Source organism: Marmota monax, unplaced genomic scaffold (genome assembly GCF_021218885.2).
Source record: "Marmota monax isolate L192 unplaced genomic scaffold, Marmota_monax_Labrador192_F-V1.1 WCK01_AAM20220418_F8-fsc00004, whole genome shotgun sequence".
NCBI lineage: Eukaryota > Metazoa > Chordata > Mammalia > Rodentia > Sciuridae > Marmota > Marmota monax.
The window spans coordinates 8078277-8150365 of NW_026692881.1; the positions used below are offsets into that span (position 1 = coordinate 8078277).

General features: G+C 37.3%; 2 protein-coding genes, 1 non-coding gene and 1 pseudogene across 3 annotated transcripts; 3 read left to right on the plus strand and 1 right to left on the minus strand.

Annotated features, from left to right (window-relative positions):
- The first annotated feature begins 2237 nt into the window (after positions 1 to 2237).
- Positions 2238 to 37010, plus strand: Rpp30 (ribonuclease P/MRP subunit p30). Its single transcript, XM_046450403.2, has 11 exons — positions 2238 to 2383; positions 6277 to 6332; positions 6927 to 6983; positions 7277 to 7351; positions 9836 to 9907; positions 21608 to 21697; positions 30312 to 30428; positions 31015 to 31044; positions 31442 to 31479; positions 32014 to 32093; positions 36819 to 37010. The coding sequence occupies exons 1-11, from the start codon at positions 2302 to 2304 to the stop codon at positions 36926 to 36928; spliced, it is 807 nt and encodes a 268-aa protein (XP_046306359.1). The 5' UTR covers positions 2238 to 2301; the 3' UTR covers positions 36929 to 37010.
- LOC124096614 (small nucleolar RNA SNORA51) lies at positions 25620 to 25750 on the plus strand. Its single transcript, XR_006852918.1, has one exon. It is a non-coding gene; the product is annotated as a small nucleolar RNA SNORA51 (small nucleolar RNA).
- Positions 37011 to 37885: 875 nt separating the features above from the next.
- LOC124096337 (glyceraldehyde-3-phosphate dehydrogenase-like) lies at positions 37886 to 40208 on the plus strand (annotated as a pseudogene).
- Positions 40209 to 46216: 6008 nt separating this feature from the next.
- Ankrd1 (ankyrin repeat domain 1) lies at positions 46217 to 54541 on the minus strand. Its single transcript, XM_046450541.2, has 9 exons — positions 54337 to 54541; positions 53514 to 53693; positions 52477 to 52614; positions 52238 to 52345; positions 51119 to 51217; positions 49941 to 50039; positions 49645 to 49743; positions 49410 to 49508; positions 46217 to 47110 (listed from the first exon to the last, which is right to left on the minus strand). The coding sequence occupies exons 1-9, from the start codon at positions 54361 to 54363 to the stop codon at positions 47000 to 47002; spliced, it is 960 nt and encodes a 319-aa protein (XP_046306497.1). The 5' UTR covers positions 54364 to 54541; the 3' UTR covers positions 46217 to 46999.
- Positions 54542 to 72089: the final 17548 nt, after the last annotated feature.

Genomic DNA, 72089 nt, shown 5'->3' on the forward strand with positions numbered 1-72089 from the left:
TTTGACTAAGCACCACCTGCTTTGTGATGTCTCTGGATATGCCCTAAGACCTCAGCATCATGTAACTCCTCTACTCCATGCAGCAAAAGCATTACCTCTTCCAAGAAATCATCCTTTTCTCCCTCCAAGTCTTCCAAACTTCCCCCTCAGTCTGGGAAAGAAAACCCTTCCCAGTGCTCCCAACATATCTGTGCAAATCAAGTAGTGCTTTCTTGCCTGGCTCCTCCTCAGTCTTAAGCTGCAAGAGGACACAAGCTAGTGGAAAGCTTCTTGGCTGACCCAGGAAGAATGAACCATATGAAAGGAGAATAAGACTAAAGACTAACCAAGATCTATAGGTCAGTCCAAGAAAGCAAGGTCTTTAGAGAGAATGAGAGGGGATCAAAGGTTACTTTGAATACAAAAAAAAAAAAAGAAAAGAAAGAAAGAAAGAAAAAGAAGAAGAAGAAAAAGAAAGAAAAAATTCACCTTCTTAGTTTGTATCCATCCCATTTATTGACTCTTGATTTTAATTCTTGTGCTATGGGAGACTTATTGAGTTGGGGCCTAATCTGACATGATGGAGATTTGGACCTACTTTTTCTTCTAATAGGAACAGTGTCTCTGGTTTAATTCCTAGGTCTTTGATCCTCTTTGAGTTAAATTTTGTGCATGGTGAGAGATAGGAGCTTAATTTCATTTTGTTGCATATGATTTCTACTTTTCCCAGCACCATTTGTTGAAGAGGCTATCTTTTCTCCAATGTATGTTTTTGGTGCCTTTCTCTAAGACAACTGTAGTTATGTGGGTTAGTCTCTGTGTTCTCTACTCTGTACCATTGGTCTACCATTCTATTTTGGTGCCAATATCATGCTGTTTTTGTTACTATTGCTCTGTAGTATTTGTTACTATTGCTCTCTGTAATATAATTTAAGGTCTGGTATTTGTCTAGATTTGGTCATATGTGAAAATGCCTGTGTACTCCCACAAAAATCAATATTTTTTTAATAAAAAGCAATGGGTTTATCTTTTGACCTTGTTTCATTTGTGCAAGTAATATTTTTATTTAGGAAATATCAAGTATTGAAAAAGACAAAATACTACTTCTTTACAAAAGTCATTCAAGAGGAAAAAAATGCTTCCACAGGAACAGATTCCTCTTCACACTCTCTTGTGTAATCACAAGAAAACCAATTGAGACCAATAAGTAAAGGAGTACTACCTCAACATGTGGTCCACAAGAGGAAGACTTCTTGTGTACTGTTTGTGATCAGTAAATGCAGAAAGTGAAAATGTTTAGAAATAGCATTGATACATCGTCCCACTATAGAAGCTGGCTACTCTTATTTCAGTTGGTTAGGGGACAGTTCAGATGATGTCACATTGAGGAGTCGCAAAGGGTTGGACCTGCTTACTGGTAATGCATAAGAGACCACATGCTGGCAGGTGAGAGAGGAGGAGACTGGTCCCTTGTTGCGGATAGTCTGGGAAGCACTGACAGTAAATTATACAGTAGTTTCACAATTTTATGTTGTCGGATAATTGATCTACCAATCTTCAATTTACACAAAATTCAGAAAAGTGGAAGCATCGAGTGTGTGGTATATACTTTGTATATTTTTTCAGATGGAAAACTGTAAAAACATTTCAGTTTCGTGACTATCAAACTTGTCTGGCTAGGCCAACTTTGGCGTTCACCGCTCATCCTAGGGAGAGCCCTGCCATCTCGTGGTGGAAGCTGTTAGGTGTAACAGAGAAGCGCTTATCAGTTCTGACTGCAAAAATACTTCTTTCAGTCCTTTTTTGAGGTCTTAGAGTTTGTGTGTTTCTCTGTCTCTCTCTCTCTCTCTCTCTCTCTCTCTCACACACACACACACACACACACACACCCCTTCCCGTTAAATCTATTTTAAACTTAAAATTCTATTTTATAACGCAATGGACTTTGGAGAAAGGAAAGAAAACTGGATTACTACTCTTTACACGGCGCAAATGTCTTGTTCGTGGTAAATGCCCAATCGCTGCCGTACGGGTGCATTTTGAATAACCCACTTTCTACATGGTAAGAGGGATGTTGGGAGATTTGAACCCCTCCAGAAGGAACCAAACATTCTCACAAGACAAAGAAGGACTGAAGTGAATCTGTGGATTTAAACATGCTAATTTTTCTGGCGCTTGAAGGCAAAGAAAGTCTCAGCGCATCCCGGAAGTAGTCATTCCGAGAGAGGGGCGGGCCGTGCCGGTAAACCACAACTCCCAGCATGCCCCGGGGCAGGCCGACTGCTGCGCAGAAGCGCGCGCGGGCGCTCACGGAACTTCAGCATGGCGGTGTTTGCAGATTTGGACATAAGAGCGGGTTCCGACCTGAAGGCTCTTCGCGGACTCGTGGAGACTGCCGCTCATCGTGAGTCTCCCTGGCCTCGCGGGTCGCAGCGCCTACCCCTCGCTCGATAGTTCTGCCAGTTCTCGTTCAGATCTCCTGGGGTCTCTGGGATGTCACTAGAAGCTGATGCTGTTACCCTAATCCCTGGTGTGGGAAACTCAAAAGATTCTAGAGGAATTTTAAGCAGTCCTGTTCCTTTTTTTTTTTTTTTTTTTTTGTAATATTGAGGGAACAGGCCCAAGGAGGGCAAGGGATTTTCGTAGGGCCCCATAGCTGATGTGTGGCAGATGCCAGGGCTGGACTCCTAATGTGCTTTTAATCAGTCCTTTCTGACTCTCAGTAAAGAGTCTAAGCAAGTTCTGGAGACTGGGGCACAGTCAGGGAGTATGGAGAGTCAGAGAATGGAGAGGACATAGGAGTTTTTAAAATTTGGAACAGTAATACTTAAGAGGGATGGTAGATTGGGCACAGGACATACGTGACAGGAGAGAATGGGAAACATGGCTAGAATGTCAGTGTTATTCATGTTTGAGTCAAAGGGAAGCTAAAGCCCAAGAAATGAGACTCTGTTTTAATTATTATAGTTTATCACGGGTTTTATCTCTCTTAGACTGTAAAGTATGGTTATAGAGGAGATCAAAGAATAAAGAGGTTGGTGCAATAACATCCATTCCTAAGAGAACAGTCTCAGGTCCTTGTGAGAGCTGATTATTGCTATTTCTCAGAAGTGACGCTAGAAACCATCACAATCCTCCTGTGTAGTGTAAGTCATCTTTAGATTGCTTATAATAATTAATATGATGCAAATGCTGGGTAAATAGTTGGTATATGCATTGGTTAGGACATAATTATAAGGGGGAAAAGTCTGCATAGTACAGTCACAGCCCATTACCTACCCCACCCCACCACCCCCTGAAAAATATTTTCTGACCATGGTTGGTTGAATCCAAAGATTCAACTGTATCCACAGAAAAAGGACTCTTTCAATTGCAGCTATTAATTAACATTTCCTCTCTGTACTTTGCTCATCAGTAGAATGAAGGGGGTAGACATAATTCCTGGAACCATTTAGCACTAATATTTTTTTTAGCAGTTTCTATAAAATAAATTTTCCTGGATGTAACTTCAAGTATTACCTTCTCAATGAATTTTTTCCTAATGTTGTCCCCTTAATGAATACATGAGCTTCTTTAGAAATGGACCATGTATTCTTCTGTTACCTTATGCCCAATATAGTCAATCAGCAGGTAGTGGTACATGACAGTTACTCAGTTAATGAGTGGAGTAAGCAAACTGAACATCTTTTTAAAAATACACACAGAAAAGAAACATTATAATGATTTCTTTAGAGAATCACCCAGTTTAAAATATGCTTGAAAGACATGTCATTTATGTGCAGTATTAGTCATTCTCTATTTCTTTTTTATTTTTAATGCTTTTATTATTGTCTTATATATTACAGTGGGGTTTATTTTGACATCACTATAAATGCATAAAATATAATTTGCTCCATTTTAATCTTCAGTACTTCTGCTTTTCCTTCCTTTTTCCTCCCCTGATATACTTCCTGTACTCTGTTGGTCTTCCTTCTATTTATTTAATGTTTCTTTTCTTTGGGGGGGGTGCCATTATAGTTATTCATAAAAGTGGAGTTCATCATGATATATTCATATGTGCACATTTCCTCCCTTTTCTAATCCCTCCTTTCTCCCTTTTGATCTCCTTCCCTGACTCCACTGTTCTCGCTTCTATCTTCTTGAGATCCCCCTTTTAAATTTCTAGCTCCCTCATATAATAGTAGTTTATTTAAAAATGAAATGAAAGGCTGGATGCGGTGGTGCATCCTGTAATCCCAGTGGCTCAGGAGGCTGAGGCTGGAGGATCACAAGTTCAAAGCCAGCCTCAACAACTTAGTGAGACCCTGTCTCAAATTAAAAAGGGTTGGCCCTGGGTTCAATCCCTGATACCTGGAAAAAAATATGAAATACAAGGTCATTTCAACTTATGAGTCAAAAGGCAAAAGACTATGTTTTAGTCTGTGGAAATTTTTAAACCCTAAAGAAGACAAAGCCCCCATTTTTAGTTTATGATGTTATATAAGAAACCAGAGATAAGCTTCAGATATAAGATATATGAATTTAAGAAAATACACCAAAGACTGATTGGGGGAATTACTCCTAAGATGCCAGATGAAGAGTACTCTAGGAGAAAGTTTTGTGGGAAAACAGTTTTCTTGACATTTCTGAAAAACAAGGACATTGTTTAATAACCAAATGATATCCTAAATGGTATAAAAAATTTTAGCATAGACTTGGGAGTGGTAAAGAAGAATGGGAAGGAAGTATGGTTGGTTGATTTGACTGGGTGAAAAGCAAAGACCAAAGTATAGGAATATTTTTGTTTTTAAATATTGCTTTCTCCAGGGGCTCTTTTCTGCCCCCACCCTGCAACCATGTTTCATTCTGCTGGGTTTTCCATAGAACCTTTCCTTAATGACAACAAAAAATTATTTACATATGATGACTTGTTTAATTGCCTTAATTCTCCAATGAAACATAGGATGAGAACTGTTTTATTTACCTTGTGTGCTCAGTGCTTGGCTTAGGGCCTGTCAAGTAGTGAAGGCTCCATAAATATGTGAAGGAGGAAGGAAAGAAGGAAGTTAGACAAACTGATGATAGGAAGACCACAATTTGGCATCACCATGCATTATTTTGAATATTAATAACTTGTCATCCCTTTGGTTTAGATAACTTAAAGATTAGAGTTATGATTTAGATGCATCTTAAGTAGACCAAATGTCCAGAGCAATGTTAACTGTGAGGAGGAAGGTAAAGCAAGCTGCTGGCCTCAAAGAATTCCCAATCTGCTGATGGTAGGCAGCTGAAAAGGAGAAGTGGGTGGTGGTGTGATGAAGTCATCACTCCCATCTGTCCTTAGGAGAGGGAGGAAATAGGGTGAAAAGCAAAAGAAATGAATGATAGTAAAGGTAATAGTGAAAGGTGTTAACTTGGTGTGATGAAAATGAACATAGGGACATGAAAGAGAGTGTTGATTAGAAAGAGCACAAAGTTAAAAGGCTTTAGTATCATGCCACCAATACGTCATAGTAGTGAAAGCCCTGACTATGTGACTAGCAGTGTTATAAAATACTTTTTGTATATTATCTCATTTAATTCTTATGATCAGCATATGAAATGAGTGCTGTTATTATCACTGTTTGACAGATGAAGAACCGAAACTACAATTAAGTAACTTATAAGAGGTAGTGCTTAGATTTGAAAGGAGACAGCTTAGATTTGAAAGGAGACAAAGTTCCCACCATAACTGCTTTGCTAAACTGCCTCCTTTTCTTTTCCTTTTTTCTTTTTTTATTTCCCAGTACTGAGATTCAAACCTGTGTGTCTGACCATGTGTTTGTGTTGCATAAATGAAGAGCTAATAGATGTTTCAAGGCAGTTTTTCATGAAAACTTATACAAGTTGAGAATCCCTCATCAAAAATGCTTGTAACCAGAGTGTTTTCAATTTGAGAAGTTTTCAGATTTTGAAATATTTGCATAGGCTTTACCAACAATCAAAAAGTTTTAGATTTTGGATTAGGGGTACTCAACCTATATTCTCTTCTCTTTTGTCCTCAGCTCTCAACCCCCATACCCTCTTAAAGAGCACAATGAATGGCATTATGCTTTTAAACTGTGACCCTCTCTCCCATTTCTACCTTCCAGCAGTAGTTCAGCATGTATAAACCCATCACCTACACCACGGACCTGCTCACAGAAGAGACCAACTTCTTTGTGATCAAGTTGGATCCCAGCAAAGTGTTTAAGAGCACTCCTAGTCTTGGCATAGAACCAGAATGGGCCTGTATGTATAGGAAAGAAAATACTTAAGTATTTCTGTTTTTCTTTTCAGTTGGATATTCAGTTGTTGCCATCAATCATGTTGTTGACTTTAAGGAAAAAAAACAGGTAAAATAAGATTTCTGAAGTTAGTAAGTTAGGAGATATTATTTATGTTCATCCTGGAATCATGGAAGCTGCAGATAAGCATTTGTCTTAAATGTACTGTCTTTGTGTACTATTATTTTATGTTAACAATTGAGCTGATGTTTATTCGTATAAAATGATTGAGATTTTTGTGAAGTATTTTGCCATGGTGTAAGTACAGAAAGTTGATTTGATGTTATTTAAGTCACTGTCAATAATGTTTAAAAGTGCACTGTTATCAACAAAACTGTTATTACAATATTTTATCTTTTATTGTCTTAAATTCTGAAGCACATTAGTAAATGTATATTTCTCTTTAGGCCAACAACTTTATCTTATAGATTACTTCTGCCTAAAAATTAGTTTTTGTCCCTTTTATTCACTGATGTTCTTAGCTGCTTCTCTGATCTTTTGTTTCCTTCCTTAAAAAAAAGAAGAGGTTATGTAGTCTCCTGAATACAAGAAATTAGCTTTCTTTCTTTAAAACAATGTATGTGAACCCCATGTCAAGTTTTCCATTTTGCATTGTACCTTTAACATGTACAATCTAAGATGACTGTTTGTCATTTGTTTTAGGAAATTGAGAAACCCATAGCTATTTCTGACCTCTTCCCAACTTTCCCAATTGTACAGGTAGGTTTTTTGTTGTTTAAGAAGTATAATATCCTGAAATAATCTTTTACTATTGATTTGGTACTTCTTTCTTCGTTAATCTTCCTTCCTAAAGTCCTACAACTTTTAAATTATCTCATTATATAGTTAGATATGCATACATCATATTTTTATCTTTCTGAATTATAAACTCAGAGAACTAGGCTTTATTGATCTTTTCTATTCCTTATAGCTAGTCCCTTTTAATGAGTTCTTTCTGCTGGTAAAGAGGAAAATCAGTTTTATTTTTATGCTTTTGATATTTTTATTTATAGGGAAAATCAAGACCAATTAAAATTCTAACGAGATTGACAATTATAGTTACCGATCCATCTCACTGCAATGTTTTGGTAAGTTAATTATTTTTTCCTTTTCTTTTGGCCTTGTAACCTGTATTGAATGGTAAACATTGTTGCATTTCATCTCACCCCATTTTTACATCTCCCCACCACATTCATGACACTTACCTGCTTTCCTTATTCTTAGAATTCACACAGTATAACATGTTATATGTTACTTGTGGTGAATGTGTAAAGATAACACAGTTAAGAATTCCATGTCAACTATTAGTCATTGAACTCATCATATGAACCAGACATGAAGTGGGTGCTGGGAATATTGCTGTGAATAACACAGACATGGTCCTTGAACTTATAGAGCTTATAAGTTTAATTGATAAGCACTGAACAATTAATTATTTCAGACGTGAGGAATACCTTTAAAGGGGAAGTGGCAAATAAAGGATGCTCTGGGAGTGTATAACCTTAATAACTTATTCAAACTGAGGCCAGAAGAATCAGTAAGGGTTACCTAGGAGCCAAGCAAGAAAGTGTGTTTCTGCAGACAGCATACAAATGCCCTAAAACAAAGGAAAACTGTGTTCTAGGAAGTGAGAAAAGACCTGAAGGACTGAGCCTTGAGAGCTGGCTACCTCCTAACAGGAGGCAGGGAGGTACAATGCAAACAGGCAGGGAGGCTTAGGTGACGATTCCAAGAACAGTGGGAAGTCCTTGAAGCCTTTAACCAAGAGAACAAGATTATGGGGTTTGCTTTACAGAGAATATATTAGAGGAAGTAAAGGAGAGGGGAATTTGAGAGGCACGAAGGAGGGAGGATTGAGACTCCCTGTTAAGAGTGTGATATGGGAAGAAGAGATCTAGAACAGTCCTGAGGAACTTCACCATTTAATAGTGAAACAGAGGATGAACCAAGATTGAAGTTGGAAAAGGAACTACCCTAGAAGTAGGAAGCAATGAGGAAAGAAAATGGAAAGTAGGAACAAAAGGTGAGTAGGTAGCATCAATATATCAGAGTAGTCAAGCAGGAGAAGGGCTTAAAAAAAGTCAGTTGGATTTATTCATGAGAAAGTCATTGGCAGTCTTAGCAGAAACCATTTCCATCAATATGATTGAGATAGAAGAAAATACAAATAGTGTGTGCTGCTGACTTTGCATAGGAATTTGACCCCTTTATATATATATATAAAGATTTTGTTAAATGGGAGAGATTCATGTGATAAGAAAGATCATCACGTGTGAGAGAGAGAAAATGAATCCCTGAGAAGGTGAGCTGTTTTATCTTTAGCAAGAACTGACACTTCCATGGTGGAACAGGAATGATGAAGGACAGACCGACTCACTTTATAACACTTGACAAAAGAACTTGTGAGAAGCCCAGTTTTGATATTTTATACAGCTATAAGGTAACATTTTGGTTCTCTAGGTCCAGATGGACATAAATAGAACTGACTTTTGATAGGACGGGAAGACTTTGATTTACTCTTGTTATCATGAACATCCTAGTGGCTCCTTTTTGTCCCCCATCCCAAGTGGAAATGGGCAAGTGGAGAACAGAATCCTGATCCTAGCTTTTTCCAGAACCTTTAACCTGCCCTATCTTAGCCCAAGTTTGTCCAGTATGCCCTCTTACCTGCTTAAGCAAGGCACTGGCTGCTTCTCTTAAACTTTGGTCTAACTTGTATTATGCTTTGCCTTTTCATGAAGAAGAGGTTGTAAAATTTTAAAAGGTACCAACACACAAAGAAGAGCTATCACACTTTATTCTAGCATTCAGAGATTGTACATTTGAATATATATTTTCCAATCTTTTCACGTTTAGATACATACATTATAGGTTTGAGACTTTCTTTTATAAACAATAATGCTGTCTTTACTGATGTATTCTCCTGTCCTAGAACTCTCAGGTGTTTATTTGTATTTATATTTTTTGATGCTATTCTTTTTGTATCACATACATTGCATAGTACACATGAACTTAGTCTTGTATATTTTTTGTCTTGGAAAAAAAAAAGGTGAATTCCATTGAGGACAAATTTATGTCCTAGTGATTTTGTATCCATATAGTAGGTGCTCAGTGAATGTCTGGCAAGCTCATTCACTAGATTGTAAGATCAAATAGTGGATACAGTGCTGTATGTCAGACACAATGTTTGGTCTACAGATAGGGAAGACCACAATTTAGCATTGCCGTGCCTTATTTTGAATATTAATAACTTGTCATTCCATTGGTTTAGATAACTTAAAGATTAGAGTTATGATTTAGATTCATCTTTAATAAACCAAATGTCCAAAGCAATGTTAACTGGTGTACATTTAAAGCATAACAAGTGTAAGAAGGAGGAGGATGATTAGTGGGTTAGGTGTTAGTACCTAATTCTCATGTGCTTTTCTGCCAACATACAAAGCAAAATAGAAAAATCAGTAGCACATTAGAAGTGTAATGTGATTGAAATGTAAGTGTAGCTAGATCACTGTGCAGAATTCCATGTATGTATATTTTTTGTTACTGTATTAATAACATTCTTCTGTCACTAGAGGGCTACTTCTTCAAGAGTCCGGCTGTATGATATTGTTGCAGTTTTTCCAAAGACAGAAAAACTATTTCATGTAAGTAACAATTAAGTAAAAGAAACGAATTCCATTTAACAAATTTGATATATGCCTTTGCAGGTGACATGTTTTATCCCATCTGAAAACTGTTAGGATTTTTCATTTACAGTTGAGCTCTAGAATTTCAGAGGTATATTTGAGGGGATGTGTGGTTTTTTGTTTTGTGTGTTGTTTTATCTAGACAGTTTATGGGCTCAGTTTGAAAGAGCCCATCGAGTTTTTCCCTGTTGATTTTTTTTTTTTTGGTACCAGGGATTGAACCCAGGGGCACTTAATCCCTGAGCCACATTCCAAGCCCTTTTTATTTTTTATTTTGAGACAAAGTCTCACTAAGTTGCTTAGGGCCTCTCTAAGTTGCTGATGCTTGCCTTGAACTTGAGATCCTCCTGCCTCAGCCTCTCCCGTTGCTGGGATTATAGGCATGTGACATCATGACTGACTCTCCTGTTTCTTTCTTTTTGCTACATTCATTCAAAACTTCTCTTGGATAAATATTGGTCCATCACCCTCTAGCTCTAAAATCACTTGAGTTTCTGCCCTTCTTATTCAACTGTTGCCGAAAATGGAAGAAAAGGACATGAAAGCTACACCCTCTGTTTCAGCTTCCACCTTTGCATGCTCTGAGGTTCTGCCCATATGCCAGTATGATTGTCAGCCTTTAGTCTTCCAGAAATTCTTCATAATCTATCATCTGCTAATATGATTTCTTTTGCTATTCTGAGAGCCTTTATGAATTGAATTCCTTTTGACTTTTAAAATTGCCATTTTGGTACCTTTGCAGGAAAGAAAGGAGCTTAACATGTATACTCATTTTGTCAACTTGAGATAGATGACCCTGGGCATTTTCAATTATTATAGTAAAGGAAAAAAAATCAACTGTAATGTCGTTTTTCAGGAATATGTTTCAATGTGTAAAATGAGGTATAACTATTTTTAGAAAGTTTTGAAAGTTATCTTTATCTATGCTCAAAAAAGGATCCATCTGCCAGAGGTATATCTGCCAAAGGGGGAAAAAAAAATACTGGTCTTAGATGTTTTAATTTTACCTCTGTTCTTTTTTAAGCAAAATTTGTTCTAAAATTGTAATTTTGTTGTTGTTGTTGTTGTTTGTCTTAACTTTATCTAATAGATGGAGCTATTGACTAGAGTCTGATGTGTGATAGGTTTAGTTTTTAAGGAACACTGTGAATTCTTAATTATATAAATGGAGGGAAACACCAAAACTTATCCATAGAAACCTATTCTCTTTTGGTAGCATTTTTATAAAATGCAAAATTATAGTAATTCTCAATAACTTTGTTTCAGTTAAAGGGATGAGTAGAGTAGTTTTTAGACATCAAAGATCTCTATGGAAGTTTTAAATCAGTCATGTTTCATCCTTACCAGTAGGTTTACAGTTGAGTCTGGATATTTGATTTTTCAGGTTCCACAAGTAAAGTGTGATTCATTACTGAAATCACTGTATAAAGAGGACCATGGACTTTGCAAAATTGTTAAGCAACTGCAACTTAGTTTTGTTATTAAGTAGTAACTCAGCCATGGCATAGACTAAAAAAGTTGATCATATACCATGTTTTTTGTTTTATAATTGATTTCTTGAATTAATTTTGAAGATCATATAATTTATGTTTCCATGACCCTTTACTAGTGATTAGGGAAACAAAATAAGTAACATTTTGGCTAGAAAAAATGTACTTATAGAACCTTCCAAAGACTTTTATGTGTTTATTTCTTTAACTTATGCAGCAATCTTAGGATAATTAGGCTGAGTATTTACTACTATCCCCTTTTTATAGAAGTGAAAACTGAGACTTAAGCTAAATGATTTGCTATAAATACCCCAGCAAGTATGTAATAGAGGTAGGACTTAGATTTTAGATTATAAATATATATGGCAGTTTTAACTTATTCATTTATCTTATTACTTTTTTTTTTCTCAGACTATTCAAATTTGAACTTGCTGAAAAAATGCTTTATGGTGATGGATGGAACAGTCAGAAATATTTTGGAAATGGAAGATATATATAAAATATAAAAAATTCACACAGTAATTGTTTGGAATTGACTGATATTCCAAAAGTTACATGAGAACAGTTTTTAAAATTGGAATATCTCCATATAAATCATACCCATTCTTCAGTTGAAGTTAGAATTCTTCCTATTTCCTGGAGAAAATAATTTAAAAAGATATCTTCCTTCTCATTATAAAGGTTTTGTTAAGTTTTTCATGGTTTATAGTCAGGTCAGGTGCAAGCAGTATGTTGTTTGATAGGTTGCTTTCCATAAGTGATTTGTTTTGTTTGCAAGTTTATTACCCAGAATTTTAATAGATATTCAGATAGGTTTGATATTCTAAAAGTTAGGTCTCTAATATGAGTCATAAAGTGTTTAGATTTTATACTAGAAAGTATTGATATATATGTGTACTTGTATATGTACATTTAATAAGTAATTACTTATTAAGTAATTAAAAATAAATAAAAATGTATATATACAAGTACACGTATACATCAATATTTTCTGGTATAAAATCTAAACACTTTAAATAGCATCATTTCCACAGGAAATAGCATACTGTTTTCCACAGCATGGAAGATGTCTCATAAAAAAGAAACTCTGTTCCCTTAGCTTCTCCATGGGATAAGGCAAAGATTAAAGATCATCACAGAGAATGGGTCTACTGGCCATGCCTCCTTGGGATCAGGGACAACCGTGGAATATTACAGAGAGACAGAGAGTTGCCTAGTACGTTTAGGAGCTTCCAAGTCATTTATTCCCATTTAAGATTAAAGTAACTGAGCAGGATAGAGGAAAACTCAGGTTATTTACTCCAGTAGACTCTGAACTGCTTAGATTAGGCACCCTATCAGTTTAAAGAAATATTGAGCCTACTTTTCCAGTATGTGTCTGTTTCTTGAAAGTATTTCATGTTCCAATATGCCAGTGCGCTTTGCAAAATATACATATAAAACAAATTTTAGGAAAGTGAATTAAGAAATAAATGAAAATAGAACTACTGTTTTTTCCTCTGCTCCTCAAATCTATGCCTTCTCTTTACAGGGCACTGTTATAGAGTAACATTCAAGGCCATTTTCTCAGGATATGGTCTTCTAGCTTCAGATTTTCCTGTGATATTTGTTAAAATGCATATCGTTAGGCTCAACTTATTGAATGAATCATGGGAGATGGGGGCCTGGTAATCTTCACTTTTAGTACATTTTTTAAGGGGAGTTTTGTGACCTCTAACATTGAGAACCACTGTTCACGATCATCTCTTTTCCTTTGTAAGCCTGACTCTCCCTGGTATACTGTTAATCAAAAATTCCAAAGTATATTATCCCAACATCCATGAAAGAAGCTTACGGGCTACAGTGCACTACGAACCCCTACCCTCCTATTCCCTTTGTGTCATAAAGGCAAAGATGTATGTATTTTTATGGAAATATGTTTTCTTTCTCGTAGGAGTCCCTGGTGCACGTGCATGTGTGCACAAACACACAAAATGTATATGTATGTGTATACACACACACACACACACACACTTCACATATATGTATGTGGCTAATTAATATGAATTCATATGTAATCTATCATTTTTCAGAGAAAGCTATTAGAAGATTCTTTTTTTATCATTTATTTTATTTTTTTAATAATTTTTATTGTTGGTTGTTCAAAACATTACATAGTTCTTGATATATCATATTTCACATTTTGATTCAAGTGGGTTATGAACTCCCATTTTTACCCCGTATACAGATTGCAGAATCACATCGGTTACACATCCACTGATTTACATATTGCCATACTAGTGTCTTTTGTATTCTGCTGCCTTTCCTATCCTCTGCTATCCCCCCTCCCCTCCCCTCTTCTCTATCTACCCCATCTACTGTAATTCATTTCTCCCCCTTGTTTTTTTTTTTTTCCCTTTCCCCTCACTTCCTCTTGTATGTAATTTTGTATAACCCTAAGGGTCTCCTTCCATTTCCATGCAATTTCCCTTCTCTTTCCCTTTCCCTCCCACCTCTCATCCCTGTTTAATGTTAATCTTCTTCTCATGCTCTTCTTCCCTACTCTGTTCTTAGTTACTCTCCTTATATCAAAGAAGACATTTGGCATTTGTTTTTTAGGGATTGGCTAGCTTCACTTAGCATAATCTGCTCTAATGCCATCCATTTCCCTGCAAATTCTATGATTTTGTCATTTTTTAATGCAGAGTAATACTCCATTGTGTATAAATGCCACATTTTTTTTATCCATTCGTCTATTGAAGGGCATCTAGGTTGGTTCCACAGTCGCTATTGTGAATTGTGCTGCTATGAACATCAATTTAGCAGTGTCCTCTTTTTAGGTCTTTAGGGAATAGACCAAGAAGGGGAATAGCTGGGTCAAATGGTGGTTCCATTCCCAGCTTTCCAAGAAATCTCCATACTGCTTTTCAAATTGGCCGCACCAATTTGCAGTCCCACCAGCAATGTGCAAGTGTACCCTTTTCCCCACATCCTCGCCAGCACTTGTTGTTGTTTGACTTCATAATGGCTGCCAATCTTACTGGAGTGAGATGGTATCTTAGGGTGGTTTTGATTTGCATTTCTCTGACTGCTAGAGATGGTGAGCATTTTTTCATGTACTTGTTGATTGATTGTATGTCCTCCTCTGAGAAGTGTCTGTTCAGGTCCTTGGCCCATTTGTTGATTGGGTTATTTGATTTCTTATTGTTTAATTTTTTGAGTTCTTTGTATACTCTGGATATTAGGGCTCTATCTGAAGTGTGAGGAGTAAAGATTTGTTCCCAGGATGTAGGCTCCCTATTTACCTCTCTTATTGTTTCTTTTGCTGAGAAAAAACTTTTTAGTTTGAGTAAGTCCCATTTGTTGATTCTAGTTATTAACTCTTGTGCTATGGGTGTCCTATTGAGGAATTTGGAGCCCGACCCCACAGTATGTAGATCGTAGCCAACTTTTTCTTCTATCAGACGCCGTGTCTCTGATTTGATATCAAGCTCCTTGATCCATTTTGAGTTAACTTTTGTGCATGGCGAGATAAAGGGATTCAGTTTCATTTTGTTGCATATGGATTTCCAGTTTTCCCAGCACCATTTGTTGAAGATGCTATCCTTCCTCCATTGCACGCTTTTAGCCCCTTTATCAAATATAAGATAGTTGTAATATTGTGGATTGGTTTCTGTGTCCTCTATTCTGTACCATTGGTCCACTCGCCTGTTTTGGTACCAATACCATGCTGTTTTTGTTACTATTGCTCTGTAGTATAGTTTGAAGTCTGGTATCGCTATACCGCCTGATTCACACTTCCTGCTTAGAGTTGTTTTTGCTATTCTGGGTCTTTTATTTTTCCATATGAATTTCATGATTGCTTTATCTATTTCTACAAGAAATGCCATTGGGATTTTGATTGGCATTGCATTAAACCTATAGAGAACTTTTGGTAATATTGCCATTTTGATGATGTTAGTTCTGCCTATCCATGAACAGGGTATATTTTTCCATCTTCTAAGATCTTCTTCTATTTCTCTCTTTAGGGTTCTGTAGTTTTCATTGTATAAGTCTTTCACCTCTTTTGTTAGGTTGATTCCCAAGTATTTTATTTTTTTTGAGGATATTGTGAATGGAGTGATTGTCCTCATTTCCATTTCAGAGGATTTGTCCCTTATATACAGGAATGCCTTTGATTTATGCGTGTTGATTTTATATCCTGCCACTTTGCTGAATTCATTTATTAGCTCTAATAGTTTCTTTGTAGACCCTTTTGGGTCTGCTAGGTATAGAATCATGTCATCTGCAAATAGTGATAATTTAAGTTCTTCTTTTCCTATTTTTATGCCTTTAATTTCTTTCGTCTGTCTAATTGCTCTGGTCAGTGTTTCGAGAACTATGTTGAACAGAAGTGGTGAAAGAGGGCATCCCTGTCTTGTTCCAGATTTTAGAGGGAATGCCTTCAATTTTTCTCCGTTCAGAATGATGCTAGCCTGAGGCTTAGCATAGATAGCTTTTACAATATTGAGGTATGTTCCTGTTATCCCTAGTTTTTCTAAAGTTTTGAACATAAAGGGTTGCTGTACTTTGTTGAATGCTTTTTCTGCATCTATCGAGATGATCATATGGTTCTTATCTTTAAGTCTATTGATGTGGTGAATAACATTTATTGATTTCCGTATATTGAACCAGCCTTGCATCCCAGGGATGAATCCTACTCGATCATGGTGCACAATATTTTTGATATGTTTTTGTATCCGATTTGCCAGAATTTTATTGAGGATTTTTGCATCTAGATTCATTAGAGATATTGGTCTGTAGTTTTCGTTCTTTGAAGTATCTTTGTCTGGTTTAAGAATCAGGGTGATGTTGGCCTCGTAGAATGAATTTGGAAGTTCTCCCTCTTTTTCTATTTCCTGGAATAGCTTGAAAAGTATTGGTATTAGTTCTTCTTTAAAGGTTTTGTAAAACTCTCTGTATACCCATCCGATCCTGGGCGTTTCTTAGTTGGTAGTCTTTTGATGGCTTCTTCTATTTCCTCAATTGATATTGGTTTGTTTAGGTTGTCTATATCCTCCTGACTCAATCTGGGTAGATCATATGACTTAAGAAATTTATCGATGCCTTCACTATCTTCTATTTTATTGGAGTATAAGGATTCAAAATAATTTCTAATTATCTTCTGTATTTCTGAAGTGTCTGTTGTGATATTGCCTTTTTCATCCCGTATGCTAGTAATTTGAGTTCTCTCTCTTCCTCTCTTCGTTAGCATGGCTAAGGGTCTGTCGATCTTATTTGTTTTTTCAAAGAACCAATTTTTAGTTTTGTCAATTTTTTCAATTGTTTCTTTTGTTTTGATTTCATTAATTTCAGCTCTGATTTTAATTATTTCTTGCCTTCTACTTCTTTTGCTGTTGTTTTGCTCTTCTTTTTCTAGGATTTTGAGATGAAGTGTGAGATCATTTATTTGTTGGTTTTTCCTTTTTTTAAGGAATGAACTCCAGGCAATGAATTTTCCTCTTAGAAGTGCTTTCATTGTGTCCCATATATTCCGATATGTTGTGTCTGTGTTTTCATTTATCTCTAAGAATTTTTTAATTTCCTCCTTGATGTCTTCTATAACCCATTGATCATTCAGTAACCTATTGTTCATTCTCCAAGTGATGCATGATTTTTCCTTCCTTCTTTTATCGTTGATTTCCAGTTTCATTCCATTATGATCAGATAAGATGCATGGTATTATCTCTACTCCTTTATAATGTCTAAGAGTTGCCCTGTGACATAATATATGATCTATTTTTGAGAAGGATCCATGTGCTGCTGAGAAAAAAGTGTAACTGCTTGATGTTGGGTGGTATATTCTATATATGTCAATTAAGTCTAGGTTATTAATTGTATTATTGAGTTCTATAGTTTGTTTATTCAACTTTTGTTTGGAAGATCTGTCCAGTGGTGAGAGAGGTGTGTTGAAGTCTCCCATAATTATTGTAGGGTGGTCTTTTAGATTCTGGACCTTGAGAAGAGTTTGTTTGATGAACATAGCTGCACCATTGTTTGGAGCATATATATTTATGATTGTTATGTCTTGTTGGTGTATGGTTCCCTTGAGCAGTATGTAGTGTCCCTCTTTATCCCTTTTGATTAACTTTGGCTTGAAATCTATTTTATTTGATATGAGTATGGACACTCCTGCTTGTTTTTGAAGTCCATATGAGTGATATGATTTTTCCCAACCTTTCACCTTCAGTCTTTGTATGTCTTTTCCTATCAAATGCATCTCCTGTAGGCAGCATATTGTTGGATCTTTTTTTTTGATCCACTCTACTAGCCTGTGTCTCTTAATTGGTGAGTTTAAGCCATTAACATTTAGGGTTATTATTGAGATATGGATTGTTCTTCCAGCCATATTTGTTTATTTATGTTACTTAACATGGTTTGTTTTTCCTCTTTGATTATTTTTTCCCTTTACTGTACTACCTCCCACTGTTGGTTTTCATTGTTATTTTCCATTTCCTCTTCCTGTAATGTTTTACCGAGGATGTTTTGAAGAGATGGTTTTCTAGCTGCAAATTCTTTTAGCTTTTGTTTACCGTGGAAGGTTTTAATTTCATCTTCCATCCTGAAGCTTAATTTCGCTGGATACACAATTCTTGGTTGGAACCCATTTTCTTTCAGTGTTTGAAATATGTTGTTCCAGGATCTTCTAGCTTTCAGAGTCTGTGTTGAAAGATCAGCTGTTATCCTGATTGGTTTACCCCTAAATGTAATCTGCTTCCCTTCTCTTGAAGCTTTTAAAATTCTCTCCTTCTTCTGTATGTTGGGCATCTTCATTATAATGTGTCTGGATGTGGATCTCTTATGATTTTGCACGTTCGGCGTCCTGTAGGCTTCTAGGATTTGGGATTCTGTCTCATTCTTCAAGTCTGGGAAGTTTTCTCGTATTATTTCGTTGAACAGATTGCTCATTCCTTTGGTTTGGACCTCTATACTTTCCTGTATCCCAATGACTCTTAAGTTTGGTTTCTTTATGTTATCCCATATTTCTTGGATGTTCTGCTCATGGTTTCTTAAGAGTCTCGCTGAGCTGTCTATGTTTTTTCAAGTTGAAATACTTTGTCTTCATTGTCTGATGTTCTATCTTCTAAGTGTTCTACTCTGCTGGTAGTATTCTCATTTGAGTTTTTAAGTTGGTTTATTGCTTCCTGCATTTCTAGGATTTCTGTTTGTTTGTTTTTTATAATCTCTATCTCCCTGTATAGTTGATCCTTTGCTTCTGGGATTTGTTTATGTAATTCATTGTTGAAGTGATCTTTCATTGTCTGATTTTGCTGTCTAATGTCTTCCTTGAGACCCCAGATCATCTGAAGCATGTAAATCCTGAATTCTTTATCTGACATTCCATCTGCTGCAGCTATTACCTCTTCTAAAGTTGAGTTAACCTGCATTGCTTGTGGTCCTTTCTTTCCTTGTCTTTTCATACTGCTCACGTTTCTTTCTGCTTGGTGAAACTGTTGTGTTATTGAATTTTCCCCCTATATATTTATATTGCTCTTGTATAGTTGCAAAGTCTCCCTTGCAGGGGCGGGTGGCGCCTGTGCTCCTCCTCCAATTGGAGTGATCTGTCTATCACGCCGGCGGGCCGCTGGGCCCCTTCTCCAGATCGCGTGGTCTGTCTACCTTGCAGGCAACGGCTGGGCCCCTCCTCCAATAGGGGTGATCTGTCTACCACGCTGGCGGGCCGCTGGGTCTGTTCTCCAGGTTGCAGGTCTGCCTACCTTGCAGGCGCGGGCAGCGGCTGTGCCCCTCCTCCAATTGGGGTGATCTTTCAACTAGGCTGGCGGTCCGCTGGGCCCCTTCTCTGGGACGCGCGGTCTGCCTACCTTGCGGGCTGTAGCTGGGCCCTTCCTCCAATTGGGGTGATGTGTCTACCACGCCGGCGGGCTGCTGGGCCTCTTCTGCCGTTTGGTCGCATGTCTTAGAAGATTCTTAATCCCAAATTTTTATTGAATTTCATCTTTTTAATGATTTAGAAAGCATTTCATTATAGTCTGAATATTAACACTTAACTTTATGGCTCTTTAAATGTACCAGTTAAACTTTGGGTTAATAGAAAGCTAAATAACAGAAGAACTCAGTTTCGGGCATTTTAAGTTCTCCGTGTCAGAAGGAGCCAAATGGAGCTGTCCTTTGAAATGAAAAGTTCTTATAATGGATTACTTAAATACAAATTCATTGTTTAATCAGCCACTTCTATAGGAGAGGGGGAAGAAAGGAGCAATACATAAGAAAAAGTAACCTAATCTAGCTTTATTTTGAGGAGAGTGTCTATTACTGAGATTCTTATGTATCTTTTCAAAATATTATTTACCTAGTCCTTCCCTTCATTCTCCTCTCTGTCTCCTTTCCTTCCCATCTGATGCCTTGCTTTTTTCACCTTACAGTGTAATCTTGGAGATTGTTCCATAAAATCAATTAGAGATGAACTTTTTTCCCTATAAAAAGTTGGTATGTTCTATCATATAAATGGATCATAATTATTTAAGTAAAACTGAGGGGTGTTTAATTGTGTCTAGTCTTTTGTGATTGATGTTGCAATGACTATCCTTGCACTATTGTCCTTAGTCTTTGTATAGACTAAGGATAGAATGTTTCAGGAGTCCCATGGAGTACATTCCTCTAAGTGAAATTGCTAGTGTATGCATTTAAAATTTTGATAGCTATTGCTAAATTGCTTTTCAAGACCTTTTACTGGTTTAAAACCCTGTGTGTGCCTGTTTATTCATTTTCATATCAGCACTATATTATTGCACTTTTTGATCTTTAACAGTCTGGTAGTTAGAAAATGATGACTATAACTTGAACTTGTTTTAGTTATTATTCAGAGCTTTTCTTCATCTATTCCTAAATTTTCAATGACTCTTTTATGAGTTGGACAGCTGGAGCAGTAGGGATGGGGCAAATTATTTATGAGCCAAGTGTTTCTGCCAAAACAGCATTGCTTCCCAGGCTTACTAAGTTACCATGACTGTCTTAGAGCCAGGCAGCCTCTGATCATTACTTGCTTCCTAAAGCCCTTGGGTGGGGGTAGGAGTGACCACAGTGGGAATTCTGTCGAAGGACAATATGTGCTATCCCTGTCAATGATGAAGGTTGGTACCAATCCTGTAGGGGATTACTACCCTCTCTTGACCCCCCTTCCATACTTCACCATTTTTCCTGGTGTGTGCCACTGATATTGGTTTGCTAACATAACTACGCAGGCTGTTTAAATTTGTTCATCAAGCCTGTACACATTGGCACTGTCAACAAGGATTATTTTTAATACAGTGCAAGACAACAATTCTTTTTATCTCTATAAATCAAGTAATGGCAAAAATCAAAGCCAGATAGGAATCTTTGAGCAGTATGCTCTGGCTTGCATTCTATCCAAGCAGCTCTGTTGCCCAGCTTTACTTTCCTTCCCTGATTTTCCACTTATCCTGATTTCTTTATCTGCTTAGTTTTTAATTTAGTATGTCGTTTTTATTTTTGAAGAAAATGCAGACTATTAATCAATAATAGCAAAAACTAGATCAAATGAAAGGGAAATTAAAAGTTAAAAAATACATTCATTGTTATTTGATTTGTAACAGCTCTGCTTCTACCATTTATATCAACTGTTTCTATTATTTGAACAAAATGCTATCAGTAGTTCCATGTTATGTTTCTTTAGCCACTAAATAGACTGATTGGAGCGATAGGCTTGGGACAATTCCTAATAAAAAGGACAATTCCTCAATAAATAGTTTGTGGAACAAATGTACCATGTATACATTCCTTTTGACTTACTGCTTATTTGGATTTCAAAACAATTTCTTCTTTCTGGAACAATCTGAAGTAATTCCTTAGATATTGAGCTTCAATAACCCATCCCTTTGTAGAAGACCATCTGAATTAGACAGTCCCCAGGCCTTGTCTTTTGAGGAACGTCTATAGACATGTCTCTCAGCTTCAGCTGGGTCACAGTTAAACCATTCAAACCAAACCTGAGGGAATGGCTAAAAATCGGCTTTGTAATGGGGTGAGATGTATTTCAACACAAACAACAATAACAAGCATAGAGGGATCCATACCTATCCATGTTTCTTTTTATTCAGGTCTGACCATATCTTATTTTTTCTTGTACACATTTTTCATTTTGCCTTACTTGTTTTTTTCTTCTTAATAGGTTGCTTGCACTCATTTGGATGTGGATTTAGTCTGCATAACTGTAACAGAAAAACTACCATTTTACTTCAAAAGACCTCCTATTAACGTGGTAAGTGTTACCCTTTCCATTGTATGTTTGAGTCTGTAGAAACTTACATTAGCATATTGGAAAGGAATAGAAGAAATCAACATTCTTAGAGGGAAAAATAAAAACTAGGTAAGAAAAAACAGTTTTAGAGAAGATGATTTTATTTTTGCAAGCTAAAATAAAAAGTATCAAGATGTTTTTGAAAAGTCTTAGAAATTAAAATTTATGAACAATGTTTTTTAAGAGGGTAACTACTAATAATGGGTGCTTATATCCTGAACATTGAATATTAAGGAGACAGAACAGTCAAGAAAGATAGGAAAAGTAAATAATAATAATAATGATAATACACAGAGAGTCCTTGAGATACTAGCAAACTCAAAAGGAGTAAGGAGCAAGGCATGGAATCACCTGGGCATTAATTATGCAAAATTATAATCTGCATTGAAGCATACTAGCTCACACAAGAGCCCAGGGTTACTTTTATAATAACAGTGTGGCCACATGTTCAAAATACTTGGAACTCAGAAGAAGTAAAAGACCTCCACAACGAAAATTACAGAACTGAAAAACAAAACTAAGGAAATTGAAGAAGACCTTAGAAGATGGAAAGATCTTGCATGTTCTTAGATAGGCAGAGTTCATATTGTCAAAATGGCCATACTATCAAAACTGTTACATAGATTTAATGCGATTCCAATTAAAAGCCCAATGTCATTCTTTGTAGAACTTGAAAAAGCAATCATGAAATTCATTTGGAAATATAAGAGACCCAGAATAGCGAAAGCAATCCTTAGCAAGAAAAGTTAAGCAGGAGACATCACAATACCAGACCTTAAACTATACTACAGAGCAATAGGAACAAAAACAGCATGGTATTGGCACCAAAATATTCTTCCCTGTTGCTACAGAATTTTCTTTTTCACCCATCTACAGAATTTTTTCTTGTTTTCCTTTACCTTTCATCTGATATCTGTCACACTGCTCTCTAAAGTCTCAGTCCCCTTCCATTTCCATTCTAAAGGTGACATTATTTCATACTAGTAACTATTTGATAGTTATGAGGTCAACAAATATGTTAACTATTTGCTTTGGGAGCAAGATCTTAGGAATAATATTTTAGAACAATGGCTTCTAAAACTCAATCTTGTTCTCAAAAACTACTATCCAAGCAAAAAGTTTGGCAAATTAATCCAAATTACATACCAAAATTTTTTCAGAATTGGGATATTAATTTTTTTCAAAGTGGTTAATTCCTTATTCTTTTGTCTCTTTAGAATCATTACTCCTGGATTGTTGTTTTTTTGTTTTGGTTTTGGTTTGGTTTTGACTTTTTTGTTTTTTATTTTGTTGGGATAGAACAAAATAAATTTGGGAAAGAACCTAGGAGTGTTTCACCCCTGAGCTACATTCCCAGCCCATTTTATTGATTTTGAAACAGGGTCTCACTAAATTACCCAGGCTCGTCTCAGCCTCCCAAATCACTTGGTTTATAAGCATGTGCAATCACATCCTGCTTACTTGCTAGATTTTTTTTTCCATTTTCTCCTAAGGAACTGATTTGATGCTGAGTATTAAGAAGAGATAAGGATGGGAAAAAATGGATATGTTTGACATAGAAAAATTTAACTTGACTTATTTACTACCCCTGAAAATATGCTGCTAAATACAGCTCTTTTTTGGTTAATGAAGACCTCTGAACAAGTTCAGTATTGGCTGAACCTGAATCATTGGTCTCCCCATGCCTGTACTAATACTTCTAAATAAATGAAGAAACACTTACACCTGAAACATCACATTTTGGAGTTTGAAGCTCTGTGTACTGTTGAGCTCACTTATAAAATATGGGATAATGAAAACTAGTAAGAGGTCATTTAACTTTTCAGTCACAGGGTTAAGGCTGTTTTCATTGGTTGTCTATAAAGTAAGACCTCTGATGTGTGCCCCAAGTAGTTATGATAAAAGCCACAAATTAATACAGTACCCAAGTTTAGGACAGTAAGTCTTGTTGGCCTCATGTATTTTTTTCTCTCCAGAAGTAGCAATCTGTCTTTAGAAGTTTGCCTTAGCTTTTTACCAGCTTCAGTCTGCCAACCCATTCCTACACAAATAGCATCTCCAGAGTTAGGCATTGCAGCCACTCTGCAAATTATTATTGAACTACAACTTTTTCACCTTTTTCTTCACCTTAATGAACTAGGAAGGCCATCTTCTAGGTGGCTCTGCCTGAATAAGTTCACACATGATACCATGTGTTGGTTGGGAGGAGACAGTGGCATGTGATGCTGAGGCCAAGTCCATGGAGAGGACAGCAATGCACAGCGCATAATTCCTCATGTTCCATGACAATGGTAAGATTGCCAGTGCTGATTTTGGTGAGGACTTGTAATTGAATTTCTTATGAACTCGCCTTCAATTTAAACCAGATTGCAAGCTTCTAGAGCATACCAGCTGTGCATAGGCCTTTTTTTAACTACTCCCAATATCTTGCCTAAAAGTCTTTCTTGAAATTTGCTCCTTGAATTGGAATATTTCTAACTTGATGTATCTGGGTTCAGCTTGGGAATCTGGCCTAAGTGGCTGTCAGTGTTGAGCAGGAAGTATATGCATTGAGGAATTGGGGCATAGAAGCAACACGACCATGAATGTGGCACTTGATGCAAAAGCACCAGGACATCCCAGCCCTTCCCCATTCCATCTGGAGGTGCAGGAAAGCTGCTATTGTGTGATGGGTATTTTTGGCATAATTCCCACATTTTTCAACTTAAGAATTCTTCAAGTAAAAAATTTGACGGGAGCGATGTGCAATATTTAACACAGTGTCTGCTTTAAAAAAAGTCTTGTGAACATATTACATATGTTGTTTAATAAAAACTAGATTATGGAGTGGAAAGAAAGGCTTGCATAAGATTATTTTTAGTTTTCATCTAGTATAGAAGTAGACTGTGGTATGAGTTGGTCAAGTAGCAGAAAAGTCCCTATTCTTTATTCACTTAAAAGAGAAAAGTAAACACACAGGTATCCAGTTGATTGTCCAGGGCAAATAATAGTTGTTGCATAGGTGTGTGTTTATCATTTGCAATATCTTGTCTAATGTTGGTACGGAACTATTGGAGATATACTCATTGTGAAACCATCATTTAGTGCATATGGGTAATAGTTCAGTGTTAATTCTTGGTCCTTCCATGTTCGCATGGCTTTGAGGATAAATTTGTCTTTGGCCATGAGAAGTTGATAGGTTAGCTTTATAAGGATCACTTTATTCAGCACATAAGAAAACAACACAGATCTAAATTGGTGTCCTTTTCTTTAGTGATAGTGAAAAGCGGGAGTATTAAGATAGGTAATTCATTAGACTTACCTTTAGGCCAAAAGCCATGTGAGAATTATCAGCTCAGAAAATTGAGATTAGGGACTAGGAGCTGGAGCACCCAGCGTTTATACCAAAATGCTCCATTTGTGCACTTGACTCAACAGCACTAGGTCTTTTTGTCATCTTCACCATGTGCTTAGGGCACCATAATATCAGTTGTGCAGATTTCTACAAAATCTTCTACAAACCTCTTCTGGAATTTTTAGTTAATTTATATGGCTATCTCAGCTCTACTATGTGATAGATATATTTCCAAAAAATTGGATTCGACTGCTTTTTGTGGATTATCAAGTGACTTCCTCAGCATTTTATAGCAAAAGCATTTTCACACCTGTTGTGGCCCAGTAGCTTTGAAGTGGGGTGGATGTTCATTATCTCCATATGCAGGTAATGAAATTGAGCCTCAGGTAGTTTGTGACTCATGGTTAAATGTTTCTCTCAAAGAGTTGGCTAGGGATTTTTATTGTTTTGATTCCAAATCTGTCATTCTGAAATGCTATGTAAAGTTATTTTACATCTGAACTCTTTGTTAAACACAGAATAATTTCATATTTTAAAACATGATCTTTAGGCCTCCTGGTACTTACCACAGGCTGTGTTCTTACACTGACAATATAGAAAGAGGAGGTGGAGTAAGCATACCGCATGTACACCCAGCCCAGGCCCTGTGCCTGGTCTGCAGTATGAATGGGGAAACATGGAATTGAAGAGAGAGAGAGAAAAAATAAAAAATGATCTTTATTCATTTGTGTTTTGAGAAGGATTTTTTTTTTAAGCACCACGTACCTTTACCTTTGCTCTGTCTTTTTGTTTTTTAATGTTATTGCCATTAACGGTGACTTCAAGTTATCTTTAATTACTTTAGAAATTTTTTTAAAAAAGAAAAAGAATAAACAATACAAAAAATGGATTAAAAATGTTAAAAGACATTTCATAGGAGAGGAAATACAAATTGTCCTTTAAACACAAGAAAAGTAGCCTAAGGTTTGTGGATGTAATTCAGTGATAGAATGCTTGCTTGGCATTTAGGGTCTCTGGGTTTGATTCCCAGTACCACCAAAACAAAAAGAAAGAGAAAAAGGAAGAAAAGATATTTAAATTCACTATAAGACAAATTCATATTAAAATTCATATTAAAATCTGCCTATACACTGTCGTAATGCTTTGGGAAAATAGGCATTCTCATACTTTGTTTGTAATAGTGTAAATCAGAACAGTTCCTGAGGGGAGTGGGTAATTTGGCAACTATTAAAATCACAAATAAACTACCCTCTAACCTAGTATATTAGTTTCCTAGATCTTCTATAACTGAGTACCACAAACTTAAGTGGTTTAAAGCAGCAGAAATTTAAGAGCTGAATATGGCTTAATGATAAGAGTACTTGCCTAGCAAGTACTTGCCTTCTCAAGCCCCTGGTTTGATCCCTGGTGCCACCAAAAAAAAAAAAAAAAAAAAAAAAAAAAGTCTAAAACAATAGCAATTTATTGTTTCACAGTTCTGGAGAATAGAAGTCTAAAATCAAGGTATCAGTAGGATAGTGTTCCCCTTCAAACCTGTAGGTAAGCCTTGCTTACCTCTTCCTATCTTTTGGTGATTTTGCTAACAATCTTTGACTATCCTTGGCTGTTTGCTGCATTAACCCCAGTCTCTGCCTTTGTATTTATTTACAGTATGTTCTCCCTGTGTGTCTTCACATGGTCATCACTATATATATATATATATATATATATAATGTTTATTTAATCATTAGCACATATTGATTGTACAAATTAATCTTTTTTATGTGATGTTTCCATACATGCACATAACATAGTTTGATTATAACCACCCTCCTTATTCTTCCCCTCTTATTATCCTTGCCCTTCCCCACATGTTCATCTTCTTGTAAGGATACCAATCCTGTAGGATTAGGAGCCTTCCTTCCTTCTTACAGTATGACCTCATCTTAATTATATTTGCAATGACCCTATTTTCAAATAAGATATATTTGTTATGGTTGGGGATACAATTTATAATATCCAGCAAACCCACATTAGTGTTTATTCTACAAGTAGTTGATACAACCCAAATCTATCAGTAGAGGGTTGGTTAAACATTATATATGCTATATCTTTACAATGTAATACTCTGCTGCTATAAAGAGAATAAAGAGGTTGTGGCCTGACATGGTAAAGCTTTCAGGACAAAGCTACCTTTAAGGTAAGAAAAAGAAAAATAATACATGTTCATAATTGCTTATGTTTGTGTGATGAAACTGGAAGAAGACAAGAAGTTAATAAAAGTGGTCACGGGAGGTGAAGATGGGGCAGATAAGAGCAGAGATGCACATAAGACTATTGTTTTCTTATTTTTATTTAATATGCGGCTCTTGTGAACAAATATGTATTGTCATCCATTTGAATTCAATTAAAAAACTATTTTTTTAGGAAATTGACAGAATATTGTCCTAGTAATCAACTCCCTGTTTTCTTCTCTTCTTTGTCTACAGCTTTGCTTAAGTTTTTATACTTGAATATTATGGCCATTTTCTCTTAATTCAAGTATTACACACCTGCCTTTGGTAGCATCTTTATGACTATTATTAGTAAAGAAATCTAAGCATCGCCTATTGCAGAACCTTTGGTCAGATATGGGAACAAAAGCCAATCAAGCAAGCACTGTCATTCTTTATGAAGAGGCTATTATGAACAATCATTTGATGAGTATACAGTGATTTACATTAAAATGGTCTTAGAAACAGTAGTGCAGGTAATGAGTCTAAATTTTATTCATCTAAAGATTTTAAATAAGGTGTTATGAGAGAAATGTGCACAACCTTCAATGGCACATTATCTTTTATTTTTCTTTCTCAAGAGTATTCTTGCCAGTTTTAAAGTGAACTTGATTAATGTACCAAGATTAATATCATAACTTTTTTTAAAGAATTAAGCTGATAATTTTATCTTTATTTTTGTCTCCTCTACCTCACAATGAGTTTTTAATTTGCTCTGATCCCCGCAAGGGTTTAGAAATTTAGGTTCAGTCAATTAGGAATATTTGGGGATCTGATCATCCAGCTCTAAATCTTTCACTTATCCTCTTTATTCTACTGCTTTGTGTTTTAGTCCCTAAACTAGAGGAATGAGGAAAGGAAGTAGATTCCTTAGACTAACTAGTAGTTTTGGTAAAAGAAATAGCAAAGGAGATGATAATATGACTAAAAGAGATGTTTTTAATTTATCTGTGAATTTTAGGTAGCCAAGTTCACCCTTGTTCCTGGTCATTGTCATGACCTCTTTTCCATAAACTACTATTTATTCACTCAAAATATAAATATATTGCTATTTGGATAAAAGGCAATTGGGTGTTACAAAGAGGTGTTGTGACACCAGCTCTGAGTTTATAAATTAGGCAGGGATAAGGAGGTATAGATTTAATTATGGTACCAAGAGTGTCATAACAAATGTCATTCCTAGAAATAATCAACACAAGCCAAAGATTTAGAGGTGGGGGAAATTTTTCAAAAATAAAGGGAGAGAGAAAAGTCGCAGTTTAGAAAATAGTATTTAAATTCCAACTAAAGTAATACCAGATATGTAGGAAAATATAAAATTTGAGAGCCATAGGCCCAGGGAAAAGGGAAGATTTGGGGTTGGAAAGAAGGTAATCTTTGTTCAGGAAGGAAATGTAGAAGGGACCCTCAGTGTGCACCAGAGGTAAATCAAGGTGGACTGCCAGTTCTGAAGACAAGTTTCTTCATTCCCTGTAAACACTCAAGGGTAGACTTCAGCAGCCTCACCTGGACGAGTTCCAACTCATCCTCTGGGTAATATAAGCTCATTTACCAGCCACAGACTTGGACTGTCCTGCCCAGACCATGCCTACCACCCTTCCTTATTCATTCCAAACAACACCACAGCCTGTGTGACTTTTGTAACTGAGAGTCTAAAAATCCTTTAGACATTTCCCCTTGCTGTTAGGATTAATCTTTGTCACCATATATTATTAAGGCCTATACAAGTTGGCCCTTCCCATCCTCTTTAGCCTCAACTCTCACCACAAGGTTTCTTTCCCCTCCTCCTTTCTTCTCCACCCTCAGGCCTTCCATTTTGTTTTTTGTTTGTGTTTGTTTTTGTTTGACAGGTCTAATGGTTGAACACAGGCAACTGCTTTACCACTGAGCTATATCCCCAATCCCCTACATGTCACTGTGCTCCAACCCTACTTTTCTTCTCTCAAAAATGTTCCTTCTGCTATGATTTACTTAATTTCTCCATACCCACTTTCAGACTCTTCCTTAATAATATGTATTACAGCTGAAGTTTTAGATCTTTGTATATTTGATGGTCTCCGCCTCTAAACTATAAGCTCCTAGAAGGGAGCTTTTATACATAGTGGGCTTAAAACATCTGTTGTGAATGGATGAGTCACTCACCTGGGAAGCTCAATAGCATTGAAATTCATTTCAATCCCATTTCCATCCCTTCCAGGCTTTCTTACCTATAAGTCCCTATGTATTAAAAATACACTAAATGAGAGAACTTTTTTTTTTCCTATGAAAAAAGCCATGCTTGTATGGAGAGCTGGGTAAAATCCTCAAGGTCCCAGCTTCTTCCATCTTTTTTTTTTTTTTCTTTTTTCTGGGATAAGCCAGCAATCTGAGAAATGAGCATCTCTGCCATAGTGTTCTATAAAGGTGTTATAAGCGTTAAATATATACATAGCATTCCTTTAGTACAGTGCTTGGCACATAGTCATCCCTCAGTGAACCGTGACTATTATTCTCTCATTCCACTTAGTTTATAATAAATGACTTACCAGAAAGGCTTTACCATTCTGTAGGTGTTCCTGAAATCTTCGTTTGTCTCTTTATTCCTTTCTTCATTCTTAAGCCAAAGTGCTTGTTTTTTGTTTGTTTTGTTTTGTTTTTTACTATGTTTGCACTTAATTTACCCTATATTTAGGGAAACACATCTTTTTTTTCCTTTCCATAGTTCATGGAGTGGCTCTTCTGCCATCCTACTGGGACTTTGCTTTCCTTAGCCTCTTCATAATTCCTGTTTATATATAAAGTCAGCTTCCCCACAGCTAAGGTAAACGCTGTGGATCAAATTCAATGCAGAGCTGTTTTCTTCTTGTTGGTGTTGCCATTTGGGTGCATATCTGCCTTTGTTTAAGGCTATACCTTGATGTGTAGCGATGGAGTGGAGACTTAAGTGAAAAATTAAATAAGACAGTGTGTGTTCATCCTAGACAGTTTCTTTTCTTTATTTCCTGTGAAGGCAATTGACCGAGGCCTGGGCTTTGAACTTGTCTATAGTCCTGCCATCAAAGACTCCACAATGAGAAGGTACACAATTTCCAATGCCCTCAATTTGATGCAGATCTGCAAAGGAAAGGTATGGTTCCATAAATTTTAGAATTTAGAACATTTAGAATGTTTTAGATGTGAATCTGACAGTTTATTATTAATACCCTGAAATTGTCAAACTGATTCCCTTTTCCTAAAGCAGGAAATTCTCAAGGCACAGGCATAAATTCTTCAAGTTCAATGAGCTCTGCAAGTTTTAAGGGAAAGAAAAATATCAACAGAACAATAGCAAAAGGGAGGGGAAAGATGTGTTGAAAGCCTTTATCTTTTGATAAGGAATTTGCAATTTACCACTATGAAAAGAGTAGTCTAGATAACAGTTGTTTTGTTATCAGTGAGTTGAATTAAGGGTATATGACCTTTTCAACTAGTTTTTTAAACTTAATTCATGTCTACTAAGATTTGTTTAGAAAGCCTGTTCTGTATCTTTTTATAGGCTGCCTTTAGTTTGACATGAGGTCTTTCATTTTTCACTTTAATTGTTTAACTTATCATTAGAAGAAGTTGGTTTTTGAGCCTTAAATGTTAAAATGTGGTTACTGGTTGTTTATAAGACATTTCGGTGATTTTTTTTTTTATTTTATCTAAGATTAATAGTACTTTCTGTTTTGTAGAATATAATTATATCCAGTGCTGCAGAAAGGGTAAGTCTAGCATGAAGTACTTTGTTTTTGCTCTTCCAGTTAGAAAACTTTGTTGGATTTCTATGGGAGAAATTAAAATAGTAATATAATGAGTTTCATGTTTTCTCTTTTAACTGTGCATTTGCTCATAATAATTGCTGAAAGGTAAAATTTATCCCCATTCATTCTGGGCTTCAAGTTTTGTTTATATAGTTTTCCTTTATACTGTTACAAATGCTTTTAAAGGTTTGTTTATATTTTCATAAACCTAAGAAACCCATCAAAACTATGAGGATCTAAATGTATGTAACTGATTTGTTTTTGGATACTTAGGCATCCTATTAATTCACTGCAAATAAAGCCATTGAAATGGTATTAAATAACTTCTCATATCAATTTTTCGTTCATTTTATTTTAGCCTTTGGAAATAAGAGGACCATATGATGTGGCAAACTTGTATCCTTTAGTTTGACATGAGATTTCCCGTTTTTAACTTTAATTATTTTACCTTATCGTGAAAATAAGTTGGTATTTTAGCTGTAAATATTAAAATGTGATTATTTGTTATTTGGGTTATTGGACTCTTCAGTTTTTTTTTTTTTACATTAGTCTAATATTAATATTAATTACTTTCTAATGAAATGTTCTTTTAAGAAATTTAGAATTTGAAGTGGTACTAGAGTGTAATACGATTTTTTTCTCAACCTCTTACTGTAAGCTTACCAATTAATGTCTTCAGAAATTTTCTCTTGTTATAGAGAGCTTCATCCTTCTATTTTGTTTTCATATTTGGATTAATCATCAGATAGAAAATGAGAAAAGAGTTAAATAAGTCTCTTCTCAGATGCATGTTCCAGTTGGGGTAAGAACTACTGTAGAATTCATTAGTCTCTCTCAATGTGACAAGATGAGCTGGCATTTAGTGTCATGTTTGTGTTAGTTTCGTGTCCTTAGCTGACTATGAGTTGAGATCCTTAATGGTGCTACCAGAGGGTTGCTGTTTGGACTATCTGAAAGTGATGCTAAGGCTGCAGTGTCCACCAATTGCCGAGCAGCACTTCTCCATGGAGGTGAGCAAGTTCTTTCAATAAAAACTGAATGGTCCTGTTAGAGGCAACTCATTTTTATCAGACAGTTGAGCCATTATCTACTTTTATTATCCTATCTCCAGAGTTCCTTTGAGGTCATCTTTTCTCACCTGTTTTACCCATATCCATCATTTCAGGCTGTCATTTCTGTAGTTTGCAGAATGAATATACTTCACATTACAGAAATAAATATTGAATGCTGTTTCAAGCTACATATGTGTGCTGTAGCCCACGTGATAACTTCTAATCTTTCCTCATCCCACCTCTCCAGAGGAATATGCTTTCCTTGATGAAAATTGCTATTTTAGAGAATTGGTATGTTAGAAATATATGGTAAGCTGTTTATTAGAAAAACAGAAACAGTGAATACATTTTCAAAAACCCACCTAACAAAACTTGGACTGTAACTTTTACATTTATAACAACTCAGAATGTTTCTTTTTATATTTTTGTTGTATATGTACAGATTTTATTTTTAAGTCACATTTTTTAAAGTATTTATATATATTTCTTTCTTAGCCTTAATTCCACTACTATAACCCACTAAATTTCTTGTTCAACGCATGATAAAAATTTAAATAGAAGTATAACAAAATTGTGGAAAATGAGAATAAGTTTTATTACATAATTTAAATTTTTGACCTGTGGTTTTGCTTCATTCTCTGTAATTTTTAATAGTAGTTGCTGGGGTTAAGAAGCAGTTTAAGTGGTAGCATCCAAATGAATCTTAAAGTTTAGAATGGGTTATTACATAGACTAAGTTATTTGTGATAGGAATAGCTAGGTTATTGAGGGCTTGTTTTATTTGTTTGTTTGTGTGTGTACTTTAATGATATGATTTCCACTTGAGAAAACTGCTTACTTTATTGGCTTACCATAAATTACATGATTTTCCTTTTAACATTTTTATTTGGAGATTTTTGTATTATATAATCTTTACCTGATCATGTGAGCTCTGGGAATGATCAAATTAATTGGGATCTTTATCAAGACATTCTTGAAATTAGGGAAGAGTTGGTTCACATTTTGGTAGTACTTCCTTTATTTCTGTATATTTTTAAATGAGTGCATAATGGGCTGGGAGTGGTAGTACAATAATAGAATGCTTGCCTCGCATGTGCAAGGCCCTGGATTCAACCTCTAGTACTGGGGGCAAAAAGAAGAAAAACGATTTTGGATAACTTGTGTTCAAAAATAGACTAAACAAGAAAGGGAACCGAAAGGAAAAGTAGAAAATGTGAAATTACATTTCTGCATCTGACTTAAAAGGCTTAACTACTTAACATATGATATTTAAAGTGAGGCTTTTCTAGAATCTAAACTAAAAGACTCTTTAGCTTCAGGTGGCATTACCAATGTGTTTAGGACAGGCATAGTTCATAACTGCTATTTCTGTAAAATTCTGATTATCATAAAATATAATAAATTATAATTAGATAATAAATTAAAGTTACCCTGGTTTTAGTTGACATCAGAATGAGATGGTAGTATGAGGTATCTTAAGATTATAATTCACAGTATTTAAATGAAGAGTAATCTGGATTCTGATTAATGAATAACTTAACACAATTTGTTTCTTTCAGCTCTTCTAACTATTTCAGTGGATTGTATGTTTGGGTGGTATGTACATAGCTGGATAGATAATTGATGGAAATTATAGGGGAATGCAATGATCTGTATATTTGACAGAGTCATTGAAATATTTCTCATGAAAATTTTCTCTCATTAATAGTGCTTATAAATCATATAAGAAAACATCATCACTGTAAGAAAACAAAAAGAGTAGTGGACCTTTATGAAAAAACAGACACAATATGAATACTGGTAAATGTCTATGGTTCACCTTTGAGCTAATGGTTACCCATGCTTTAATATCAGCCTTCACTAATGAGAGCCCTTGAGAATTTAGTTCTGTTGCTTACGGCCATTGAGAAAATCCAATTAATACTGAAAGACACACAAAAACTAGTTGGAAAAAATGCATTCCATTCATAAATTTTAGAGATAAAGGACTATCGTTTGACTCTCCATTTGTAGTGTGTCTTCCTGCATTAAGGAAAAAGTAGAATCTTATTTTATAGTCTGAAAAAATCTCTTCTGTTTTGCTCTTTTAGTAGCAATGTGTTTGTAGAGAAAGTGACTTGAGTAAAATAAAGTTGATGGCCTTTGATCTCAAAAAAAAAAAAAAAAGATTACTAATTCAGCGTGGGTTACATTAGAAGAGAGAAATGATTCGGAGGAAAAGGATTCAAAGTGTCATTATACTTTCATTGATGAAATCTCAGGTGGCATCTGTATCATTTTGAGTGCCACATTTAAAAAGGATGGCACTTCACTGGAGCACTTCCAGAAGATGGCTGATAAGTGCTTAAAGGGTCTAGAAACCTCATGATGAGGGAGTCATTGAAAGCAGTGCAGGAATGCTTACTTGGCAAACAATACTTTGAATATGTTGTGGTTTTCAACATTGAAAGGCTTGCCCCTGGCAATCAGAACTAGACAGATTCTAGGTTTCCAGAAAACACTGAGTAGAAATTCTGAGGAGGTTATGAGTAAAAAGTTTCAAGGGCACAGTCTTCAATGTATGAAGTGTCCTCAGCCATTGGACTGAAATGGACCTGGTAGGAACAAAGCTTTAACTCTCTTGAACAAAATAGCACACTCATCAATGATTGTTTTAGAGCTAGTTGTAGATTTTCCTTGGCAAGATGATTAAAGAAAATGCTTTGTGTAAAAGCAAATTAAAACAAAAGCTCCACACAAATAAAACTTCTTGTTGTTATAAAAATATATATATTTTTAAAAGACACTAAAAGAGCTACTTTAATTGATAGCTATAAACTGAACTTATTGTTCAGTTATTTATGTCAGCTTAATTAAGGAGAAAATATTCATGTAGTAAAAATAAAACATTTCTGAGATGGAACTAAAATAATTCTTAGTGAAATTAACAATGTTATAAAGTGCTTGTTTTCACAATTCATGTATTTTTATTTATTCAACTGTTTTTAGACTATTATCAATCATAATGATATAAATATAAATGCAACATTTTTCATTTGGTGAAATAGAAATCATTGACAGTTTTTGAGGTTTTCTCATTGTGTTGGCATTTTAATGTCCTTGAAATCAATTTTGTCTCTTTTATAAATTAAAATGTTTTTAAAACAACTGGTAGTTAGTCCTCACAAATGGAAAGGTAATGCTTAGCTCTTCTGAGCCGACTTTACTTTTATTACTTAAAATAAGAAATAATGCTTAACTGAATTCCTGTTCATCATTTATTTTTCCATTTTATCTCCTTTGTATCTAAAAGGTATCTTCTTCCTTCTTCATAATCCCTCTCCATTTCTTAAGGACAAAGTTTGAGTCTCTTCGTGACATTCTGACCTTTCCTAAGCTACCCTTCCAGCTTCATTTCCTCTACACATTCTTGCCCAGGTTATTCTTACCTCTGTCTCCTTGCTTTCTTTCCTCACCTTGTCACCACCTTTTTCTTTATTCCAAATAGTGTCACTTTTTTAGAGAAGATAGTTTATTGGTTTATCCACATGATTCTTAATGGTTTTCCCCATACCTATTGTATTTGCTCTTAATGTGTTTATTCCAGTGTATTGTAGGAAAAGCATAGTCTATTACAAATCTTTATGCCCTGTGTGTATGACATAGTGATAGTACCTGACCCATTAGTAGGTTTTAGCAGAAGTTGGCTAAATTTAAGTAGACCTCTGCTGCTAACTTGATCTGAGCATCTAAAATAATCCCTGTTGTTCTTTGCCCATTGTCACTAACACATAAAGGATCAATAACTGAATGTTTGACTGGGCACGGTGGTGCACACCTGTAATCCCAGTGGCTCAGGAGGCTGAGGCAAGAGGATCACAAGTTCAAAGTCATCCTCAGCAACTTAGCAAGCCCCTAAGCAACTCAGTGAGACCCTGTCTCTAAATAAAATATAAAAAAGGGCTGGGGATGTGGCTCCTTGGTAAAGCACCCCTGTGTTCAATCCCTGGTACCAAAAAATAAATAAGTAAATAGAGTGTGTTTGGTTTTGTTCATTTATTCAACAAGCATTTATTGGACACTTGTTATATAATGAGGGTATAGGCGGTACAATATAATTGATTGTTCAGAGATACATTAATCCTGAGTGTGTTAAAGAGAGATGTTACATGCTATTAAATGAGGTGAGCCCACCCCCCACTATAGGAGCAATACAGTTGACTTACTGCTATATTCACTCTTGTGATTTGTTCAGCTTCTACCAAATACTCGATTTGGGTTCTGGCTGCATAATATGCTACAGACAGACCATGACCATTAAAGATAAAATCTTGGGCTGGGGTTGTGGCTCAATGGTAGAGTGCTTGCCTAGAATGTATGAGGCACTGGGTTTGCTCCTCAGAACTACATTAAAAATAACAATAATAAGTAAATAAGCAAATAAAACAAAGTTATAAAAAGATAAAATCCTATTCTGAGGTTTTTACCCATGAGGTAATCCTTAGGAATAAATTAGATGTTAGTAATATATGATTTGTATATATTTAGGAAAAAGATAATGACCATAAATGGCATCAGCAGCCATAGCAGTTCACTATGGTTTTATCATTTGCTAATGCCATCAGCCAAAGTCAAAGTCATACTTGTTAAACCACTTCTCTTTAAATTGTGTCTTTCCTTCACACACTAATTTCTGTTTTATAGAAACTAGAAAAACTGCTTTTGGAATTATTTCTACAGTGAAGAAACCTCGGCCATCAGAAGAGGGTGATGATTCTCTTCCAGCTTGCAAAAAAGCTAAGTGTGAAAGCTGAAAAGAATGGACCAGTCTCTGTCAGCACTACTTTCTTCCGTTTTGTAGGTTATCATCCACAATAAAAAGAAAATTTTGCATGATTTGCTGTTTTGATTTGAAGCTAGAAACCAATGGTCTTAATAATTATTTTACACTGAAGCCATTAAAACAACTAACAAAACCTAGTGACGCATTTAAAAAAAAAAAAACAGGCCAACAGTTTAATGGATTTAGTATATTTTAAAAGAAAAACAGGCTAGTTTGTTTATCCTTTGTGTAAGTGAAAAATAATAGAGACAAAGGCCTATAATCCCAGCAGTTTGAGAGGCTGAGGAGGAGGATTGTAAGTTGAAAGCCAGCCTCAGCAACTTGCTGAGACCTTAAGCAACTTAGTATGAACCCACCTTCAAAATAAAAAATAAAAGGTCTGGGAATGTGACTCAGTAGTTAAGTTCAGTAAGTTCAGTTCCTCTTACCAAAACAAATGTTTCAATATTTTGAGAGAGTCTAATATTAATGTTTCTTATTCATTTAAAAACTAATGCTTTTCTACTTGATATACATAGCTTATTATTTTTAATCTTATAACTCAAAAAGTGGTTATTTTGAAGACCATTACAACTTATATTAAGGGGGTGACTTTTAGTTGATCTATCTATGTATTCATTGTCAGAGTTCTTTCTAAAAGGAATTGAAGGAGAGGGAGTGTGTACATAAAATTACACTTGACCTCTTCCATTTCTTTTTTCTTACCTTTGTGATGTATGTGAAAAAGATCCCTTCGCTTTAATTGGAAACCCCTGAAAAAGTAATAAGTGATTTTCCTCATGGCTGTATTTAAGATATCAAAGCATTTGACTCAAAACACTTCAGAAACAATTTTTTAAAAATAATAGAATCATGATGTTAAGTAGAAGTAGCCTTTCTTTTAAATATATGCACTTATGCTATATTGATATAAGGACCCTAAAACCTAATGGAGTAAGTACAGCAAGAGGTCTAACTGAATTTAAAAAAAAAAAATCAATGAGAAAAAAACACCAGTTTAAGAATCAAAGTTAATATTTAAAAGAGAAAGCCTTATACTAATCTCACAAATGTAAATGCCCAAGTAAAATTTTAGTAGAAAGAAACCATCGAAACAACATGACCCTGTCAGAGTTATTCCAGGAATTCAAGGACAGTTCAGTTCTGAATGTTAGGATATTTCAGTTCTTTCTAATGCAATATACTACATCACATTAATAAATCAAATGAGAAAACTATATTAGCCAAATGAAAAGACTTAAAATCTTTAATACCAAAAAGGCATTTGATAAAATGTAAAATCCACTCAATTTATAAATAGCAATGACAATCCTCGGTAAAATACAAGTTGAAGAATATTGCACAAGTACACATGTGTTTATACATACACACTTGCATTTATATTAAGCATGGTGGTTCTAAAATTAAAGTGTCAACTGATACCCACTTGGCCAATTTGATGTACTAGGATACCTATTGCCTCTGTAACTGATGGCTGCTGCTGCATCCATACACCCCCTCTGCCCCTTCTTTGCCCGTTTGCTTCTACCTTTACCCCACATGAATTCACCAAAAGTCAGCTGTCTATTTATGCCAATTGTGTTTAATATTGTAAATTATGCAAGTTAATTCAAAAACTATGATAGTTGATCAACTGTGAAAGTCATAGAAAGAATCCCCATCTAAACTGATTCTTTGGAAAGACTTGGGAAAGATGAATCATGAAAAAGAACTGTCAGTTCTCTGCTTCTCCCCATTCAACAAGACAACTGCATCTTGTATAGTGCCAGCCACCACCTTGATATAATGGTGAAGGTCATAGTAACTGGATATGACCATATTGAGTGCTGGTTACTTGAGCTAATTTTAACTCTAACAAAGTGAATGTTATTTATTGAGGGCCACAACCAAGTCAAGATGGCGCCTGGCAGTTTGCCAGGAGGAGTGGTTTGTGAAGTAATGCCAGCGAGCCATTAAGATGATAAGGATTCCTTAATGACTGACTGCTGTATCTAGATGATGTTAATTAAGTTAAGCTGTGTGTAATTAGTTAGGTATATATACCTCTGCTGTCCCGTAATAAAGCGGCACCTGCTGTTTCAACCTTCACAAGTTGCTTGTCACACCCCCCCTCCCCCGGTTATTTTGCTCAGCCAGTCTGCAGCAGTTATTGCCATCAGTGACCCCCTCATTGACCTCAACTACATGGTTTACATGTTCTATGATTCCATTCACTCTCAAGGCTAAGAATAAGAAGTATGTTATCAATGGGAAACCCATATCCACCTTCCAGAAGAGATAACATGCTAACATTAAATAGGTTGATGCTGGTGGTAAATATGTAGTGGAATTTTCACAGTCTTTACCTTGTAGAAGGCCGAAGTTCAATTGAAGAGTGAGCCAAAAGGGTCAGCATCTCTGTGCCCCTTCTGATGTCCCTGTGATGAGCATAAACTTCAAGATGTATGACAGCTTCCTCAATATTTTCAGCAATGCCTCATGCACTACCATCTGCTCAGCATCCCTGGTCAAGGTCATCTATAACAATGTTAGCATCACAGATTCATGACCACAGTTCATGCCATCACTGCCACTCAGATCATGGATGGCCCCTCTGGGAAGCTGGCATGATAGGCATGGTCCTGCCAAGATTGTAGACAAGGTCATCCCTGAGCTGAATGGGAAGCTCATTAGCATACCCTTCCATGTGCCAGCTCCCAGCATATTGGTTGTAGATCTGACCTGATGTCTGGAGAAACCTGCCAAATAAGACATCTAGAAGGAAGTAAAGCAAATATCAGAGGGCCCCCTAAAGGCCATTTTAGGCTACACTGAGGATCACATTGTCCACTGCAACTAACACTGACACCTGCTCTTCCACTGTGAATGTTGGGCCTGGCACTGCCCTCAATGACCACTTTTTCAAGCTCATTTCCCGGTATGACAATGAATTTGGCTACAGGAACAGAATGATGGACCTTGTGGTCCAAGTGACCTCCAAAGAATAAGAGCTCCTTGGACCAGTAGCCTTAGCAAGAACATATGTGGAAGAAAAATCCATCAGTTGCTCCAAAGTCCCTGTCCCCACACTTGTCCCTTGATAAAATCCCCCTTCTTGACAGTATCCATCCCATACCTCCTGAAGAAAGGTAGGGGCTAAGGGAACCTTACCTTGTCAAGTACCACCAATAAAGTCTGGTGTACCCAAACACCCCACCAAAAGTACAAAACCAACAACAGCTATCATATTAGATATCTGCAGGACAACTTAAGATCTGAAGGTTATCCAGGAAGAATTCTGCATTCAAATTACTTCACTAAAGTCTTAAGCTCTCTAAAGGGACTAAAACTGAAGGATAACTTTGGTTCTTTTATCAGTGCATCTGTAGACTTTGACCTTTCTTTTAAAAAATTGACATGTGAGTGTACATTTAGGTATTTTAAGTTCAGAATATTTAAAGAGACATATGTCCAATTTTTTTGAAGTCCCACTTTAATCTACTTTATGAATTAACTATACTAGCTCCATTTTCACCAAATATCCTACTGAGGGTTTTCCTGTTAAAGAGGCAAAATTATTTGCACATGTGACTATCTTGGAAAACTCAAGAGAAGCAAATTGAAAACAATTAGAAAAATAAGTGCTTCTTGGTGTATGGGCATGCATAGTATGTTTTTGCAGTGATCCCTACTTTCTATTTATAAATACATGTTTGTCCCATTATTCAGAATAGGAGGGCATGATGGATGGTCACCAGAGAGTAGCAGCAAGAGGGTTTCCTTCTAATAATCACTATTGTTAGAACATGATCACTATTCTAATAATCACTATTGTTAGAACATTGTAATTGCTACAAGAAAACAATACCTTTACTACAAGTTCAGCAGGAAGGCCAGTTATAAACTAAATTCATCAAAGCCAACAGTTTTAATTAATAACCTGTTATATAATTATAAAAGATGACCATATTCTTAAAGACATAAATTACCAAGGAATGAATGTGTTAGACTTTCCTGAAGAAAACTCTTAGTAAAAACAATAAATGAATATAGATGTTTTAGTCAGCTTTTTTGCTGTTGTGACCAAAAGGACCTGAGAACAATTATAGAGGAGGAAAAGTTTATTTGAGGGTTCACAGTTTCAGAGGTCTCAGTTCATAGACAGCAGGCTCCACTCCTGGGGGCTCAAGGTGAGACTGAACATCATGGTGGAAGAGTGTTGTAGAGGGAAGCAGCTCATGTGATGATTAAGAAACAAGAGAGAAAAAACTCCACTCTCCAGATACAAAATATATACCCCAGAGCCACATCCCCAATGAACATTTCCTCCATCCACACCCCACCTGCCTCCAGTTACCGTTCATTTTACCCATCAAGGATTAATTCACCAATTAGGTTAAGGTTATAATAATCATTTCTCTTCTTGCATTGTCTCACACATGAGCTTTTTGGGGCCACCTCACATCCAAACCACAACAATAGCTAGATAATAAAAGAAATTAGAGAAGGCTGCAATACCATGAAGAAAGGGTATTCTGTTTTTTTTTAGTGAGACAAATTATAAATCATATTCTCTCCAATTTGAATTTAACAAAATCCAAATCAAAATGCCTATAGATGTTTTTATTTGTTTATATGTTTCAATTTGGGACTTGGCATTCTAAAAGAATACAAAGATGAAATTTTTGGAGAAAAACCTATTGAGATTTATACTGATGAATAGTGTAGCATACAATAAAACTCTAGTAATTGATATGTAAATTATGAGAGATCAGTGAAAGAGTAGGGAGTCCAGGCTCACACTCCAGTTATAAAAAGAAATGATGAATTGTTCAATATGTGATATTGAAACAATTGGTTATCTGTTCAGCAGAGCCAACACAGTGAAGTTAAATGCATAGTCAAACTACATGCATTAAAATCTAAATTTGCTGCTATTACTAGCTGTGATGTTGAGAAATTATGTAATCTTTCTGTGCCTCCCTTTATCTGTTCTCCCTACCTGTGATATCACTGCAAGGGTTAAGTAGCCTACTTTTTGTAGAAAGCTTGCTTAGACCGGGGCCTGGTATTTAGAATGTACCTACTACATATCAGTTATAAATGCATTATTTAGGAAAAAAATTGAGTTACATCTTTATCTTACAACCAGTACACATCCATAGCAAATTGAGTAAAGATTCAACAAAATTTGTAAGATACCAGAGAAAAATCTAGATAATAGGCATTTTGATTTGGATTTTGTTAAATTCAAATTGGACAGAATATGATTTATAATTTGTCTCACTAAAATAATAATAATAATAATAATAATAATAATAATAATAATAATAATAATAATAATCAGGTTGGGGCCAGGTGTGGTGGCTCACGCCTGTAATTCCAATGGCCCTGGAGGCTGAGGCAGGAGGATCACAAGTTCAAAACCAGCCCTTAATCAATTTAGCAAGACCCTGTGTCAAAAAAATTTTAAAAAGGGCTGGGGATGTGGCTCAGTAGTTAAATACCCCTGAGTTCAATCCCCAGTACCAAAAATAATAATAATAATTTTGGATTGGAATAAAATGAAGTGTGATCATCAAAGCCAGAAAACAAAAAGGTTGATGGATTTGTCTCTATAAAAATATTCCATTAGAAAAACATAACTAGTAAAGTACATTTTGAGAGATTTATCATCCTTGGCTTTTAAGAAATTATTTTTAAAAACACCTATCTTGACAAATTCTGTTAGAGTCTATCCAGATCCCTTTCCCAGGGTGTTGGCTTACCCTTTGTCAGACTGTTGTCCTAGCCTGACAGAAGTCACGTTGCCCAGGGATACCTGGGAAGGATTGCCCACCTCTGAGTTTGGCCCATGGCCAATGACCAATGCAGGGCACTACAGCCCAGACTCTGACCTCTGGGGTGCCATTTATGCTCCTAAGTATCCCAAGGGAGTAGGCTGAGGGTGGCTTTCTTCTGAAACCACATCTTTGTCTCTTCTGTCCTTCCCCATTTCCCTCATTACCTTGCAGAGCGCTCAATAAATAAATCACTTGCACAAGAATTCTTATCAAGGGGACGCAACTTCATAGGAAACTAGGCAAATAAAGTTGATTTTTAAAGTGTCCAATAAACATGAAGATGCTGAACTTAACTAGACATGAGGGGAAATGAACCTATCAAAAATATCTTGGTTTTACATGTCAAGTTGAAAAGGTATTAAAAACAAGATTTATAAAACAAATATTTTCAAAATTGGTGCAGACAATAACATTGTAGAAGGGGGTATACCAACCTTATAGATACTTCTGTATATTTGTTCTTTAGAAATAACTGGTTAGGGTGTATAAATAAACATTTAAAGGGTGTCTAAAGGGTCTATAAATAAACATTCATTGAAGCAATGACTAAAATAGTGGGAAAATGAAACAATATAAATGCCCAATAACAGAATTAAATGATCCATTATACGTTGAAACAAAAGAATACCATCCATAAAGATGCCTAGAATAAACTGTCCACTTGAAAAAATTAGAAAACTGCTTTCTACCTATAAATAATGTGGTCAAATAATCAAAGGATGTCATGAAATTAAGATTATTGGTGATGTTGACTATTTTCAAAATTCATTTCTATATTAGTTTAATACTTAATAAGTATTATTGCGTGTTCAAGATAAGAAAGGAGATTTTTCCATTGGAAAAGGAGAGGAGAGAGAAAAACAATATGATCAACATCATGCTATTTCTGCTGTTATATATAAATTTTTTAAAAATCATGACATGGAGGGGAAAAGTACAACTGGATCACACCTGAGGGAACCAACAAAATCTAAGAGTTCAAGGATGGCTTCCTGGAGAAAATACAACTAAACCAAAGGAGATGGATGAGAAGAAGTTTTGCAATATTTTGGGGTGGGTTGGGGTGGGGAGGGAGCTGTCCATAAAAACAGTAAATCAAGTGCCTGGATTCTTCAAGGAACTTAAAATTCGGTAGAGCTGATATTTCCAGTTTAACTAGGGAAATAATGAGAGATAAAAAATAGAGTTAGCAGCAGCCATATTTTAAGGATTTTATTATACATGTTAAGGAGTTTTCATTTCATCCTGGGGAAAATGTGAAGCCATGCAAGGGCTAGAAAGGAGAATGACTTGATTAGATTTGCATTTTAGAAAAATTCTTTGGTTACAATTTGAAAAAAACAGAAAGTAAGTAAGCCTGAAGGTAAATACATAAGCCTGAAGTCCAGCAGATGGAAGGAGTGTTTGAGTATTCCAGGGGAGAAGTAATGGTGGTCTAAACTAGGAGAGAGGCACCTAGGCCTGGAGGGCAGGGACAGGTTACAAAGTTCTGAAGGCTGTGTACTTACTTGGTAAGACTTGGTTGATTGAAAGGGAGCAGCTAAGAGAAAGGTCAAGAACAACTTTAGAGTATTCTCCATTGGCTAATGGGATGTGCCCTTTACAGAGAGGGAACACAAGATAAAAGATGGTGAACAAAGAGTTAGTTCAGCGGGAAGACAAGGAGCTTAAAAAAATGGACTCTGTGTGATAGAAACGTGAAATTTTTACCACTTCCATTTTACCACTTCCATTACAGATAAACAAGAGTTGGTCTTAGTTTAATGGGGTTTATTCCATGTTGTCTCTCATAACTTCTACCTCTTTATTAGTGCAAATATTTCTGTGTGGCAACAGAGATCTTCAATTTTCATTAAATTTTCTCCTTTTTCCCTCCCTGCTCTTTTGGGGAGAGGGGCTTGAAGACGACACTGTAAAAATTGTATTTTATAGTAATACATCCACATTATGCTATGAGAGTTATCAGTAGAATCAAGAGAAATGTCATCTGTGTTATAAGTGATTTACTTGGAAAAAAATTGAAGAACAAATTAAGTCTCTCACAAGCTAGCCAAGACCCTGTGGGGAAGGCACAGAGGTGGCAAAAGGGAATTAGGAGGAAGCGAACAGAGAGCATGAAACTGCCACGAACACTCAAAAGCCTGTGGGAGATGAATTCCATGGATTGGTTAGAGAGTAGATAGAAAATTCACACACAAAAAAATTTAAACCATCTTCATAACTCTATGTGTCTATGACTGAATAACTGAAGACTTTCTGGTTATAGACTGTGCCTATACACTCTTCCAAAATGGTAGAGGCTTACTAAGAGGTTAATTATACATGATCCTGCCTGGAATGAGCTTTGGGGGATACAATGCTTGTGTTTCACATTAGCCTTCATATATTTCTTCAAGTGCCAGACATCCCCATACCCTTGCCCTTTCCTAGCTCTTCTGCTGCCTGGAACACTATGCTTGAATAACTCCAGTTTATCTTTCATAGTCACCCTAAAGGTCACCATCTCAAAAAATTCTTTATAGAATCCCCCTCCCATCCCCACCAAATTGTATACCTGCACATCTTAGATACTCATAACACTCCATTTTTTCCCTTCATTGTACTTGCCATAAATTGATACTATATATTATTTCTAATTATTATTATTTGGTGGGAGTGCTGGAGATTGAACCCAAAAGCAATTTATCACTTAGCTAGATCCCCAGTCCCCTTATTTTATTATTGTTATTTTTATTTTGAGACAAAGTCTCAATAAGTTGCTAGGGGCTCACTGTGTTGCTGAGGCTAGCCTTGAACTTGTGGTCCTCCTGTCTCAGACCCCCACTAAGTGACTAGGATTATAGGCATGGGCTACTGTACCCAGCTAATTCTTTTTTTAATATTCAGTTGCCCCAGAAAGACAGGAGACACTTTTTATCCTCAGAGGTCTTAGCACCTAACCTTAGACTTGATAGCAATTTAGCTTCCATTGGAGGTCAAAATGTCAGTCAAAGGCCTTTGACCTTGCCAGCCCTATCCACAGCAGTGATGGTTAAAGCTCTGATGAGTTATGGGATTTAGTTGCACTCGTTGAACTTGCAGTACTTTTTCATCTCACCAGAGGTCTCTTTCTCCACACAGTTGGAGCAGAAAGAACTGCTTCCTTCTGTTTACAGTTCTCAACCTTGATGCCCAGTGTGGTTGTGGGACTCCATGGCCTCAGCATCTGGGATCCTGTCAGAAATACAGAATCCCAAGCCCCACCTGAGACAAATTGAATCCAAATCTGCTTTTTAACAAGATCCTCAGGGTTATCTGTACACACATTGAATACCGAGAGTGCTATTGTACAGGAAATATCCAATATGGGAAACAATGAAAAAGAAATCCACCCTCCTAAGTGGCCTTTTTTCACAAGGGACATTCCTACCATATTTACAGAAGAACTTAGAAGAAGGTTTAGAGTGAGTTTGTTTTTATTATGAATATAAAATATACCTACAACATAATAAATATTTACACATTTACAGTCTGCATTTCCTTTCATGTTTTGAGATCAAACTCAGTTCTTCATGGCCCCATAAGCCGATCCTTCTACTGCCCTTCACTTACACTCATGACGTTCTTTTGCTTTGGTACACAGTGTGACTTGGTTAAAACTGCAACAACAACCAGGCCCGGGGTGAAATGGCTGGCTTTACTGTCTTTTGTACTGAATTACTTTCATGCTCTTGTTTCCTTTCCTGTTACTACATGCCTTCCATTGCTTCACCCAAACATCAACATTAAAACTCCAGAAGAAAAGAGGGCTGCAATAATCACCCTTGTCCTTTAAAAAATACCTTAAACTATCAGCATGAGTGAGGACATATAATAAGCTGGCACTTAGAACATTGTACCTTTGCATGGTTTAAGAACCATCTATGGAAAGGCTCTGACAGTGTTCTGCACAAATTAAGTTTTGCCCAACAAATGATGCTCATGAAAGTCATAATAACCATGCCATTGAAGTCAATAAATAAATAAGCATTGAAGTCAATAAATAAATAAAAACAGTGAGTTTCACTAATATTAATTTAAATAGGTATAATATCCCTGGGGTTTCTTGAAACTTCCTTACGTATGTCTTCCTAACAAGTTGACAAACAAGCTGGATTTTATGGCTAGTTACTCTTCTTTTGGGCTATGCCTTAAAAAAAAAAAAAACAGTGAACAGCTACTGATGAAGAGTCTCGGTTCTCTTAGAATGTAGCTATACGAGAGCTTTTGTAGGAGTTTTCCTTGAGGCTGTCAAATATTGCTTTGGTTCCATTCTGCCAGTGTAGCACCAAATCCATTGGGGTCTTCCCAGCCTAGTCAAAAGAGAGAAGGAAAGTTGACTTGCATGTGAACAATCAGTTCCCATCCTCTGTGGGTATGCTAATAAAGTACATGTTATCAAGGTGTTTTATGGTTTCTACTATAAGGGATTTGCATTTTATATTCAAACAAGCCTTCACTGTTTCTCATAGGAATGCTTTGGGTATTTTATATTAGCTTTTTTATTTTGTTTTGTTCCTGTGGGTCATTGGTAATATCCCAGGTCCTTAGACACTAAGTGACAAGAGCAACCCAAATCATTTTGAAGTTTAAAAAACAAAAGTGCCTTATACATCTCCAATATCCTGTGGAATTAATAGCTCCAGGAAGTGGTACTATCCTTTTTGGTCCTATTGTTTTGAAAAATAGTCTGGTTTTGGTTTTTGGTTGTCTATTTTGATTCATTTGTTTTGTTTTGTTTTGTCGGATACTGGGGATTGTAGAGTACCCCTGGCGACCTCCCCAGATCTTTTTATTTTTGAGAAAGGATCTTGAGACATTGCCATATCCTCCTGCCTCAGCTTCCTCAGTCACTGGGATTACAGGTGTGCATCACTACACCCAGCAGAAAATAATTCTTGAATTGTTGTGAACTCTTGACAAATGAGCCACTGCAGCACCTCTGCTTAGCACTCAGATGCTGCTCTGTGCACCTTGGTTTAGCACTCAGGTGACTACTATTGAAAGCAGATTTTCCACAGCTTCTCAGGATTTGCACTAGGTCTTCCCAGGGAGTTCATCAACTCTTCTTGGAGTTGATGTCAATGACGTGTGAGAATAAATAATTTTTGATCAAATTTTATTCTCCCTTATACACACGCCTCAAGATATTTACAAATATTAAAACCATGTCATCTTTCAATGCTTGTCTTTAGCTATGAGAAGTCCTAAAAATTCATTCCGAAGTATGCTTTAAGCCAGAGATTGAAAATTAGAAGCTCTGAGATGCAAATCAGTCTAGAGATCTATTATGTTTTGCCCAGATTAGATTTGACTTTTTTTTTTTAAGTTAGACTTAATTGGCAACAGTTGGACATCAAGCAATTTCCTAACTGGATTTGTGCAAAAATCAGAAGAGGTGGCAACATAGCACCTGTGATCCAGACAGTAACAATGTAAGGGGTTGGGAAAAAGCCATACTAGGCCATGTGCACAGACCCCAGGAACCACTCATTTAAGTGATTTACGTGATCTACTTGACCCTTGGGAAGTGTGATCATCTTGTCCCCCAAAAACTGTGTTTTCTGCAGCTTTTTGGTGATTTCCTTGAATCTACTTTTTCTCTTTTAAAAAATTATTAAGATAAAACCAATTTTAGTATCTAGCATGAGGGAACCCTACTGGTTACATTTTCCATCCCAAATAGGCTCCATTTATCACCAATCTTTGTCCTTGTCACCAAGCCAGATATTTTCTTCTTTTTTTAAAATGATAAAATATTCCTTTCAACCTCACAATACCACAAATAAGGAGAGGAAATTATTTGCATTTAGAAAATGACTCTTTTCCTTTATTGTAATTCTCCAAAATCTTCAAAATTATTTCTCCAGTAATTTATACTCATTCCTCCTCCTGATATTTTTAAAGCCTACATTAGATGCTGTTTGCCTGAGAATTTATACCATAGAAAAAGTTGCTTACATTCCCTGCTTACTGATGAAGTTAATATGTACTTATACAAGAATTTTCAAGGCCTTAATATAGGAAATTATTTTGGGATATATACAGATAAGCCAAAATGAAGAATGGATGGGAAGTTATCTGAAAAATATAGGCTTTTCTATAAAAAAAAAAAAAAAAAAAAAAAAACTACCCGGGAAGAAAGCAGTAATGTTTCATGTGGTTATTTATAAGGAAAGAAAGACTATTCTGAATCATCCTGATTGGATATTGATTACTTTTAGTTCATTGACTCCATTGACCCCTGTGGAATTTTAGGCCATTTTTCAGGAACTAACCCAAGTGCTGCTCAGCCAGGAATGACAAAGGCAGGTTGGATTTCTTTCATGCAGGTATTTGTGTAGGTGAGCTATTTTTGACCATTTTTTTTTTACTTTCCAGACAGAATTATTAGATACTGAAGGTATAGCAGTAGCTATGGCTCTACCTACCTCTGACCACATGACCTGAGTCTTTGCCAAAATCGACAGCATCCTTATGGAAATGAGCAGAAACACTTAAATCATCAGTGTATCCCCCAAAATAAAACCATGTGGGAATATATTTTCAAGCATTAGGAAATTCTGGGAATTAGGAGGCCTGCGAGCTCTACCCGTTGTTTGCAGTACTTACACAGTTCTTGATGTTGAGGTCTGCGCCATACATAATGAGGAGTCTGATCATCTTGTAACGATTGAGTCTCACGGCGTCGTGCAGTGGGGTGTCTCCCTCCTAGAAAGGCAGAGCCAATAGGCTAGTGATAGGTCTGAAGCCAGCAGTGGGTCCCGTCCGGGCACCCCTGCTTGCCAGAGTGATTTCAAAAAACAATCAAACAAACTCGGCAGCCCAGCTTTGTCCGGCTACTCACTCTGTCTTTGGCATTGAGGTCCGCCTCACAGGCGATGAGGTGCTCAGCGCACTCGTAGTGACCGGTCCTCACCGCCACGTGCAGTGCTGTACTGAGCAGCTGGAAAATGGGAAGACATGGTTGATTGGCTGGAAGTGAAGACAGAGCCTGTCCTAGACCCCAAGGCAGGTGCAAGGGGGGACATGGCTAGGGTGCCCACACAGCCCACATTGCCAGATGACCTCAGGGGAGAGGTGGGGTTGGGAAGAGGCTGGGAGGATGGCAGAGAGAAGGAGGGAGATCCGAAGGGAAAATACCTTATCTCGTGCGCTGATTTTTGCGCCTTTGTTCAGCAGCAATTTTAAGACATCCAAATTCCCCCCACGGCATGCCCAATGGATGGCTGTGGATTCAAGCTGTACCAGAAGGTAAAAGGACACAAAGATGTAAAGGAGAACCTGGTCGGGAGGACCAGGGGGATGCAGGTTTCCTAGGGCATCCATGAGGTACTAAGGTACTAGGTGGTCCCCAGGTCAATTCTAACTATTATAGATGAAGATTCTTACCAAGTATTGTAATTTAACTGCCTAAATATGTTCCCTGTTGTCGTTTCCTACCAGGAGAGCCTCAGAACCTCAACTGCCTTTTCTTGTGATCACTGCACATTGTTCTTTTAGTAGATTTCCTCCTCTCTGCTCTATTTGGTTTATCTCTGGACTCCAAATCCCACACTCCTGAATTTTGGTGTCACTACATGCAAACTTTATTGCTGTTTTGTTGCTTCTTTAATTCTTTTTCAACTTGTTTGGTCTTTAGATTCAGTTTTGGCCAAGTCCTTTGAATATTTGATATCCTTTTTCTACTTTACTATAACATCAAATTGAGCTGCATTTAAATAAATGAAGCCTTTTCCCAGCCCAATCTTCAGTTCATAAAATATACTGTATACTGGTCTTTGTAGAAATCACAGTGGTTGAATTATTGAGCTCTGAATAGCAGCTACTTTCCTTGGATGCGATTCATTTAGTATGCAGTCTAGCTCCAAATCTCATCGGTGGCAATTGGCATCTCTCACATAAAGTGCGCAGCTAAAAAATTCTTATACATTGCTGGCAGCCCAGGGGCCAAGAACAGGCTGCTGTGTATAATGGGAGGGCAGAGGTGTTGAAAGGCAAGTGTCAACTGTATGACTTCTCAGTAATGCTACTGACTTGATAATGACCCAACTCTTTGATGAGGTTATTGAATTCTGTTCAACAGCTTTCACTTCCTCTCTCTTCCCCAGAACACTCCCCCTCCTCAGCATGTATGGGAAATACTTTCCACATGACCTAGTCCCATCTTCCAACTTTCTTTTGTATGGAGAAATGAGCTTTTGCCTGGTTCTCTCAGATCAATTTTCAATCCAATCAGCCCAGTTTTTTAGGATAGGTTTTCTTGAGCTTCATATACTCTACTTATTTTGGTTCATTTCCAAGCAAAGAAATATATTTACCATATCACGGAATTCAATCTGGGCTCCAGCTTCCATTAACTTCTTCACAATTGCCAAATGTCCTTCCAAGCATGCTCTGTGAAGAGCTGTCCGTTTATACTGTCAGAGATTTAAAAAAGAGATAGCGATGTATATATAAATGTTCATGATCCTTTCAGAGGTATGAAGCTGTGGACTCTGGTGGCCTAATTGAGAGAAACTTGGGTACTTCTTTATGAACAGGAAAGCCAAAAAGTTAACAATTTCAGAATTAGAATAATTATCTCACAACTATGATTGGAGCTTCCTGCCACATACATTTCTAAGTGCTCAAAGGCTTACACTGAGGGATGTGGACTTAAAACCTCAAAGCTACCTAAATACTGACATCTCCCTTTCTTGTATTTTACACTTTTCTTGTTCATGTAGCATTTTGTTATGCAGATCAATTTCTTCCATTCAAAATTGTTGTTAGCTTGAATATCAAAAAGGATTTAGTTCATTTTCTTGAAAGAATGGGAGACTCATTTTTAATAGGATCCCCCATCTCAGTTCATGGGGTGAAAATTACAAAAGGATTAGTGATTTCTGGCAAATTGGCTTCATGTGAGTGAATTAATAGACTATTAGAGCTGGAAAAACTTTGGACAGTTTTTCACTGTAGTAGACTAGGTTTACAGATTAAGGAAACTGAGGCTTAAAGAATGCGTTTGAGCTTGCTCAAAATCAAATAGCCAAGTAGGCGTAGAGCTGGAACTTGAACTCCAGTTTCCAGATTGCCTGTCTAGTATTGATGTGTTTGGCTCCAACCAAAGATGATGTTAATAATATATTTCTCCAAAAGTAACTTTTAGACCCTGCCTTGTTAAGTCTTTCCCAAGGATCTGAGAAATTAAAGACAAACTCAAAATCAGCCAGAATTATATGAATACAAAAACCAATCCATTGCACTAATCCAGACTTTTTTTGGGGGGGCGGGGGCAACTGCACTCTCCTGTTATGCTTCTGGCAGATGTGGCAACAGCTGGGGAAACTGTTTCAGGACAAAAGACTTTGGCACCAAAGTCTCAAGGCTTCAGTAAAGCATTAGAAACACAAAATTAATGATCTGGATTTTGCAGTGCTTTGAATAAACCTTACCTCATCACAGACATCTGGATTGTTCTTGTCTGACAAGAATTTTTCTACTACTGGCAGTTTATTCTCCAGAGCAGCCTTCAGAAACCTAGGCACATCCACAGGTTCTGTCTAAAGCCAAAAAAAAAAATAGCGTGAGAATCACTGTGAACTGTCTTACATTCAGTCAAACCCTCCACCAGTATTTGCTCCCCTCTACCACAACACTGGATATTAATACTTCAGAACCAAACAGTCCTTACAATGATTTCAGGTTCCGGTTCCTTCACAACTGGAACTTTAGTTTTCCTGTATTTTTTCCTTTTTTTCAGTTGAATGATTATTTCAAGGTCTTCTAAATTCTCAAGCTTTGATCTTTGTTCTAGTTTTTTCTTTTTGAGCTAAAAAAAAAGAAATCCAGGTGTCAAAAACGTGGTGAATTCTACTTGGCATGCATTCTGCTGTTGTCTAAACAAAATCTGCAAAGTCTGACACAAGAATGTGAACAGTTTGAGCAAGAAAATTTTTAAAAAAATAAATAAATAATTCTTTGACTTTGGTTTAGTAATTTCTTATTCAGGTATTTGGGGTTCTAATTTTTAGCTAATTGCCTTCATGCTTTCTTCCTTTGCTTGTAGATCAGCCCTTGACTAACTGGAGACACGATCTAGTCTCTGAGTGATGATTTCCTAATTAATGCCATAAATAAGCCTCAGATTTCTGTAGAATTTTATCATGCTCAAAAATTAAAGGTTTTTTTTCAGCCCAAAAGAATCTAATAATAAATATTAAGTTCTGAAATAATAGTGCCATTCTCTTTCAGGTGGACCACTATTCAGGGAGTACAGCAAACTGATGCACATTTTATCTGTGTTAGTAAGTAGTCAAACTTCGCTTGGCAACAGAGATTGTGTCAATACAGATAACAGATACAGTCTAACTGATCCATGGACCACAAACCACATTATTGAGAAAAAGAGGTCTCCTTTACTTGAGATTAAGTAAACAGAATACGGCATTGGAAATTCATATGACATGATTATCTCTTTAAGCCTGTTTCTCAATCAAACATGATCATAGCACATTAAATCACTGATTCAGAAACCAACAGTCATGGGCTTTTCTAAGAATTATTTTCCCAAACCTATTCCATATATTTTGCCTCTTTAAGGATTCAAATTTGGTCCAGAAAACATCTCTGGAGTGGTTTTATTTTCTTTCTTCTTCCTTTCTTCCATGGTGCCTCTATCCCTCACCCAGCGCCAACCCCACAATAATAGATTCCATGAAAGGTTCTTACCTCTGCCTCTCGCTGTTTCTCGCTTATCCACTGTTGCTCCCCCACGTTCACATGGTGGGCTGGAAGTGTCTTTAGATCTTCTTGCTTTTCCAAAGTGACAGCAGCTTCATATTCTCCATCTCTGAAATCCTCTGGAAGGAATACCCCTGCCTCCCCGTTGTTATTCTTCTTTCCTGTGACCTGCAAAGGAAGAAGACAGCATGGTCAGAAGGAGCAGTGCCCTTACTGGGGTCATTCTCCACAGAGGATGCTGCAGGAGGTTCTTGGTCCTTCCTCCCTGGTGACAGGCACCTCCATGTGGTACACTCTCAGACGGCTACAGATAACCCAGGATTACCTTCAGGTGCATGTCCACTCTCAGTTAAAGTAAGCCTCAGTGTAGGTTGAAATATTTAAATCTACTTTGAGTCCACATAATCAGATTTCTTCTAGGAGATTCACAACCCCTTCTCTGCTTATTTAAAATTCCTTAGTTTTAGGTAATTTTGATAACTCTCAGCATTGACTTGGAAATTTTCCAGTCATATATTCTTGCAAAAAAAAAATCTCCCCTAAGGCATTTTGATAACTACCTGTGATTCCACACTATAGTAATAAAACCAAAGGAGAACATAATAAATAGGAAATATGCAGAGAATTCATTACTGGCAGCTCCATTTTATTCCAGTTTCACTCAATTCATCACATAAACCTACCCCTTTTCCAAACATGACATTCTCAGAATTCCCTTGCATTATGTCTGGAAGAAAAAGGCATCTCAACTTTCAAATTAAAACCAAGATGAGCCAGTTTTTCTTGTGTAAAAATAATGTGTCTTACATACCAGTTCCTCTACTTTCAGTACCATCATGTTGGTGGCAGTGGTCTGTGTGTCTCTCTCCTGTGGAATGAGCCCCTGGAGTTGGCCCTGCTGAGCCTCTCCACACCAGTCAGCTTAAATAGCTTGGGCAGGGTGAGATAATCTTCCAACCTTGGAACACAAGTAACACCCACCACCCCCACTAGTGGCCAACTCAGAGGCAGGTGAATTTTCATTCCAGACTCAATGTCTGGGAAGCCCGAGAGGGAGGGGATGACAAGCGCACTCTGCTGAATATGTGAATCAGGAAGAAATGTGAGAGGGCCATTCCTTTGGCAATGACCACACTGCTCAGCAATGTGAGTCATCCTATTTATCAAGAAGCCAGGGGACAGCTGTCTGTTGATATTGCACCACATCACTGCTCTTTTTCCTTCTTTGTCAGTTTTCATATGACTAACCTATCAAGAAAATGTGAATGCTCTGCATATCACACTCCCAGTAATATCTTTCTGATAACCAGAATTATCAACACTTCACTTTGGGGAAGTGTTGCCTCAGGGCATCCTATTTCTGTGGGTAAACAGCCTGAGAGGAAAGGATCCGGGTCCTGAGGGCACTTGTCTATATCTGTTTGGAATTCTCTGGAGTGATGTCTGGGGCTAAAATGGCCCCATGACATGCCACCTTACTTACCATTATTATAAGAAATTAAAAGCATTCAGTAATGCACTTTTATTTTATAGTGTCATTGGCCATAATTAGCACATGACATGTACACTGTGTTCTAAAACAGCATACTAACTGGAGCATTTTTCCTTCGAAATGGATCAGAGTGGTCCAGAGATAGATTATATGAGACCAGTTATTAGCAACAACATGACCTTGATTTGGTTATTGAGATAAACTCCTCAAATGCTGTGGGAAAGAAACCATCCATGGGAATTTGTTAGAGAGAGAGAGAGAGAGAGAGAGAGAGAGAGAGAGAGAGAGAGAGAGAGAATAAAAAGAAGAGAAAATAAAGATTTGGGCCAGGAGTGGTAGTGCACACTTATAACCCAGGCAATTTGAAAAGTCAAGGCAGGAGGATTGCAAGTTTGAGGCCAGCCTCAAACTTGAGGCTTTGTCTCAAAAAAAATAAAATAAAATAAAAATGAAAGAGACTGAGGATGTAGCTCTGTGGTAAAGCAACCCTGGGTTCAACCTCCAGTACCAGAAAATATATATATATATATATGTTTGGGGCTAGGTATGTGCCTCAGTGGTAGAGTGCCTTCCTAACATTTGTTGCAATCCTAGGGTTTCAACCCCAGCACTGCCCCACCCCCGCAAAAAAGAATACGCCCCCAAACAAACAAAAAAAAATTCAGACTCCCCTGACCCTACTACAGGGAATCTGGGGCCAGATATTTACAGATATTTCTAGGGATCTGTCTTTTTCAAAGCATCAGATGATTCTGGTATAAGATGTGAGACACATGGCTAGAGGGGTGATGAGCTTTGCTTTGAAGAGGGGTAAAAAAAAAAAAGATCTCTGTTTATGGTTTCTCATTTCTGAGGTATTAAATTATGAAAATTATTTAGGTTACTATCTTCAAAGCCATTTAAAATCTTACTTTTTTTTTGTAAAAGAAATAAGAGTGAGTAAGAGAAGGGAACTATTGGAGGAAGGCAGTGCTGATTGGGATGTTAAATAGACATCACTGTCTCCTCATACTCACCACTCAAACCAATATGGCTGCCATTCTCATCTTCCCGCATTGAAATAACCTGCCAATGGGTGACATTTCTGGAACTTTCAGAATGAGCCACTGACCTCCAAAACCAAAACACTGACAAAGAGGGACCCTACCAATAACTCCTGTATCATGTGTTCTGGTCTACTAATATTCTATCCTGTAAGGGGTAGGGGTAACTGAAAGAACTCTCCCACCCTTTTCTTTGAGGTGGGCACAGCTAACACTATTTTTCTTTGGTCTTTTGAAGTGAGAAATAGCAAAGCAAGCTTTTCCTACATTCCATTCTTACACCTTTCTTTCCTAAGCCTAATACAAACTCAGAGAAGTAAAAGAGATCTCTTTAAGGAGGGGCAGCAGGTTGTTCAGTGGCATTGAATATGGAATTTCAGAGCTGTTTGTGCCTCAAAGTTTGAGCAAGACCAGCACTCTTTGCAAAGAGGATACTGAGGCACAGCAATGTTAGGTAACTTGCAGATTTCCTGAAGCCATTTCTACCCAGATCCACTCAGGAACCACACAAAACTGATTAAAAGGCTCTCTGGTGCTCAAAGAATACAAAATGGGTCAGAAGGGCTACCAAACCCTTTTCTCCATTTCATAATTTAATTATCCCCTCAAACCTGACTGTATACAAAAGGCTCCAGAAGACTTGAAGAAAACTTTGCAGAGCAGAGCAGTTGAAGAGGGGGTGGCAACATGGGCAGAAACAGAGAGAAAGGAGCCAGCTTGGGTATATTTAGGGCCAGCAAAATCACAGCCAGGCAAACCTTTTCCACACCGATCCAGTTTGTCCTTATAAAGCATGAGGGAATATGCTTTTTGAAAAGAGATTCTACATGCCTTTAGCTCCTTAGCAACATATAAAGCAAAATTGTATTTTGAATCATTCATCAAAATTGAGAACAAAACTTCTCAACTGGAGGAGAGCACCTCCCACTCTCTGTTGGCACCGTGGGATTGAATCCAGGGGTGCTCAACTATTGAGCTACATCTCCAGCCTCTTTTTACTTTTTTGTATTTTGAGACAGGGTCTCACTAAGTTGACCAGTCTGGTCTCAAATTTGTGATCTTCCTGCCTCAGCTTCCCAAGTTTGCCACCACACCTGGCTCCTATTTGCCTTCATCTAGCTTCGAACTGGGCAAACCCTTTCCTTACCAAAATGAATTAAAACAACAAAGTTTCTAGCTGGAACTCCAATCATTTAGCAATGGCAATACCAACCACCTATGACCAGAATGAGCAAGAGAATGATCTCTGAACCTTGCTGATATCAATGCAGGAGACTTTTCTTCCTCTTCTCAGATTTTATGCATTTCGATGGGTGAAGTGAAAAATGACCAGAATTACAACCCTGGCTATAGCTGTTTATAGGAGAAAGTTTAAAAGGCAGAAAAATGGGGCCCGAAGCATCCAAACACCACCCAGGTTCCTGTGCCATAGCTCAACTCCATGGGTAATTTTGTGTAAAATATGAAATATAACACATTATATATCTACTCAGACTTTTTGTTTTTCTTATTATATTTTAACTATACACGCAAGATACACATTGCTATTATTAAAATAACATTGCTCAGTCAAGATCTTATTGGGTGTTGATTTGATACTTGATTTTTTTTTCAACTCAATAACAAGTCTTTGAGATTGTCTTCTATCAACCTAAACTGATCTACCTCATTATTTTAAAAGCCTAGATGATTTTTCATGGATAGACATGGTATGTTTTTATTTGACCATTCTCCTGTTTATGAACATGTAGACTGTTTTTCACAATGGTCACTTTTATTTGCTACTACCAAAGGCATTTTACAGCACATAAAATTTTATTGTTATTAACACCCCTCATCCTTAGAATACCCATCTCAACACTAAAACGAAGAGCCCCAAGGACAGCAGCCAGATTCCGCCTTGGAAGACGTCTTGTTCCACTGTTGTACTTAGAATTGCTCATTCTGCCATCAGCAGTCTCAGCTGCTGCTCACCTTCCTTGGCGCAGAGAAGTGGCTGACTTAGCCTGCCCAGGAATCCAAGCATCCTTACAGCCAAGAATGGTTCGGTTACACATTCGAAAATGCCAAAGGAAGGTCACAAAAGGGAAGCAAACAAGGTTTAAGGTTGTTTCCCTTCACCTGCCAACCCAGGAATGGAATCACCTGCATTTGAAAAGCTGTAAAGTATTAGGGACATTTGAACAAAATGGTGGCCTCCACCTTCCTCTCAAAGATGAATCAAAATTGAAATATTGAAATGTTTGAACCCAGGACTCTGGACCGAAGTGCACACAAACTGCCCTGAGCCAACTGGGCTGTTCACATTGGAAAGTTTCTTTTTGCAACATCAGAGGGCTCCTGGCACTAGAGGTAAGTAAAGCTCTCGCTCCTAGATCTGCCAGCAGATGCCTTATTAAAGTAAATGGGTCTCAGTACAAATTCTCAATACAAACATATGTATAAACTCATGTCAACCAACAGGCACAAACAGACATATGGACTCTTGTGGAAACGCAAGGAAGCCCAGTCCTCTGTTTATTAAATAATGTCCAGCATAAAAGGTTTACTGGAAGCAGATGAGACTACATGTTAGCAACTGATTTCAGCTAACTTTCATATGAGGCCTAACAGAAGATCTGACAAACCCCTAGCACTCACTCACTACATGTCTAAGACTCTATAGCCATCAAAAAATGCCTCAAACAGACTAGTGCCAGATAAGACTTACCTGAGACCCAACAGGATTCTATTGTTCTTTCTTAGCCAAACCACTATCTTGATTTCTCCCTTAAATGAGAAATAATTTGCATTATTTCTAATGGTACTTAACTAATAATCCTCTAGTACTAATCAGAGGTGAAGATAAAATGCTTATGGGTTAGTTACCTCCTCTGGAGTGGGAGCAACTCATTAGCATCTTTCAAACAATAATGAACATCAACAAGTGAGCTTTCAGTTAGGGCTTGAGATGTAAACTAACATTTGGTAGGATAGTGGTTCAAAGGCCGGGTGCATCTCACAGTTAGCTATAAAGCTTTTAAAAATATGCTCATGCCCTGGTCTGGTCTCACTCCAGGTGAATGAAATCCAAATCTTTACACGAGAAACCCAAGTATGGGTATTAAGAAAAAAATTTCCAGCTGGTTCTAATTTCCACCCATCATTGAGAATACCATTCCAGGATATAAATTTAAGTGAATACGTATGTAAATACCATATACACATGTATATTTCTGAAGTGGTGGTTGACAGTCAAGCCATCACTATTCTGTTCTCAGAACTTTGATTGGTAAAGACTCCACCTTTACTAAGACTATGGGAAACAAATACACACAATAAAATGCATTTGTTCAGGGCTGGGGCTGTGTTTCAGCGAAAGTGAACTTGCCTAGCATGCTCTAAGGCCTAGGTTAGATCCTCAGCACCACAAAAAAAACAACCAACCAACACACACACACTCACACACACACACACAAATAAATCGTGCATTCAATATTTATTTAGCCCTACTGTGTGTCAGACACTTTTCTAGGGCTAAGACAATCACCCTGTCCTCACAGAGCTTACTCAGAGTTACTGAAGTGTTTAAGGGGAACTGCAGGCTAGGTAACATGCTTCTGCCCCAAGCCAAGGAAGGTGAGGGAAGGCAGCAGCTGTGTGTCTCTCAAGGAGGTGAGGTGAGGAATGAGGGAACCTGGCTTTTGATCATGGCTTTGTCCTGTGTCATTTGAGCAAGCCCTTTCAGCTCTCAAAATTTCCAATCTCAAAATTTAACAAGAGAGCTTTGAATGGAATGATTTCTAGGTCCTTAAAGTTTTATCAAGGCCTCAAAAATCAATGGATCAAAAGGTAGAAATAAACATTCATAACTACAGCCTCACGTGCAGACAAGAAAGTTGATTCTCCAAAGCCTCTAAAATAGGAAATGGTCCATAAAGCTTTTACTAAGCCCAATGTCTTTCAACTATTTTCAGTTTGATAAACATAAAAATACCCCTTCTCCTGTTAACATGAATAGAAAGTTCAAGATCGACTTTGGGCCAAATCAAATCAAAGCAATGACAACTTTGATAAGGTTTTCAGAACTCCCCAAGTTTGTTAACTAACCCCAGTATCAGAGATTTTTCGATAAGGCCTTTTCCTTTGTCCTCCCCACTCTGAGAATCTCTGCCAAAGCTCTTGCTTGCCTTTGTGGTAAGTGGTCAGAAAAGGCTGTGTGACTTTCTATTAAAATTCTTATTTGCCCAAACAATAGGTTATTGTTTAGGCCCTCTCCACTAATTCCCACAGAGGCAGCGCCTTTGACAATCAACATTCTGGGGCTGAGATGAGGACTGGCTGGACTGTCTACAGCAATCTCAGGAAGAATGGTGTGTGGGGGAGAATCAGTTAAAATGTGAATGCATAATGATTCTCCCTCAACTTTCTGAAAAGCCAAATTTACTTCATGAGATGAAATTTCACTGAATGGACAGTGGATGATGGAGAGTTGGCATTGAAGCAGTTTTTGTAAAAAGAAGTCTGATCGTCATAGCAACGCTCTGAAAAGATTTTGATGCAACTTTGGAATTACTTCACACTCAATTACATAGGACATCCACTTGGGATGAGAGATAAGTGCTTCTGTGACTGCAAACATAGAAAGAAAATCTATTTAACATTTTTAGCCATTTATTAGAGCAGGGAGAATTATTTTTTAAATGCAATTTCTGACTTCAAGAAGGAGTATTGGAAAAAATTTTTCTTGATACACTTTGGGGTTTCCTAGTAAAAGAGAAAATGCTGCAAGACATTTTAACTCTGAATTATTTGGCCATCAGAGAAATTTAGGGCCAGTAAAAAACACTGAGCAGGCTTGAGTCCAGTCCCTTGTCGTCAGGAAAAGCCAGGCTCAGGCAGGTAGGACTTTAAAGACTAAAACCTTCTTTCTATACATCCTGATACCTAGAATCTCACTGCAACACAAGTTTCTTTTGGCTTACCTAAATCTTAACAGTTTAGCCTGTTTGTCTCATTCCAAGAAGCATCACCAACAAAAACATTTATTGAGTACCTTTTAGAATGACTTTGGACAGTCAAAGGGGACAAAGTTTAAATAGATGTTCCTGCCATAGAAATCTGCCTACCTCCGTTGGTTCGTAAGTAGGTATTTTTTTTTTTTGCCATAGTGGGGTGCTCTATCACTGAGCTATATCCCCTGACACTTTTTATTTTTTATTTTGAAGCAGGGTCTCACTACGCTGCCCACACTGGCCTCAAACTTGGGATCCTCCTGCCTCAGTCTCCTGAGTGTCTAGGGATTATAGGCATGCACCACCATGCACAGCTCATAAGTAGGCATTGCTAATTTTTCCCAAAGGTAAAAAGGACTTTAACATTGTCTAGTCCAGTCCCCTAATTATACACATTACAGCAAGTGGCACCTGAAGAGGTTATGTACGTGTATATTATTTATTCATTCAACATGTGTTTAGCCTGTTCCTGTCAGACAACCTGACATTATGCATTTCCTGAAGTGCAGCAATAAGAAAAACACACCATCACTTATGTAAAATCCTTGCCAAAAATCTTTAACCTGAATCCAATTATGATGCAACATTCAGACAAATCCAGACTGTAGGCCATCTGACAAGACAACTAGCTTGAGTTCTTCCAAAAGGTTAGTGACTGGAAACACAAAACCAAAAAGAAGCAAAGGCTTATTCTAGATTAAAAGAAACTAGAGAGCATGAACCTTGGTTGGATCTTATAATGTAAAACACAAAAGACATAAAATACATTTTGGGGACAATTGTCTCCAGTCACAGATGGTATTTTAGACAGTATTATTGACTTAATGATAGTTTTCTTCTGTCTGATGATGGTTTTGTGGTTGTGTAAAGGAATGTTCTTACTCTGAGGAGATGTGTTCTGAAATCTGAAGTATTTAGGAGTGGGGTAGTGTGCTTTCAAATGGTTCAGCAGAAAAGGTTTGTGTGTGGAGAGAGAGAATGTAACTGTCAAATACTATCAATTGGTGAATCCAGATGAAGAGCAAACCGGTGTTTATTGTTCTATCTCTTCAACTTGCTGTACATTTCAAATCTCAAAAATACATAAAACATTTTAGTAAAATAAGGACCCTAGAACATAAGTTCCAAGTTGCAAGAGATGTTTCTCTCACTGATGCACACTAAGCACTTAGAAGTATCCTGGCACATAGTAGGCATTCAATCAATGTGTGTTTAATAAAAATCTTATTAAAAAGAAGGAGGAGGAGGAGGAGAAGGAGGAGGAAGAGGAGGAGGAGGAGGAGGAGGAGGAGGAGGAGGAGGAGGAGGAGGAGGAGGAAGTCCTAGAAGGGGTCAGAGAAAGAGGACAGAAGCCAGAAGCAGGCCAATCTGCCAGCACAGAGCCCTGATAATCAGCATTTCTGAGAGGCTCCCTGGAGCCCCAGAAAAGCCACAGAACAAGGCTCCTGTGGGCATTTCTTTTTCAGCTGCATTCACTTTGGGTGCTGCTAGCCGGGCAGAAGGTTGAGGAAGGATGACACACTCAGCCAAAATGGCTTGACCTGCTTTCTTACCACCCACCATGATGGAACTAGAAATGGCATGTTTCAGATGATAGTATAAGAACATGGGCATCCATCACACACTGGTTCAACTGCCCCATGAATCCAGGAGAAAGCTGGAATGTCTGTTAGCCCCTAGGGACCCCGAGATCCAGCAGTCCCCACTCTACAGCAGGATACAGATGGCGAAGTGGAGTCTAACAAAAAGACAAGAGCGAACTCTTCATTTTCTCTCTTTTGGAGCCACCAAAATGACATCTTGTCTTAAAAAAATGAGTTGTCTGAGATCCTACCAGAAAATGACCTATTACCTCATTTCCAAATTCTGAGCTTAAGGAAACATATATATCAAGAAATAATTAAACTAGGAATAATGCTAAAGTCCCCAGGATTGATGGAGGAGGTTAGCACAACAGTGCAGTGATTAGTTTCTTTTTTCCTCCTCTTTTTCTCTTTAACTTTCTTATATCCTTTGAATATTTTTTCCTCCTCTTTCTTTTTCTCTTTAACTTTCTTATATCCTTTGAATAACTCTTTTATTTCTTCTCTCTCTTTATCTCTCTGGTTAAAAAACCAAAGGGATCATAAAGACATGGAAAGCCTCTACCACCTGGCTGAAGGTCACCGGCCCACCCTGCCTCTGGTTGAGTGGAGCCGTGCTCCTTCTAATAGCAACTAGTTGAGAAAGAAGCTGGGAAAGACTTTGGCTAACAGCTCCCGGAGGCATGTCATCTCTTTTCTTGCATGTGTGGACCTGCAAGCAAGAAGATCTTAGCTCTCCCACTTAGCAGGAGCCTGGCAGTGGTTTCTAAACTGAAGTCACATAAGAAATGGAAGAGTCTGTTTGGAAAAACATAGTCCTCTGCTGCCAACAGGAGCAGATCTTTCAGGGCTGAGGGAAACTGCAAACCCTCCAAGATCTTTGCTCTCCTTTGGAGACAGGCTCTCAGGTTTCACAAAGGAATTTATAGCGCAGACTGACGCCTCTGGGGTTGGAATCAGCTCTGGACTAAGTGGAGCCCCTGAAGAGGGACAGGCACTGTTCTCTGCAGCGTGCAAGATTGTTTACGAGGGGATGAAAACGTCCTCTCATTGAAAAGGAATGTTTGGCAAAGAAATGACCTCTAGAGGCAAAATCTGATGGCTTTTTGGGGAGTCACTTTGGGTTAGAACCACTAACCTGGACTGATCACATTGGGCAAGGGAGAGGAGTAAGTTGGGGTCACAGGGGCTTTGGCGTGTTTATAGCAATTTCTTGCCTTCAAAGGGCAGCTGTCCCTTTTCCTAGATAAATTATCTAAGGTGGCAAAGTTTGAAATATGAAAGGTTAGAAATCATATCAAAAAATAAGGACATACATGCTTTGTTCATAATAAGCATTTCCTGAGCTGGGCGCTGTGCCTAGATGCTTTCAAAATCATAGTTAGGGGGTACTGAGATGATGTGGGATGAGTTGCTCTGCTTGCTGACATTCATACTTGGGTGAGGTGGAAAAAGATGATATCCTTCCTTATTTGGTGACTCTGGAGGTCACAAATCCCTTCTCAGCTCTCTTCCCAGCACCAGAAGCCCAAGCCATTCAGCAGCCCCCACCCTTGGCATTTCCTTATCTAAGAGTCTTCACTGTGGAATTCCAAGGCCCACCCCAATGCCCGGATATGCCTCAATCCATGGCTTGCACTGGGCTCCTCTTGTGATGACAAGCAGATAACATAGCACACATGCCTTCCCCTTTTCCTGCATACCAACCAGACCCCAGCTCTGAAAAGGAAACAACCACAAACCAAGAGAGATATTTTATTTTTATATAGACATTGTTCAGACTTTACACTAAGCCTAGAATTGTGGTAAGTGCTTTACCATGTTGCTCCAGTTAATCCCTGCAATCACACTGGTATTTTTACAAATGAGGAAATTAGTGGGTGCAGAGGTTAATTAAATATCCCAAGTCATATAGCAAGTGTATGGGGGTAGGGGAAGAGGCTACCAATTCAGAGTCAAGACTGGCTCTAGGTCCAGATCATCTTTATGGTAGTTCAGTCGCATCACAGTTAACAATGACACTACTGCCTGTATCTATCAGGAAGCTTTACCAAGTTCTGACATCCTTAACTTCAGGACAAAGGCACTACTTGTTATAAAGTCAGCATCACCATGGTTACAACCACAAGTCACCTGTAATTTGCAAAGGCCTCATAATCGGAGAAGCATCAAGAAAGTGAAGAAAATATTTGTTGAATATATCAGTAAATAAATGGGCATAAAATAGGAAATGAATTGGAAGGAATATATCCAAATTAATAAATATGAATGCATTAAATGCCTCTTTTAAAAAAGACAGATGCTTTTTATGATCTAGCAGTTCCATTTCTGGGTATATGCAAAGAGAATTGAAAGCAGAGTCTTGAACAGTATTCATACACCCAGGTTTCACAATAGTAAAACATGGAGTCACCCAAGTGTACAGCATCAATGTACAAATGCATAAGCAGTATGTAGTATTTATATAGAATTGAATTTTGTTCAGCCTCACAAAGGGAGGGAATTCTAATATATGCTACAACGTGGATAACTCTTGAGGACATTATGTTCAGTGAAATAAGCCCAAGAGACAAGTACCATATTATTCCATGTATATGAAGTAAAGTGATCAAAATCATAAAGACAGAAAGTAGAACGGTTGTTGCCAAGAGATGGGGGAAGGGAGAAATAGAGAGTTATTAATGGATAGGGAGTTTCAACATTAAGGTAAAAAGAGTTATGGAGATGGTTTTATATTACAAATGAGTTGAATATCCCTAAACTGCACATTTAAAAACAGGCAAGATGGCAAATTTTATGATATGTATATTTTACCACACAAAATATTGAGGGGATAAAAAAGAAAAATAAATTATCTTCAAGACAAAAAAAAAAAACCCCTTTCATTTGATGTAAAATAAAACAAAAAAAATCTATATTGCTGTTTATATAAGAGATAAACTGGAATGACAATGAAAGTTTGAAAATAAAGAACAAAGAGCACATCAGTGCTACAAAAATATGCAGAAGGAACAATATTAGTACCAGAAAAAAAAAATTCAGAGCAAAAAGCAAGTGGAAAAATGGGGAGAAAAAGATACAAACCTACAAAAAGTTTAAATTAATAATTTTTGTACAATAAGTGACAGCAATAAATATCTAACTACCAAATCTGAGTCCAGACATGCCAAGAAAGAATAAATGGAGTAAAATGTACCAATTTGACTCAGTAGGAACTTGCTGTCTCTTCCGCTGGCTAATTTGTCTGTAGTTTATTTAAAGCAGAGAGCTTAAGCTTAGACTTCCAGATTGGAAAGATCCGAAGTATTTCAGGGAGGAGATATTTATGCTGTATGAGTATTTTACGTCAGGGAAGCATTATGACAAATAGACCATGAAAATCACACCACGTCCCAAGGAAAAACAAAAGCCACAGAAAGTTCTTGTAGTGTTTCTTCAGGAAATCCTGAAGCACTCAAGGCTCTTGCCAGTTGGGATAATGTGTTCATAAATTTCCTCTAACAAACTCATTCCAGCGTCAGAAAATGACAAATCAATCAAACTTGAGCGGATTGATAGCTAAGCCCTTCCAGGACTGTGGGCGTGAATCCAGGAAAGAAATTTGGGCCAGAAAATTAAACCCTTTCCTGCCAAAAATGGTAATAAAGAAAGAAAATCAGTTATGTCCTTCATTTCAACTCAAACCCACCATGTTTTAGGCAAAAGAGTGAGGATGCAGCTTCCGAGTTTCTCACAGGTGTGATGAAATTCCCAGCAAAAAAATAAAGTAGTAAAGTGCTTAAAGAAATCCAATTTTCTCCATCAGTGGAGGGAAGGGGACCGAAGGGCCAATGACAAGAAGTGGAAGACACCTGGGTTTCTAAAACACCTCTTTCTAGGGACACATTTGAGTTGATATTAAAGAAAAACCTAAAACTAGTAAGTGCTAATATAGATTGACTTATTCTAAGAAGGGTCAATTACATATAATGAATTGGCTAGAAGTGCTGGGCAACAGTTTTCTAAGCAAAGAGGACCTTTTTTTGTCAGCTACACCGAAGCAGGATTTCTGACCTGGAAGGGGAGTTGTTCTGTATCCAAAACAAATTAGTAATTCCAAATTCTGTGGCAACAAGCAGTGAAGATACTACTAGGTCATTGATAAGTAAGGTATTTTTGGTCTGCAAGTGGTTTGAAAGCATGTGCGTGTACACACACACACACACACACACACTTAACTATAAAGACATCTCTATAGGTAAATAGATGTTAACTTCAGGTCTGTTTCTCTCGCCATCTACTCCTTACATTGTCCTTTCTTCCTCGCTCCTCCCTGGTCTCTCCAGCCGTCAGCCTATTACATTTTTTGCATCTGTCTGAGTAGGGAGGTTTTTGTCTCTGCAGGTGTCTCCATGGGACTTGGTGCATTCTGCTCAGTCTCACTGGCTCTCTGCCCTGTTTTCTTCCTCTCACCATCTCCCTTCTTCCTTTCTCTTGCTTTCTGCTCTGGCCATAGGTTGCTGCCTACTGCTGCTAGGATGTGTTTTCGTTGATAGAGTGAGAATTAAAGAGACCCAAATATGGTAACAGGTTTCAGTGGGGATGAGATGGTGCTTGCAACCTGTGGAGTCCCTGGGAAACTCAGTATTTCTGACAAATTGTCAGTATTTCTGACAAAATACTGCCCACCTTAAATCCAGACACCTAAAGTCAGGAGAAGACAGTGATTTGGCCAGAACCCTGTTTTTAAAAGGCAGCAAAGGCCTCTGCTAACAGCTGCCACTCGTTACAGTACAATCAATGTTCCAACCCACAATTCACATTCACATCTTTGCTGTGATCACTTTGCTGTACCCTTACTGGGGCGGGGAACCATTTTCTTTAGCATCATTTAGATAATTAGAAAATCCACCAAATAAAGAAATTTCAGGTACAACAATGAAACCATTGAAAGGTCTTTAATGAAAAACTTCCCTCCTTTAAAAAAATGTTTAAAGAAATTGCTACATCAAAGTTCTGAAATGTCAAGAATTCCTATCATTTCCTACTGTGGCGATAGCCAGGAACCTTCTAGAATACTATAATTTATTATTCTGTAAAGTGAAGGATAAAGGATAATTTTGTTTGCCTGAGATTGAACCCCCTGAGAAGTATCTTTCCAGGATGATACTTGAGCAAAAGGCAGACTGAAAAACTTTCAGCCACCCTATGGGGAAATAACTTTTTTTATTAAAGAACTTTGATTAATCAGGCATTCCTCTGTGGCATTTTGGGGAATTCATTTTTATTGCATCCTTCTAGAATCTACAGAAAATCTTCAGAATGGGCAGCACTAACTTTAGCCAGACAGCCAGAGCTGAGAGGTGCAGAAAAGAGGCTACAGGGTGGAATATAGGGATGGCAGCTCCCTTTCTCAGTATTTTCTTTTGGTGATTCTTTCAGGGGAGTCCAACTCAGAAGGGTAATGATTCTTTTGACTTAAATTCATGACATGAAATCAATTAGAGAAAGTTTTAAAATCTTGGGGAAGGGCTATGTAGAGCATGAAAATTCCTACTCAGGACAAATCCTAAACAGTGTAATGAGACTCTTCCCAGCCCAACCTATTTATTCCCATTTATTACACACTGAGTGCCATGCCAGGGATAAATATTTGATTAACTCATTTGAGATTTCACAGTAAGCCTTTAAAGCAAATCTATCATTGCCCCATTTTAGAGATGAAGAAACTGAGCCCAATGAGTTAAATCAATTTGTTCAAAACCACACAGCTGGGAAGGCCCAATGAGTTAAATCAGTTTGTTCAAAACCACACAGCTGGTAAATTCTGTACAGAATTTTACAAAGACCACAGTAGCAAGAACAATTTAGCTCTGTCCTACCCCTCTTACAAAGGCTGGTCATCTATGATCGCTGATGCTCACTTCTAGAGCTCTGTGACTTAGAGGCTATTGGTTCTCTTTTAACAGAAAAAAAAAAAAAACAGACTAAGACCAAAGGTGGATAAGCGACTTGCTCAAAGTCACGTACACAGTAAGTACCAGAGGCAAGACTTGGGCCTAGCATGGGTTTGACTCTTTGGCTTGTGTCTTTTGAGCTCCTTTCCTGGGCAACCAGTCAATGGATCATGACTGGTCTAAAAAAAAAAAAGTGTCAAGACTCAGCAAGAAAAGATGTCATGGTTGATTAAGCATGTCTGTATGATCATCAGAATGAGGAGTGGCAGCACGCTTGCCACAATTATGTCATCTCTGATCTATGCAACCTCATCATTCTATAGACAAGGACATGGACACTGACCTCAGACACTCAGAGCCTTCTCTGGGTTCTCTCAGCAAGTTAATGGCAGAGTCAGGTTAAAAAAAATGCTCTAACTTGACAGAAATACCATAAATAAAGGGGGGATTTAGTTAAAATAATATGCGCTCTTGTAGGTATTTCCTAAGACATAACAGCACTAAAGGATATAATGAAGTTTGTTATTTGGATCTCATAATGAATATTTGGACTTTTTAAAAAAAATAAGTCAATATAAAGTTGAGTATTATTGAATTGATACTTTGTATGTGCGTATGTGTAGTTTTTTGTGACTTGAAACCTATGGGCACTTTACCACTGAACAGCATCTCCAGTCCTTTTTATTTTACTATTTGAGATATGGTCTCACTAATTTGCTTAGACTGGTCTCAAACTAGTGGTCCTCCTGCCTCAGCCTCCTGAATTCCTGAGATTACAGGTATGTGCCCAGTTGTCTTTAGAGTTAACATATAAAATAAAAAGCAAATAAGCAAATTGGTAGTTATAGAGTAATTGCCAATGAAACAGAAAAAATTCAGAGTGACATACTGACAACTTAAAAAAGCATAACCAGCCTATCATTAGTCACACACTTGTTCAGAATGATGAGCAACTCTTGGTAAATTTCCAAAAGAAGCACGTACTATATAATTTTCCCTTGATTTACATAGTGTTAAAACTATACAAAAGTTCTTTGTGTTTTTTTATGTAAAATGGAATTAGGTTCTAGGCTCAGATAACTATAAAATGTCTGGCATAGAACCAGAAAGACATGTGGGATATGAGATGGTTCTTCCTGGTGTGGAACTGCCCCATGCATTGCAGGATGTCTGGAATCTTCATCTCTGTTCATCAACTGTCAGAAAGTTTCCCAATCACTATGACCACCAATAACAGTGGTGCCTTCAGGGGATGGTGTTCCCCCTGTTAAGGACCACTACCAATTATTAAAAAGACAGGGAGAGTAATGGAAGTGTAAGAGTATCATAAGCCATGGCTACTACCTCATTTCCCTGGCTAGGACTAAGGGTACAACTTCCTATTCAAACAGGGTGTTAGTCAGCTTTCTATTACTTTGACAAAATACCTGAGCATAACAATTTAAAGAAGGAAAGATTTACTTTGGCTCAGGGTTCCAGTCAAGAGTTACTTGACCCTATTGCTGTGGTCTGTGGTAAGGCAGAACATCATGGCAGGGAGTACATGGTGAAGCAGAGCTGCTCACTCATGGAGACCATCAAGAAAGGAGAGAGAGAGAGAAAGAGAGAGATATGAGAGGAGAGAGAGAGAGACACGCTTGGGACAAGATATAGTACCCAAGGACACACACCCAGAACCCATTCCCTTCAACTAGGTCCTACCTCCTATAATTTCCATCACTTCTCAATAGTCCGTTCAGCTATGAATCCATCAATAGATTAACCCATTGATGAAGTTAGAATCCTCTTGATCCAATCAGTTCCCCATAGGCCCACCTCTGAATCTTGCTGTATTGGGCATCAAGCCTTCAAGCCATGAGCCTTTAGGGGACATTCCATATCCTAACTATAATAACAAGTAAGGAGGAAGACACCAAGAGAATTGGATATAAAGAATGAGGCTTCCATCATGAAAAAGAGAGTGGCATCTCCTTTCCCCAGTTGGCTATCCACAGCAGAACTGTTCTCCAACCTCTGTGTCAAAGAAAATTGAACAGTCATGAAATGTGAGGAGAACTGGTCCTCCAGTTGAAGCAGCTGCATGCCCACTACTTGTCCTGGCAATGAACTTGAGTTGTCCTTGAGATAACTGGTCACAGTTCTTTGTAGGAAGCTGGGATTGGAGCCATTTGTTTTCTTACCCAAGAGGCTCATCTATCTGTACTCTCCTACCTGATAAGGTTACCCACCAACAAGAGGATGCTGCATGCACTCTCTTGGTGGGAACTGAGGTGGAACCAGAAGAGGTGAGTAGAAGAAGTGGAGCTGGAGTAGGATCTTCTAGTTAGGGAACTGAACAGCAGGGGAAGGGGAGAGGATCTTAAGAGGTCTCCAAAAACTTTTGCACAAGCTTCTGTCACACTAGAGGCATGGACACAGGCTACCATGAGCTGGCCAGTTAAAAACACAAGATACGGCCCAAACCAGTTAAACAAACACAAGGTTTCCCTTTATCTTCTCCCTTTCCCACCTCAACACAGCAAAGGAGCAGCCAAGAACCCCGAAGACTGGAGAGAACAGGCATAGAACTTTGAATCACATCAGAGATTGACATTTTATATTGTACCAGACTAAATTTTAACAGCTGAAAATGAAGAGAAGATTGTGTAATTTACTTAAGATGTTGTTAAAGAATAAAGAATGATTGGATGGAGTGTAATTGGGACTTGGGAGCAGCTATTGAGAGCAATCAAAATGTTTCATGTCTGTCTTCCAAAAAGTCAAAATTCCAGAATAACCTACTTACACACCTAAATTTGTCTCACAAAATGGAAAAATGAAAGCTAGGACCAGAGGGTAAAAAAAAAAAAAATAAACTGAACAGAGTGACAATCAGGAAAAAAGGAAAGTTAGGTCAGGGATCCACAGGACTTCCAGTCCTACCATGTTGTTGGGGTTAAGCCAAAGCAGGAAGAAAAACATTCTTCAAGTGATAACAGGAGTCAACAAAGTATGACAACAAATTCCAAAATACATATAGTCTGGGAGGTTCACAAAGTGGTCAAGGAATAATTACCAACAACGACCATCCAATGTTCTGCCCTCCATTCCTTTAATGGTTTAACTGTGTTTCCCAGTTAATAATGTGCTTTAGATTAGTAATACTGATAACTAAAATATGTTGAGTATCACTCTGTGCTGAGCATATTGCTGGTATTCCTACTATTATTTCCATTGTGTAGATAGTGACCCTGAGGCTCTCTAGTTTAAACAACTAGACCATGTTGACCAAACTAACAAGTAGCAGAGCCGGAGTTTGAAGTCCGATCTCCTAGGCCCCTATTCTTCACCAAACCCTACTCCATAACTCTGCTATGAGAAATGCAAACACAGTGATAGTGCTGGCTCAGCCTAAGCCCTAAGGATTGGAGCACTCTGGTTAAGTGAGGAGTGAACCCAGGGTGCCACCTCATAGATTTGAAAGGTAGCCTTAACCCTGGTCAGTCACACAACCACAGAAATGTCTGAGAACCCCAC

Bases quoted from the DNA above. Each gene is read 5' to 3' on its own strand.
- Rpp30 (XM_046450403.2), top strand. From the start codon at position 2,302: ATGGCGGTGTTTGCAGATTTGGACATAAGAGCGGGTTCCGACCTGAAG. The intron at 30,429-31,014 runs GTATGGTTCCAT...TCTGTTTTGTAG, and splicing joins TGCAGATCTGCAAAGGAAAG to AATATAATTATATCCAGTGC. The intron at 31,045-31,441 runs GTAAGTCTAGCA...ATTTTATTTTAG, and splicing joins TATCCAGTGCTGCAGAAAGG to CCTTTGGAAATAAGAGGACC.
- Ankrd1 (XM_046450541.2), bottom strand. From the start codon at position 54,363: ATGATGGTACTGAAAGTAGAGGAACTG. The intron at 51,218-52,237 runs GTAAGGTTTATT...AATCTCTGACAG, and splicing joins ATCCAGATGTCTGTGATGAG to TATAAACGGACAGCTCTTCA. The intron at 47,111-49,409 runs GTAAGTACTGCA...TCTTTTGACTAG, and splicing joins ACCTCAACATCAAGAACTGT to GCTGGGAAGACCCCAATGGA.